At 35.0% G+C, this 56,201-nt stretch overlaps 2 protein-coding genes and 1 long non-coding RNA gene across 24 annotated transcripts; all 3 read right to left on the bottom strand.

Annotated features, from left to right (window-relative positions):
* Positions 1–11,666: 11,666 nt before the first annotated feature.
* LOC132276220 (putative disease resistance protein RGA4) lies at positions 11,667–12,671 on the bottom strand. Its single transcript, XM_059777561.1, has one exon. It carries the CDS (start codon positions 12,669–12,671, stop codon positions 11,667–11,669), a length of 1,005 nt encoding a protein of 334 aa, XP_059633544.1.
* A 4,519-nt stretch (positions 12,672–17,190) lies between these two features.
* Positions 17,191–22,411, bottom strand: LOC132303100 (uncharacterized). Its single transcript, XR_009481094.1, has 2 exons — positions 21,877–22,411; positions 17,191–19,396 (listed from the first exon to the last, which is right to left on the bottom strand). It is a non-coding gene; the product is annotated as an uncharacterized LOC132303100 (long non-coding RNA).
* A 1,557-nt stretch (positions 22,412–23,968) lies between these two features.
* Positions 23,969–38,159, bottom strand: LOC132303005 (putative disease resistance protein RGA4). 22 transcript variants are annotated; one of them, XM_059800108.1, is made up of 15 exons: positions 34,026–38,158; positions 33,801–33,915; positions 33,508–33,637; positions 32,216–32,682; positions 31,843–31,955; positions 28,926–31,548; positions 28,570–28,818; positions 28,083–28,162; positions 27,940–27,990; positions 27,703–27,772; positions 27,300–27,435; positions 26,985–27,109; positions 25,121–25,234; positions 24,426–24,495; positions 23,969–24,333 (listed from the first exon to the last, which is right to left on the bottom strand). In XM_059800108.1, exon 1 carries the CDS (start codon positions 37,469–37,471, stop codon positions 34,034–34,036), a length of 3,438 nt encoding a protein of 1,145 aa, XP_059656091.1. In that variant the 5' UTR covers positions 37,472–38,158; the 3' UTR covers positions 23,969–24,333; positions 24,426–24,495; positions 25,121–25,234; positions 26,985–27,109; positions 27,300–27,435; positions 27,703–27,772; positions 27,940–27,990; positions 28,083–28,162; positions 28,570–28,818; positions 28,926–31,548; positions 31,843–31,955; positions 32,216–32,682; positions 33,508–33,637; positions 33,801–33,915; positions 34,026–34,033. The 22 variants fall into 22 exon arrangements, with proteins under 22 accessions (XP_059656091.1, XP_059656042.1, XP_059656059.1 ...); XM_059800059.1 differs by having other exon boundaries at positions 27,940–28,162; XM_059800076.1 differs by having other exon boundaries at positions 27,703–27,990.
* Between the last annotated feature and the right edge of the window lie 18,042 nt (positions 38,160–56,201).

Genomic DNA, 56,201 nt, shown 5'->3' with positions numbered 1-56,201 from the left:
GTTGTCTATTTCAGAATTAGCATTGTATTTTGAAATTCAGCAATATTTAAATCTTAGTTACGCCAGTATATTGTACATGATAGACCAACAATTTGGTTACAATGTACCACATCATATATTATTAGCAACTTTAAGTGTTTTATGTTGTCTACTATGTGTAACAATGTGTTTAAAGAATTGTAGATATGTACTTGTGAAGTTGTATTTGTATCGACATAATATAGGTTATACATACATACATATATATATATGTATATATATAGGAAATAGAATAATGAGGAAAAACCTTTAATTTTTTTTTCAGTTATTAAATAATAATTTGGCTGCTGTTAAAGAAAAATGATGGTCGGAATCAAGAGTTGCCACTATCTCTCTAATCAAAGAGGATCTGTAATCTATTAGCAGCCAGAGAAGTTATTGATGCTGATTTTCTGGAGTTGCTTTGAGATTCGAGTGGATTTAGGTAGAGATTGGGTATGGTTTGGATCATTTGTGCCCTACTTGGGTTCCTGGTTGGTAGGTGTATATGCTTATGAGACAAAATCTACTTTTGTGTTTGTATTAATTCATTAAATATTCGCCTGAATTTGTTTTTTAAATTCCTATCCTTATATTTCATAACTGGTTACAGTAGATTGTACACGATATCATATTAGTGTCATATTTATTCAGAGCAAATCTATAGTTGTTTAGAAATCTAAACTAAATGGATCAAGAACTGTTATTATGGTTATGAAGTTGCTCTAAAGCAAGTTAAAATTGTCAGTGAAAAGAGAGAGAACAGTAAAAATTTCGATTTTATCAACCATTAGACAGTTCTTCAAACAAACTTATTCAAAATTTTAGTATAAAAGTTATGGACAAAACTTGTAAAACATCACGCGAATTTGAGTTTCAAAACAAAAATGGAAAATATTGTGTTGGTGAAGGAGCAGAAGTGCCGACCAAGAGATTTAACTCGGAGGCTTCCATTTTATTGAGAGAGGTTTCGGTGATTAAGTCAAATATAAGAGCGAAAAACAAAGAATGGACCTTGTAGGTAAGTGCTCAATGACGTGTTTTTATTTTTAATTATATATATATATATATATATTTTTTGAAATCTCGCAATTTGTAACATTTTATTGTTCGTTTTTGCAGCGGAGGTGTGATCCAAGATTTTGGAATTAACATTAGCAAGGATATGATCTCATTCACGCGACATAATTGATTGTAATATTTTAACAATGACAGAATCTCTAGTAAAAGTAAAATCTAAAAACAAAATTATACACTACCATGTCTTTATTTAATGTTGGGGTATAAAGGTAATTTTGTGCTGCTATTCATAGGCGCTGAGGGATGGTTTACCAGACATCTCTTTTATAGGTAAAATGTTGTACAAAATACAGTATCAAACATGATATTTTGTGGTGTTACATTCATTCCAGAGTATTTTATAATTAATATATCTAATATATTTACAAAAAAACTACAGAATTTAGAGTATACTATACAAACCTAGGGATAATTTTAAAAAGAAGGTTTTAGTATTGATTTCATTTCTAACACACAACTACCGACCTTGTGTGTATTGTGTACCCAAGCATTGATTTCATTTCATTATGAATAGAAGGTTATAGTATTAATTTCATTTAAAAATTTGGTCAAGTAGTGTTGTATCTGTGTTCCGTGTTTGTGTCCATACTACACAAAATCAAAAGTCAAATTGTTGTTGGACTAGGCAAGCTCATCCACTCTTACAAAGAGTATCCAAAAAGGACTATCTAGCTCCCATCAATAATTAATGGTTCAATGCACGAAAATAAAGTCTAATATCCTAATTGCTTTTGTTTCTAATTGAATTTTAGAACGTTATTCAACTCTATATATCATGCATGACTCATCGAGAGTATGATTCTAATTTTTGGTCACGTTACATTATCTCCTTTTGACCATTTTATGAGGTCCCAATAGTAAAAACGAGTCTTGAATTGGACGAAATACCAAAATGGCATTGTAGCACATGATGTTCATTAACTACTTCAGTATCACATTATGTGCATTAGCATGTTGTACGTAGTTCATGAAGTACCACCGTCTTCTTGTTTCAAATGGAATTCTGCTTGGGCAAATATATGTATATACATGTATTCCTACTGAAGTATATTCCCGCGTAAATACTCCAATTTCATACAATCTCAAATGGCATATTGGAATGATACGGGTAAATTAAACACAAAGTACTACTTTTGATTAAATTCAAATAACATATACGAACTTTACAGTTTTTGATCGAATCCAAGCTATAGAAAATTCTCAAATGCAACTTTTCAATTCAAGAAATAGCTGCTTGCTTGAAAGAACCACTTCTCTCAACTTAGTGTCTCTTCAATCAACAATTCGAAGTGCTTTTCTTGGCATTCTTGATAAACTTAGGTTCACATTCGCCTTGCACTTCAGCAATGCCTCTGGTTTCTCACTTGTGCAGCCCTTTCTTGTATAAGCTAACGGCTCAAATAAGTAACTTGTGCACTCTTTTGCTACCTAAAAGTTAAGTTACAGTAACAACTGAATAGGACTTTGTTCAGGAACAGAACAGCCAACTCTTAACCACAAAAATCAAATATCCCACCCATTAAAAATAATGAAATGATAATATTTTCCAATCATACAATATCTCTGCAAATTATTTAAAAACTTAGGATTGATATTATAATTTCTAACAATACATTATTCATTATGGATTAAAAAAAATAAATTAAACAAAAATAATAAAAATAATAGCTAAGATTAAGTGGTAGGAATTGGGGTATTTGTAGAAGAGAAATGATTTTTTAAATGATTTTTTTTAAAAAAAAAAAAGTTAAAAAATCAAATTTTAAGGGAAAAAAAAATAGGTTTTTAATTTGTTTTTGACCCAAACTTGCATGGAAGGTTGTCTTTAGATTGGAATTCATAGTAGTTGTGCACATGGAAAACCGCCCTTGGATTGGAATTCATGTAATAGTTAGGGCCTATTTGGTTTACTTTTCTGTTGAGACTAAAAAAAAAAAAAAAAAATTGTTTGGTTTACAATTTCTGAAAACTTAGTTAAAAAAATGTTGTTCTCTGAAAATAGTTTTTCGAATTCTTGAGAATTGTTTTTAAAAAACTGAACCAAACAGTTCCATATTGCAGCAAATTTGGAAATTTTAACACCCACCTGAGCGTATTTTGGATTTATCCTGAGAATATAGTTGCATAGGTTCTTTTTGTTTATTGATACTGTATTCTCTAATAAGATGTTCTTCGAGATGGTTTAAGGAATAAGGCTAGTACTTGTCAAGTAATTTGTGTGGCTGATGACTAGGGGACTTTTGTTGGATGATATTTAAGATATTAACTGGAATGTTCGGATTTGGAATGGAAATACATTGTTTTTGGTAGACATTTACGCTTTATGTTCTGCGGGGAAACTTCTGGACATCAGTCTTTGTCAATTAATCATCTATCTCAATGCCCTTTATTTTGGAGAATGATTACCTTTGTAATAATATGCCCTACTCCTCATTATTATTGATGAAATATTTAGGAATCCATTGTAGTTTAATTTGTTTTTATAAAATTAGTCTTGGTGTATATATTGAGGAAAACATAATTAAGAATATGAGAAAAACAGTGCTATATTTTGTTGACCTTGCTGATTATACTCGTTGACTATCATTATGATCCCTTTTGGTAGTATATATTTGGGCTTTTGATTCTTTCATTATACGGTCTTCATCTTCTTCTTAAATTTGTAGGAAATTTCTAACGTTTGGAACCTTGATTAGCCTGTATTTGTTGTCTTTGGTTGTGAGACTTTCTGCTGTTGTATTTGTATAATTATGATTAGCCTATATTTGTTTCTAATTTCTGATCTTCTATTTAAGGAGTTAGCTCTGGTTCGTCGACCTGATAAGGGGTGCTACTTTTATAAAGAAAATTGAAATTCTTGCCAACTATTTTCCGAAGAGTTTTGATGCAGCAACACCATTAAAGACAATCGCGCGATTACTGAATTGTTATGGAACATATAATGGAAGAACTTTGGAAGGTTACCAATTGTTGAATCAATTAAATTGAAAAGTATATTCACAATTACTCCACTTTCTAGAGTACATTACCAAATCACATTAACTAAGCCTTACTAAAAAATCAGGATTCTTGGAGATGCAGTCATATATGAATAGTGAGAGAAGAATTTCCCAATAAAGCCTTAAATACTATGAATGTAATATGGAAGGGAAATTGCTGTATGAATCATCTCTCGGTGGGCAAAAATTATTTCCCTTGAAAGCAACTGAAAAGTTCGTGAAGCTGGTTGTGGTCTCCTAAAGAGTCAGATTAAAAATCTGACTCCAGAGGATTTCAACTTGCCTCTTTGCCTCCTAATTAGTTTCCTCTAATATATCAAATAATATTGTTACGACGTTTCAACAAACTAACATTATAAAATCTGAGCATTTTCACTTTGTCAAATAAAAGAATAGTTGATTAAATAAATAATGTTATCTTCATCCAAAGTTCATGCTTGGCAGTATCATGCACTAGCCATTAAAATGCATTTCAAAAGTGTGAGACATAAATGCATTGTTGGTGTGTTTTGCAGCATTCAAATTTGAGAAAAAAACTTGCTAGTTAGTCGTGAAAGAAAACGTTGAGCCTATCGTGTTTTTTTTTGCATAATTTCAATTGTCACACTTTTCGTTTTTAGGGGAAAAACGAAATATCACAAACAGATTTCAACTTTGTGAACAAAACAAGTGGAACATGCTTTAAGTGGATTAAGGGCTAGTTTGGTGTGATGGAATGAATTGAAATGGAATGGGAATAGAGGTGGGAATGGAATGAGAATGGAATAAAGTGGGAATTATGATTCTCATTCTCTTGTTTGATTGCAAACATAGAATGGAATGTATAAAAGTAAAATAATAATTTCCATTTATTTGTTTAGTTGGACTAAAAATAAAAATAGATTAAATTTATAATGTTTTACCTTATTCATCATTTATATTGTTTTCTCCAAATTATCTTTATCATTAAATTTTTTCCAATCCAATGGATAGAAATAGGTATGTAAGAATGAAATTAGGGCAATAGATAGAGAGAGAAAGTAGAGAGAAAGTAGAAACTGGGCAAGTGAGGTGTTGGAGATTGGGGCGAGAAAAGGCGATGGAAAGAATGGTGATCCGATTTGGAAAGAATGGTGATCCCATTTACAAACTTCAGTGCGATTGGGTGAGGATGGATCTGATTTGGAAAGAATGGTTTCAGCAATTCTTTCACAAAATCAATGAAAAAGCTTATGTAAACAGATTTGAAAAATATTACGAAAAAGCTTCAGATCTTCTTTTTTTTATTTTTTTTATTTATTTTTTTTAACTTACCAAAAAACAAAAAAGCGTCAGATCTACTTTTGATTTTTTATTGTGTCTTGGTGCATCACTTTGAAGTTCAAGATTAGGCGGTGGGTTTGATGGAGGAGATGATGATGCCGGTGGTGGGTTTGATGGAGGAGATGATGACGCCGGCGGTTTGATGGAGGAGGTGATGATGTCGGCGGTGGGTTTGATAGAGGTGATGATGCCGGCGGTGGGTTTGACAGAGGATGTGATGATGCCGACGGTTTGTTTGATGGAGGAGATGGTGATGCGTGGGTTTGTAATTTGTTAGGTTTTATTTTTTAATATTTTTTTAGTTTGTATTTTTCTAAAGTTGGAATAGAATGGTCATTCCTTTTGTGAAAAGGTGGAATGATTTTGATGGAATGATCATTCTCCAAGAATGGTGGAGAATGACGATTCTAAGTTTAAAATTGGACACCAAACATAAAAATGAAATAAAAACCATTCCATTCCACTTTCTTTGCATTCCATTCCATCGCACCAAACTAGGCCTAAGAGTTAAAGTCACACGTAGATTTTCGAGACAAAAATACACCATTAAAGGATTAACTAGAAAGAGTACACAAGGTGTTCAAGTTGATTGAAGGTGATAATCCAGCAAAGTCAGTGTCAAAGGTAATCATGTACCAATGGAATATTGGTGGAGGGGCAGAAGTGCCGCCAAGAGATTTAACTCGGGAGGCTTCCATTTAATTTAGAGAGGTTTCAGTGATGAAGCAAAATATAAAAGCGAAAAACACATGTGGAGGTGTTAGAGAAAGGGAATGGACCTTGTAGGTAAGTGCTGAAGGATGGGTTTTTATTTTTAATTATATATATTTATTTGAAATCCAGCAATTTGTAACATTTTATTGTTATTTTTGCAGCGGGGTGTGATCCAAGTTAGGAGGTAGAGATATACTAATTGGATGTGATGTTTGTCCATGGAAAATTGATGAGCAAGGGGATTGGACGGAATAATTATTAAGAAATTTTTATCAAGTTTAGTTCATTTGGTGACGTTCAGAGTTCATTCAAAGTATGAGACAGCAGTGCGAAAAGCTGGGGATCAGAATGTGTTATCCCCAAATTTTACATACACAAAAAAAAAAATGAAAGTTGCATTTAATAATTTTTGTCATGAGCAAAAAGGATAGGGGTTACAAATTTTTTAAATATTTTTGTGAGAACCTGTGATCATATCACAATGTACATTGTCGTATTGATAGATCAGGATGAATACTTCCAATCTCTTGTTCTGAAAATAAATGCAAAATTGGTAGGAAAACCTTTTGAGATTGTTAAATGGTTCCCTAAGGTTTCAACAACTGAGCATGTAATGTTTAGAGCAAAATTGGTAGGATGACCTTTTATTGGCGAGCAGTTTGCCATTGTACTGGAGGAGGAATTAGGCCATTTGGTATTGGAGGTGAAATTTGATTACCAACCTACCATTATCCTTTTTGTTAACCCTATTTATAGGTAAAGGGTTTACAACACATTATTCTAAATCTTCTTAAACAATATAAAAAATTTGATATTTTTGTGTCATGAATGTATCGGCTTGTTCTAGGATACTCTAAAATTAATAATAAACAAAAAATTTAGAGTATACTACACAAAACCACATAATTTCACACAAGTAGAGATAATTTTAAAATATATAATATTAATAGTTGGTTCTAGGAACACACGTTTGTCTGCAAAAATAAATAAATAAATAAAAATATTAATTTTTTACAAATAACTCATTGATGTTGAAAAATGTACTCCTAACCGAACTAATGAATATATGAAAATCAAGCCACTGTATTAGTTAATTGTTAGTGAAGTTAAATACCAAAAAAATATATTATGGGTGTCTCATAGAGCCGTTCTAGCAAAAATTTGCTACTTACAAGTCTTATTTTGAGATGTCACCTTTTTTTTTTTTTTTTAAATGTCTTTCTTTGGTCCAATTTAAATTGGGTAGCTTTTTACAGACTTCTACACAATTCAATTTTCAAATATATTATGGTTCATTCGATAAATGATATAGAAATTTAGGAGAAAAAAAAAAAGAAAAAAGAAAAAAGGAAGCAACCATCTAACTCTAATCTTCAAATTGGTGGTTTTATTGCTGTGATATTGAAGGTTCAACTTCTGAAGGGGCAAAGTAGAGCCCATATAATATGTGAGGATTAAAATTAAACAAAAAAAAAAAAAGAAAAGAAAAAAAAGCGAGAGTAAAGAATAAGAACCCAAAGCCCAGGATGAGTGGAATGGAGTGTGAGCCCATTTAACCAGACTGGAATGGGCGCTTCCTGAAACAGCATTCTTGAGTCCGCCAAGTGGCCCAATCTCATAGCCCATTTTAGTTCTGCGGTTGACTCTTGAATCCAGAAGGTATAGGAAGCCCCACAAATTTTCATATTTGAAGCCTGGCAAAAGCCAACTTCCATCATTATTATTATTATTACTATTATTTTTACAAGCTGACATTTTAAAATTTACCAAAAGCACTAACTTATTAACTAATTTTCAATTAGACCAGTTAAAGTCATCCACTTTCACAAGGAATATCCCATAAAGGTCTATCTAGCTTCCATCAAATCATTAAGGATGCAATGCATGAGAATATAGCCTAATATTTTAATTGCTTTTGTTTCTACTTGAATTCTAGAATGTTATTCACATCATGCCTGATTAAGTTTAGGGTTGGAGTGAATGTTAATTTGGGGTCAAACGCTATCTAATCAATCTTCTGATTCTAAATTTGGGTCACATAATAATAATAATAATTATTATTATTATTATTTTTTATATGAAATCCCAATTGTAAAAACAAGTCTTCGTTAAGTTGGATTTATAGTAAATATACCCCCTTATTTTGTACAAAATGGTAGTCTATCTCTATATGTTGATTTTCTCTTGGAACACTGGCATTAAGTATTCAGAGAGTGGCCTGTACCTCAAAACATGTTCATAGATCTTCTCTTTTGCATTATCAGGTTGTACAAAATCTTCTCTTTTGCATTATCAGGTTGTACAAAATCTTCTCTTTTGCATTATCAGGTTGTACTTCTGTGTAGTTCATGAAGTAGCAGTGTCTTCTGAAATCATTTCAGCTAAGCGAGAAACAGAAATATCTCCAAGCATCAATATCCACGGTAAACATCAACTCATAATGCAATCTAGAAGCAGAAATATGTCCAAACATCAATATCCACATTAAAAAGCAACTCATTTAATTCAATTCAATAACATCCATCAGTTTAATGTCATACCATTGCAGTGCAGACACGTTCTCAAGTCTTACGGAATCACAAGTCACGAGAATGTGAAGCTCACTACTGGAGCTACTGAATCTGAGAGTAAGTTTATATGTTCTGCAAAGAATATTATGCATTAAAGCAGAGAGATAAGTTACATATAACACAATGAATTATCTAGAAAATAAAGATTCACATTATTCAGGGAATAAAACAAAACAGTTACTATTCTCTAAATGATATTTAGATAAGGGGACTTCATGGGAGTAAAATATGATGTCATTCTTATGAAACCAACAAAGCTACAAGCAATGAAACCAAAAACAACAAAAGCAACTAAAACTAACTATAAGATTAGTAAGCCTCTGCGGATCAGACAAGTGCGCGTCAAGCCCATGCGAAGGGTTTGGTTACGATATGTCAGATTCCACCAAGTTTACAAATGGAGCCTAATATTATATCTTCCCCGAAGGGTTTGGTCAAGATATGCCAGATTTCACCAAGTTTACAAATGGAGCCTAACCATACATTTCCTCCTATTATATCTTCCAAATCGAAATTTGTACATTACTAAATAAAAAGTAACATTTTACATGTTATTTACTTCCCCTGGTAAGGAATGATTGCAAACACATCAATCAAGTCTGAATCTAAGATCTCATCCACGACTTCGAACCGTGTTAGCAAGTAATAATGATATTTTTTCTCTCTCTATGCCATCTTTCTGTGATACCTAGTATTAAGTGTGGGCATAAAAAACTAACTTGACATTAACTAGGCCTGTACCTTATACAGGGTGATGAAAGAAAATACTAGAAACAAAACTGACCTTTGGCATTATTTTGCACCAAGCAGACTAGAAGCTGCAACCTGAGAGCACACCCTAAAGTGCCTAAAACTACCCGTGGAAAAAGGAAATTTATAAAAGCAGTGAGGAGGGGGAAAAAGGAACAATGAACAACTAATCATAGCCATTGAAAGTCTCATATTTGAACATGAAATCAAACAAAAACTGTTGAACCTTCAATCAATTTCAGGCTTTGCACAATGAGCAATTTTCCCAAAAAAGATCAACTGATGTATAAAATTTACTCATCTATGAGCCAATATCAGCTCCACCAGGGTAATAAGTATTTGAGTTTAAACAATCCTTTTGAAGTAATTCGAGACGACATTATTTAGAAAAATTCAGCTCTTTAATTCTTGTCTTGATATAAAATTTTCTAGTGCCTCCTCACCCTGCATACAAGATTGCAGTAAGAATTTTTCCAGGATGCCAATCTATTATCACAATTGCATTCTCGCCAAATAAAACAAACAAGAGTCATTATGTGATCATATCAGAGTATATATAAAAATAAATAAATAAATGGTAGGTAAATGAAAGATTTGATTTAAACCCCCCACCCTTTCTATAAGCTAACGGCTCAAGTCGAAGCCAAAATAAGTAACTTATACTTTCTTTTGCTACCCTAAAAATTAAGTGACAGTAACAACCAACTTGGACTTTGTTTTGTTCCCTAAACAGGCAACTCATAACCACAAAAATCAAATATCCCACTATAACCCACTGAGCTGCATCCAGACACATTTTAGGTTCCTACCATAACTTAACTGTTATAAAGCAATATCGTATAATTTAGTGACATTTGCATCTTATTGCCAATAACTAAACTTAAACTCCTCCGAAGAGTGTAGTTTTTGGAGGCATGCATTACTTTGGGAAGTTGTAAATCAAAATTATATAGACGGATTAGGTTAGAAAAATATGGTAATTTTAGTAAAATCCCAGAAGTGCAAAATAAAACAAGATGAAAAATTTGAAGCCCTCTAGGACAAGATAGCATCTCTATTGATGTAGAACTGATTGCTGAAGCCGTTTTGCCCGCTGGCAGTCCAAACGGACATGCTGATATATTTTCTGGGCTGATCCCGAAGTGTGCGTTTTTGACCCGACAGGAGAGTTTTTTAACTGGAAACGGCCTAACGAACAAGACTCACCGTTGTACCGTGATGTAGCGTGTTTTTCAGTGAAATACCGTTGTTTAGGGCTTCAAAACGGGATTTTTTTGTCCAAAAGAAACCTGCCGAATATTTCGGGATTTTTGTTCACTGTCTAAACAAACTAGGATTGCGCTAATATTTTATATTTAGTAGTTTTATTTTATTAGGTTTCTTTCTCTATTTTTTTCGAATTTTTAGAGAAACTTCATTTTTAGAGAAACTTTATTTTTTCAGATTATGAGTAGACGCTATTCCAGAAGTATTGGGATTAATTGCAAACAGGATAGTCGAATGGTTCAGGCCTATACGGAGGAATTCAATTGGTTGACGTCTCGGAATGACCTGAGGGAAACTGAGATGTAGCGAGTTGCTCATTATCTGAATGGTTAACGATATGCCATTCACGTACGATAGGGTATCAACACAAATAATTTACACTTTAGCAGAAGCCACGAATGCGACAACCAGGGTAGAGGCCTTTTGGAGAAAGTGAAACCACCGGATATAAATTACTTTGATTCGAGGCGTTTAGCGACGAACAAAGCAAAACAACCCATGTATTCCCAGCCTTCCGTTCCAGTCGTACCTGATTCGGCTAGCACCAGTACTTAGCCAAAGACGACAATTCCTGCAGTCGGCCAGGTCCCATTAAGTGTTATCGATGCGGGCAACCAGGACATTGATCTAATGAATGTCCCTAAAGGCGCTCAATCAATTTAATAAAGCCTGGGGGTGAGGAGGATAGAGATAGAGAAGCTGACGAAGGGTTTCTTTTATACGACAAGGAGGAGGTGATCGGAGAAGATGAGTCCCTATGTCCAAGTACAATTGTTAACCTTCCCTGTAGATTGCTTAGGCTTTGCAATTCACTCAACCAGCTATTTAAGTCCGTTGACGTCAAAAGAGACGTCAACTGACCCAATCCATATGACATGCTAGTCAACCCAAGATAGTTGTCAAGCTCAAGATGTCTAAGGCTGACCAAAATTTTAAAATCTCTTGGCAATTCTTCAAGACACCAACATCAATTGAGTTTTAAAGTCTGCAAATTTTGCAACATGGTTATGGAACTTGGCAAAGTCGTGATATCAGTATTATCACTGAGATCAAGATGCCTTAAATGTTTCATCTTGCTTATGTAACTCGGCACAATCTCGATCCTCGTGGAATGCAAATCCAATACACGCAACCATTTAAAAGTTGAAACAATCATTTCAAAAACTAGGTTATCTGAAACTTCAACCTTTTGAGCCTTCAAAATAAATGTTCGTAACTTGTTAGCTTTGATCAAGTGAGTTGGAATATTCCATGATGAATTTACACTGAAACCAAGTGATACATGACGAGTTCTTTCAGTAACATTTTCTACATTCGAATTCACAATGGAACATCTCGCCCTCACAACCGATTGGGCAAGGTCATGGACAAGATCATGCATTTTGCAACTTATTAGATCACCCCATTCATTCCTTTCAACATCCTGAAAAAGGGACCTCCTCAATAAATTAATAAAATACAAATCACCTACATCCTCCAATTGTTGATTTTCATTCACTGACTGAATGAAACCCTCCGCAATCCACAATTGTATTAATTCTTGTTTGTCAATTTTTTGATCTTTCAAATATAAGGAACAAAATGCAAAGCATCTCTTCAGATACGAAGGAAGGTAATCATAACTGAACTTTAGTATTGGCAAAATAACATCCTCTTCTTCAGCTATTTTTGACAAATCATTATTTTTGAAAGTCAACCATTCAGCAACTGTATCTTTAGAGTATAGTTGGCTTCCTAAAGCCCTTATGGCAAGAGGGACTCCCTTACACTTCTGAACAATTTCCTTGCCAATTGTTACTTGAAATGTAATCTCCAACTCTTTCCCTTGTTTGAATGCCATTTTCTTAAATAAAGAAAAGGAGTCTTCCTCAGACAAACCTTTTAAAAAATATGGTGAATTTGTCCCTATAACATTTGCAACCAACTCAGCACGAGTAGTTACTAAAATCTCACTTCCTCTTGAACCACCCATCAATAGATCTATCAATTTTAACTATTTGTCACGATTCTCATTCCACACATCATCCAACACAAGTAAATATTTCTTTCATCAATTTCTTTACTAAGCTTTTCTTGCAATCTACGCATCAAAAGGTTTTCAATGAGCTTCACATCAAAGACATTAGAGACACACACCCACATCTTAAGTTCAAAATGTTTAGTGACCCTCTCATCATTATATACTAATTGTGCAAGTGCGGTCTTTCCTAGTCCCCCAATTCCAACTATTGCATCAACTGACACATTCTGATCTTGAATGTTGCTTACCAATAAAGGATCTACAATTTTCATTTTATCACCATCCCTCCCAGTAACACTTTCTGCATGAACAAGAGAGTGAGTCTCCTCCCTCTTAGTATTCTCAGCTCGCATCTGAACTATTGGCCGTCCAGTGATGTGAAACTTTTCCCTATCGTTGACAATTGAATCTAGTCTCTCCTTAACGGCCTTAATCTCATGAGCTAACTTACAATTGAACTTAAGCTGGTTAAAGCTTGAGAAGAAATTGCGTACCTTGTTTAGCGTTTTGTTGCGAGTCATAACCTGGTGGTGGAGAACTTGGGTGGAGAAGTCATCAGCATTATGAAGTGCATCATTGAGCTTTTCGAGCCAGTCTGCAATCTCATGGTTTGTGGCTTGCTGCTCCTCTGCATCAACAACTAGAGACCGTGTTTCTGAGTTTGGAAAGTTCATCCTTGGCAGCCCACACAAATCCTATCTCTTGAGAAAACGCTGAACCCAACTTCTTCAGGATTTCAGTCAGAATTGCGTCTGCCATTAATTTGTTTGGAAGAGAAACTCAAATTCAATAGTTTGTTTGTGCAGCTCTGGAACGAAGATAAAGCAGTGAAGAAAAAAGAAATTATTTCCCTTGAGAAAATTGAAAACTAAATGAAAAAGGAATAATTCGCCATACACTTAAAGTAAAGCAAATTTTGCAGACAGAAGCATGTGAAAATCAATTGAAAGCTAAAATAAGGAATAATTCCCTTTGGTCAAAGAAGATAGCTGTTACTGAGAGGCAAAAGATGAACACATATACATACATGTAGTAAGATTATGGTAAGAAGATGGCTGTTCTTAGATGGAATCAAGTTTAGTAACACACACACACACATATATGTGCATGAATAATTCTCCATTCACGCAAAGCAAAGCAAATTCACGGACAGAAGCATGTGAAAATCGATTGAAAGCTAATATAATTCCCCATTCTGTCAAAGAAGATGGTCTGTTACACAGAGGCAAAAGATGAACACATACACATACATGTATTAACATTAAACCCATAATCTGCAAATAATACACTTGTTTGCCCCTGCCCTGGTTATATCTTGTCTAATCCACCAGTTAAACATATGTTGATAGATTACAAATGCAAGCAGAAAAATGAAAAAGAAAGTAATAGTGACCTGAATCAGGACTTGCATTTTGTGGAAGAGGATTCACACATTTCTATTAAAAAATATGTCTTAAGAGTATAAAAAAATAGAGGATAAATGACATTCAAAAATTAACGAAACATCAATACATAGAGCTTTAACTAATAACTAAAAGAAAGCATGTGAAGTAGTTTTATGATCATCAAAATTAGAAAAGGTACCTCCCTTGTCAACATAATCATTTTAATAGAAAGCTTTGGAATGTGAGAAATCTTAGAGCAATCTTTTCATGTTTCTTTACGGCATCTATCATATAGCACATAAAATATCTCCCAAAGCAAATTGAAATGCAAGTGAAAGCTGCCTATTCAACCACATTATGGAAGATCAGTCCCAAATAAAACTCTTTTCACAAAGTCCAGTTCAAATAATGTCCATTCCAAAGCCCTGAAACTTCAAAATATAAATTCTAAACTACATCACAAAACCCTAGTCCAACGTACAAAGCATAAGAGTTTCAAAAGTCTTGGTACCTTGAAAATATTAGTAGTGTGCCTTCAAGCAATGTCCTCATGCATATGTTCCAGAGGTTCCTGTACCGCTCACTGCGTTTATAACCAGATTATGAGAATGTATAGAGAATACAAATCCAGGTCCACAATGTAGTTTTTGTGATCATTTCACTTCTTGCTTCCCATTGAAGAATCTTTTACAAGTAAATAGTAAATGTTGGCCATAAACTAATCAGATTTCAGATCAAATGGTTTGCACTGGGAGGTGAAGCGTTAGGTTCAAAAAGGTCCAATGTTTGGGAAACAGGTCTGAAGGTGCTGTTAAAATGATTTAACGTCAAAAGGTGTGATGTTTTCACCAATCAAGCATGTAATGATTTGTAAATGATTTGGTGTTTGTAGAGGAAATATTGTTATTGAAGTTGGTTTTCAGAAAAATGCTCTTCATCAATTCAGCCAAAAGTCTCGCCTTTGTGTCCCAACGCTGATACTATCCGGTAGAAATCAACTTCAAAGAAGAATCCTTACCATGTTTCCACATTTTGCAAATTCATGTCTAAAAGAGCTGCAGATACATGAGCTTGCCGGAGATCAAATGAGCTTGGGAACAAGCAGACATCAAGCTCACCTATATATATATATATATATATATATATATATATATATATATTCATGGGGTTTTAGATTTCTCGAATCCATTTCAATTAATAATTTCACAGCTTCGTTAGGATCACAGTTGTGTGTGTACCCAAATATCAAAGCCGACCAAACAAAAACCTGGCCATCGCCATGTCATCAGCCTTGGCACAGCCGTCGATCATCACCGTTAAAAAGACCAACTCATTCTTCTCAGCTAGCTATTTCATCAAACAGCTTCCTAGCACTCCTACGTTATTAAAAAGTGCATTCGGCTGGGCCAGTCCTAAAATGAAAGCAATGTTGCGGATATTTCTGTTTCTATTTTTGGTCTCTACTTATTTATTTCATTATTATCACTGTTTTCTATATATATATATATATATATATATATATTTTTTTTTTTTTGGGAGAAACTGGACATTTGACTACAAAATTGAGGTCCCATTAATGGTGTGAAAAGAAACTGGACATTTGACAATTTGTACATATTTGCATCTCATTTATGATAAAGCTAAAGAAATAAACATCCCTGGATATTTATGTCTTTAACAACTTTCTAATTTTATTCTTGTCTTCTTTTTTTTTCCTCCTAATTTTGTGACAGGTTTATGATAGTGGAACAACATTTTGATCTCAGCACAGGAGGTGGCATTGAGACTATTCTTGTTCCTCTTCTTCCTCTACTGAATGAATGTTGTGTTTGAGCTAGTTGTTTTAGTTTACTTGTTTCGAATATTGACTAAAAATAATCTGTTTGCTTTCTTTGAAAATTATGTTAAGAGAACTATAAAAATTAGAGTAAAATACAAAAGGAAATTTTTAATTTTGTCCAGATTTGCAAATAATCTCCTTAGAGTATATTTTGTGTATAATCCCTAAACTATCACATTTTGTTGCAAAATACCCAATGCCTAGACTATTTTTTATTAAATGACCATAGTGTTCTTTCTTATTAAATTGCACTTAATCTATGTTTCTTATTGAAATAAATTATTAAATTTCATAAATTTACCTTTAATTTTAAAAATTAATTTACATAAATTTACCCATAATGAGAGCATTTCCTTATTTCTTGTGCAGTAACCCGAAGAATGGAAACTATTGGATGCTTGCAATAACCCTAAGGATCTTGTTGTATATTAAATGGGCAGTATGGTATGAGAACTTTCAAGTAATGAATAATGACAACTCACAATCTCAAGCTCTTGTTCATTTTAGTAATGCCTTGTTGCAGTTTGAAAAGTCTAGCTTCATTACCATTTTTTTTTTCATTCGATGCACTCAACATATTTCTAAATTTTGTTATGTTATAGAATCAGGACCTGGGCAGATACCGGAAATCTAGATATAAGGCTTTCCTATTAGGACAGGTTGTATGTAAATTTCATAAAAAACTGAATTTTCTCCTTTCCTTATGTATTCTATTTTTTCCCTTGTTTCTTTAATCCTTGTATTCTATCTATTTAAATTAATTTCATCCAAAAAAATTTCACTCTCTTTATATATATATATAAACTCAAAAGCATTAACTTACATGTATGTAAATTATATTGCAAATATATGTTATGGTGTATAATACTACAATGTGCCTGAATAAAGCTTTGATCCATCTTGTGTTCAAGCAATGGGAGACTGAGGTATATTAACCAGAGTACATGTTCAAGTATCATATATATATATATATATAGACACACACACACACACACACGTGTATATATAGTTCCATTAATGACCCTCCTGAAAACCCAGAAAAAACACTTTATAAGGCTCATTCTCATCGTCTACAAGCTGTACCAAAACTGATTGATGCGTGCCAAATTTAGAATTTGCTGGAACAGACTTCTATTACAAATTGCATTAAAAAAAAAAAATTCATGTGTTAAAATGCTATAAAGACGAAACAAAATTATGAAAATAGTACAAACTTGAAATATGAATTTGATCTCTACAGTAACGATATCTAAGTTATAGCCTTCTTATATCTTTAATTGGTGTTGTATTGAGCTCAAAAAATTAACATGAATACAGGAGCACACCCTCAGAAAAGGAAAAGGAAAACAAAAACAATACTAAAAACAAGGCCTAATGAAAAAGCCATTTCCGGTACAAAAACAAAAAACCAAACTCAACTCTAAGCAATCAGACAAGACTAGAGTTGATATTTCATATTTGAATTGTATATTTTTGATAACACAAACTTCCATGAAGGCAGATCTAGCCACTACCTCCAGAAGTAAAACTATTAGAACCATGGAGTCTATTATTCCTTTCTCTCCAAATATACCATACCCCAGCAGCAAAAAGACTTTGAAGTCTTTTGGAATTCTGATTATCCAACCAAATGAAGAGATGAGGTAAGATCCTGCAACTGCTGCAGCTCCCACCCTAAAACACCCCCTAACCACCTCCAAACCCCCTGTGAAAATGGACAGGAGACAAAAATGTGGTCAGTAGTATCAATATTCTGTTGGCAAAGTGTGCACCTTGCTGCTATAACAACTTTTCTTCTCTGCAAATTCGCCATAGAAGGCAATCTATCAAGTAAAACCAACACAGCTGTAACAGACCATCTGGGCCGTGCCTTACCCCAACGTATTTTGTGCCAAGGTACTTCAGTAGCAGATATCCTAATACCAGTCCAAGCTGTTTTGAATGAGAAACGTCCCTCATCTTATCCTCCACCCCATTGATCACTACATTCTGCAGAAACAATCTGACTGGAGTCAAAATCTCACTTCGTAAATTGTGATTATCCCAAACCCCATTCTGAATCAAAGAACTGACAGTAGCATCTCTGTGTAGCTGTAAGCTCCGAACCACTCTATGACCAAACACACCACTGAACAGTTGACCATTACACCAAGGATCCTTAAATAACATTGTATGCTGTCCATCCCCAATCTGGAACTGAACATGTTGTTGCATCACATCTCTTGTTGTCACACTTTTTCAGTCCTTGTTATTGCCTCCAAATTACGAAGGTACGATGACTGGTGAAACAATGCTTTCCATAAAATTCTCTGCATCGTCAACTTTAATACAAGTAATAAAATTCTCTGAATCTTTAACATAATATGATTCAGGAAGACCAAGGCTATGGATCAGTTGAGGAAAATCATAGCAAATTCTTACAGAATTATGTGTATTTCTCTCTACATTAGATACAAGCAAGGAATGATTTACCAGAGAGAGAAGATTATCATTGTTTGAGAAATCCAAAGGCTTCACTTAATACTTTGGAATGGCAAAGCCAAGATTAGTCCAAGACTCTCTCTTGCCGTATTCCTTCATCACCCAAAATTCAGAAGAGCAGTTCCACTCCCCCCTAATAGTGACACACACACAAAGACATCCTCCGACAACCGTAACCAAGTAAGCTTCTATATATCGTGTTCCAAATTCTGGTAGAATAAAAACTTGAAACTTTTCGTCCGCTAAATTAAGAGAAACTATCTTACTCATGTCCTCACTTAACCAATGGAGAGCACCATTCAGAAGTGCTGCAGGTGCAGAGCACGTAACATGGTAAGGGATGTCTTGTATTCTCCTCCAGGAATTTGTTTTTCATGTATACAAAGTGGTTATACATGTTTTTCCAACATAGTATGGGATGTGCACAACCTTATAGTCATCAGTTAACGCATCATAGCCAAACCCATAAGAACCACCTGGTTCACATTTGAATGGTGGGTGTAATCTTTTGACTTTTCTAGTTGAAGGATTCACCAGGTGAAGTTGCTTTTCTGCAGAAGTGTAGGAATAAGTTGAATATAATATCAATCCGTCACAACAACCCAAGAACCTGCCCCGTCGGCACACAAAATCAAGTGGAGGATAATCAACTTTTCCACTCGGCCACATTGGGTCAACAATTTCGCCTGAAAATACAACGATGGTCGCCCTTTCTTCAGAGACACGGGAAAAAACAAACTGTTTTTCGTTTTTGTTTTTGTTGCACTCATAGGATCGATTTAGTTGCATCTTCGCAAAATATGGATCATTGAGCAAAGCTATCCAAGACTTTGACACACACTCGAAACGTACAAGGGACTTGACAGGTAGCCGTGAGAGTATGTCCATGATGACATCATTGGGTAGGGACTTGATGAATGATGAGTACTCTTCTCTTCTTTCTACGATCTCCATCGTCTTCCTCCCTCGGCCTACTTGGGTTTAATTAACGATTATATATTAGTATGCCAAAGTTTTTTTTTTTTTTTTTCTCTTGTAAAGCAATGTAAGGATTTAAATTTTTAATTGGTAAAAAACGGACTGCATGGAAAAAAAAAAAGAGGGAGGGGGGGGGGAGGCAAGCACCAAACATATATGTCAACCTCATCACGTCCAAAAAAAAATTTTAGAGTTACAATGTCTCAGCCCAAAAAATTTTTATTACCTTATATATTGTTGCCTTACTAAATTTTTATTTCTTTATATTATTAAACCCGAACCAATAGCCCCCAAAGTTTTTATTCTCTTATTACTTATATTAGAGCATCTACAATTGTTTTGTGTGTGTGTGTGTGTGTGTGTATATTTGTACATCTGATGTATGATAATAGATTTATACAAAAAATTTGAATTATTTATTTTTAGCTCTAGCGGCTGTTTTATACCTTTTGTTTAAAAATATATCGTCCAATAGTAACCAATCAAGTATCATGTCAGGACCCACATAACTTTTACAAACCTACTTAATATAGGCTTCATTCTTTAATGGAATGAGAAAGAGTGAGGAGAAAGGAAATATGTTGATGTGGCTATATAAAAAAGTTTTGTTACAGATTGACTGGAGATACTCTTACTATCACATTTTGAAAATTTTATTTCTTTAGAATCAACAAATTTTCTTTGAATCAAACTTACTTGACCCCGAATTGGCGAGAACTTGAACCTCGATCAACTTATTGATGAGCTAAATCCACTTGCACAACATTACCTTTTCCGTTCACACCTTTGCCCAAGCAATTTGGGATAAAAAAATAAAATAAAATGTTTCTTTACATGGTTATATTAAGCCAAAAAAAATTTCACTATGTGGTTTTACCAAGAAAATATTTCCTCCGAATCAGTGGATTTCAAAAACTCTATTACTTTATTTACATATCAATTATTCAGGGCTGGCCCTGAGATTCCAAATATTTTGAGAGGCCCTTGACGAACTTTCAAATGTGAGGCCCTTAAGTTTCACATGCGCAAAAAAAAATTATAAGAGTGCGAAATTTTCACACGATGTTTTCAAAATTCTATAGCTAATATAATTGCGCGCTTGTGCATTGTGCATAAGACAACTACCTAATAACTATAAATTTATCACCACCAACAAATAATTGTGCGTCTGTACAGTGTGCATGAGACAACTAACTAATAACTATAAATCTATCGCCACCAATAAATAATTGTGCGCCTGTGCAGTGTGCTTAAAATAACTAACTAATAACTATAAATTTTTATCACCACCAATAAATAATTGTGCGCCTGTGCAGTTTGCAAAAGACAACTAACTAATAACTATAAATCTATCATCACCAATAAATAATTGTGCGCATGTGCAATTTGCATAAGAAAGCTAACTAATAACAATAAATCTATCAATTAAAGAGTGCGAAATTTTCACAGGCACAAAATAAAAAATGAAGAGAAAAACCGCCGATTCTTTTACATTCATTGTTTATATAGCTACTAAAATTTGATGATTACAGATGACAAAAAAATGTGAAGATGAGGTGACTTTATATATTATAGGAGGCTGAACTTGTAGTACTGAAGTAGTGGGACTCTTAGGTTATATGTGGCATTCACTATCAAATATAGTTTTGTCTTTCACTCGTTGTATTAACTACACTACACTTTGTGTTTGTGTTTTTTTTTGGGAGCCAATTACCCCTTTCTTGATTTCAGGATGAGGAATCAACTTTAGTAGCAGTGATTGGTTGATCATTGCTACAGAAGGCCTGTGCAAATTAATAGAAAAACCATTAACTTTTGTTTTGTTAAAGCCTGCTCTTGGTTTCCATGTGTTTGTACATCTGATGGCAAGTGCTTTGACAGTATTATTAACTGAAATTCTAACTGAGCCAACTTCAAATAACATCAATAATGGTGGTATGTATCTTCATATAAAAATAAAATATATAAAAAAAACCCTTAATTTGGCACTTTTAAGTATGAGCATAATTTAGAGATCGAAAAAGTTAATTATTACCTCAAAGGTTCAACCCACTAGAAGGGATCCTTAATTTTCGGAGGATTGAATGTGAAAATGCAAAAAATTATGAGGAAAAGGGGTATGGTTGCTGCAGTTGTGAGATTGGAGTGGAATTAGGGAGAGGAAAAAAAAAAAACCTGCCATAGATTATGGACTCGATCGCCATGAAAGACACATGTAGAAAGGCACACATTTATTAAAATACTAAGAGAAGCATAATATATTCATTCAGCTTTTGATGGCCATCACACACAGTGACACACACACACAAAAAAAAAACCAACCTAGTTTGGAAGCTACATTTCACTATTGGAACAAAGGTAAAGGCCCGAATCAAACGAACCAAAGTTAGAACAAATCAAATGATGAGACGAGAAAGAAAGAAACATATATAACAGATCGATTCATTCAAAAGGAGAGAGAGGATGAACATACCTTGTCACCTGAGGCGATAGCGGAGGATGCGCCCTGCTGAGTGCCGAAGCAGATTGTGTCGTCTGAAACTTGCCCTAACTTTTTTTTTTTTATTTATTTTTTTATTTTTTCATCCCCTATGGGCCTCAAAATTTGAGGCCCAAGGCGACCAAGACTAATCCTAACTTAATTTTTTTTTTCCCATCCCCTATGGGCCTCAAAATTTGAGGCCCTCTAAAATTTGAGGCCCAAGGCAACTGCTTGGGCCGGCCCTGGAATTTGTTTTTCGTGTATACAAGTGATTATACATGTTTTTCCAACATATAATATGGGATAAAAAAATGAAAAGAAAAAAAAAAATTATTTGGTAAAAAACGGACTGCATGAAAAATGGAAAAAAAAAAAAAAAATTTAAGCACCAAGCATATATGCCAACCTAATCAAGTCCAAAAAAAATTTTAGGTTTGTCGCCTAAGCCGCCCCCAAAAGTTTTTATTACCTTATATATTGTTGCCTTATTAAATTTTTATTTCTATATATTATTAAACCCCACCAACAGCCCCCAAAGTTTTTATTCCCTTATATTACTGTCAGTTTTTGAAAATTTTATTTCTTTATTTCTTTAGAATTAACAAATTTTCTTTAAATCAAACTTACTTGACCCCAAATTAGCGAGAACTTCAACCTTCAACTTATAGATGAGCTAATCCACTTGTACGACATTACCTTTTCTGTTCACACTGTTCACACCTTTGCCTGAGCAATTTGGGATAAAAAAATAAAATAAAATATTTCTTTACACGGTTATATTAACTTATTAAGCCAACAATATTTCACTTATATGTGGTTTTACCAAGAAAATATTTCCTCTGAATCAGTGGATTTCGATACTCTATTACTTTATTTACATATACAGAATGTGCAAACAATAAACTGTTTGGTTCCTTCGAAAATGATTTTTAGAATGCCGGGAGTAGTTTTATTCTTGATGCCTTTTTTTTTACAGGTTTATTATTTATATGATCATGGAACAACAGTTGGTCCAAGATAGGAGCTGGCATTGAGAGGATTCTTTATTTTCTTCCTCTAACAAGGGGCGTCCGAATTTCAATTTAGGGGGCATAATGCAAAAAAATAAATAAATAAATAAATTTAGGTAATAGAAGAAGAAGAAAAAAAAAAGGAAAGAAGAATGACATAGACTTTAGAAAGAAAAATAATTAGAGAAGAAGGAAAATTTTACTTAAAAAAAAAAAAAAAAGGTAAATAAAGGAATTTAAGGAGAGAGAGAGTAAAATAAGAAAAAATTAAAGAGAACTTTAGAAACTAAAATAATTCTAGGGGATATTATAAATAAATTTTCATATATATGTAAAAAATAATTAAAAATAACTATTATAATAAAGTAGGCAGGGCCAAGTGCCCCCTTTGGACATAAACTGGCTCCGCTCCTGCCTCTAACTGTATGATGAAAATATGACCACGTTAGTCTTCTCTCAACTTTGTTTTTTTGATTTGATTGTTGTGTTCAAATTGTTTTAAGCATTTTTTTGACTGTGATTTTACTGAACTAGTTTCGAAAATCCATCAACCAAAATAATTTGTAAATTGTTATATGTTCTGTTGCAACTTGAAAAGTACATATCTTATCATATTTTTTAACAAAAATTTCAGCTTGATTTGACCTAGCACGAATTAAACCAGCCATCAAATGAACCACTGTCCAGTACGAAAAATACTCATGCTTGAGCTTGGTAATAAATCATAATGTGCCAGAATCAATGCAAGTAGTAGCATTTACTTTATGATGTTTGGTTTTTTGGTATACCAAATTTAAAATCAGAATGTAGTTGTGCATTTGAATATTTACCGTGTCTATTTCATAATTAGCAATGTATTTTGAAATTAAGCAATGCTAAAATATTGATATGGCAACAATTTGGACACAATGTACAACATCATACCAACTGTTTTCTGGTGACTACTTGGTGTGACATTGTGATCCACAATATAAAGTACATTATTAGTCGTGTATTTGACATTGTAACAATGTCTAGTCCATACTGTACCAATATATACTTGTGTAGTAATTTTGATGAAACTCAAATAACTATATCCAAACATAACTTTTTTATTTTTTGTTTTTTGTTTTTGCTCAAATCCAAGTTACAGAAAATTCTCATATGCAACTTTTCAACTCAAGAAGTAGCTGCAGGTTTGAAGAACCACTTCTCTCAACTTAATCAACGATTTGAAGTGCTCTTCTTGGGTATTCTTCATCAACCAGCGTGCATTTATATACACGAAGCTTCACATTCCCCTCCACCCCAGCTTGCACAGCACTTATTTGTCCTTTGCTTTTCTGGCCTTGATGTTCCCCTTCTCCCCAGCCCCAAGAAACTACGTGCTCCGGAATGGGATTCTGAAATCATTTCAGCTATGCATTCAAGATCCATAGCAAAACAACAATAATGCAATCTAGAGGCAGAAATATGTCCAAAAATCAATATCCACAGTAGGCAATACCTCATTTCATTCAATTCAATAACATCCATCAATCTAATGTATACCGATACAGTGCACACAAGTTCTCAAGTCTGACGGGCTCACAAGCCACGGATGTGAATCACACTAGTGAATCTGAGGGTTCAGTTGTTCAGCAAAAAAATAATTTGTATTAAAAGCATAGAAATAAGTTAAAATAACACATTGGATCATCGAGAAAATAAAATTCACATATTTTAAGGACGGAAGACATGTTGATAAAACAAAGCTGTTGCCATTCTATAATGACATTTAGATCAGGGAATTTCAAGGGAGTAAAATATTATGTCATTCCTATAAAACCAAAAAATTGTATGTTACTAAATTAAAAAGTGACCTTTTTCATTTTATTTACTTCACTTGCTAAGCAATGATTGCAATCACAACGACTGAGTCTGAATCTGCGGTCTCATCCGCAACTTTAAACTGTGTTAGCAAGTAATAATGATAACTTTCCTCTCTCTTTCAGTCATAATATTGCCTAATATTAATTCGCGGTATCGGTCGCGGTCGCGGTGTAATGGACTTGGACAAAATCAGTGTAAAATGGCCAATACTGGTCGCGTATCGGACTTTTAAAAGGGTTGCGTATCAGCCGATACGTCAAGTATTGAACGATACAGCGAACTATGGTGTGGACATAAAACCAGTAACAGGACATTAACTAGGCGTGGTTACCTTGTACAGGGCGATGGGAGAAAAAATTAGAGACAAAACTGACCTTTGGAATTATTTTGCACCAAGCAGACTCGAAACTGCATTCCCACACTTGCCACCGAAAAGACGCCTCATCCATTCAATTGAATTCTTTTGCTCATGGTGAGAATTCCTTCTGCTGTAGTAAACAAATTAAGTATAAGTTTATAAAAGCTGCAAGGGGAGGGGAGGGGAGGGGAGGGGAGGGAACAATGAACAACAAATAATAGCAGTAGAAAGAAATAAAATTGTATTAGACGAACAAAATAACAGAAACTTTAGAATCTTCGACTTTGTTCAATGACTGATCTATGAAATTTATTCATTTAGGAACCACTATAAGCTCCACCAGGTAACAAGTATTTGGGTTTAAATCATCCTTTTGAAGTACTTTGAGATGACACTATTTAACAAAATTCGGTTCTTTCTTAGTCTTGATATGGAAGTTTCTTCTTGCTTCCTCACACTACATACAGGAAACCAATCTATCATGACAATTGACATCCTCGGCAAATAAAATCAACAAGAGCCATTATGCGGTCGTATCTGAGTATATCAAGCATTTCAATATATATAAAAAAGTAGCAAAAAAAAAAAAAAAGGGAAAGAAAAGTGAAAAATTTAATCTAAACCACTCCACGGTCCACCCTCATGTAATTAACCTCTTTTGGTTAACCCAAAAAAATGGGATAGATCTATGAGAAATGTCATTCAGTTAGATATGGTAGATTAAAATGGGACACTAAAAGAATTGACTATTGAGCCTAATGAGGTAGGAAACTCTCAAGTACGGTTCTAAAGGAAGGAATTGACCTGCCTATTCCGACTGGGGAGAACAAGCCCTTTCTATAAGTTAATGGCTTTAGTAAGAAACCAAAATAAGTAACACACCAAATTAGACTTTGTTCTGTTCCCTAAACAGGTAACTCCTAACCAACTCGGCTGCAACTAGACACATTTTTAGTTCCTATAACTTACTCAACCGTTGAAAAGCAATATCATATAATTTAGTGACATATGCATCTTATTGCCAATACCCAACCTAAAACTCCTCCCAAGGGCGTAGTTGTTGGAGGCATGCATTTCTTTGAGAAGTCGTAATTCAAAATCATATAAAGGCTTAGGTTAGTCAAATGTGATAATTTCAGGGAGATTGCGGAAGGAGTATGTCTGCAAAATAAAACAGGATGAAAATATGAAGCACTTTAGGACAAGATGGCATCTCTATTGAGGCTTGGAAGTGTTCAGGTGATGATAACAAGTCTTGGTTGACAAAATTGTTCACTAAGAAAATGCCAAACGAGTAGCCTGGAATTATTTCAAAACCTATATACGAAAGTAAAGGGAATATTTAAAGTTGTACAAACTATGGTAGGATTAAATTATGAGTCATACTATGAAAATTTGAAACAGATTAAACAAGATGGATGTGAAACTATAATGTTGAACAATCAATTTGAAATTATATCGGGGAATTCTACAACGGAAGCTACTTACAAAGGAGACTAGTGGAAAGATGTAGAGAGACAGAAATATTTTTCCTACGGTTTTTACAGATGCACATGATAGAATCCCTAGAGATATGATGTGTGTTAGGAGGGTATTTTCCTAGTGGGAGTGGCCTTAGAGGTAGAGGAGCTTTCTTGATATGATTTGCTCGTGTGGATTGTTCGAGGGGGACAGAGATGGCGCGACAAGAAATAAGAAAGACTTTTGACTGGTTCCTCCCCCCAGCACAATAGTGGTCTGATTAAGAGGTCCATCAGCAACAAACTTGCCTCTGTTAAGCTCCTCAAAGCAATTTTAGGATTATTGTTACCATCAGCAAAATCTAGAACTTAGTGCATCGTAGAATAAAAGAAACAAATCAAAAGTTTCTGAGAGCTTACCCATGAAGATTAAGAGGCACAAAACAGCATTCCCGTTCTCAACTCACCATACTTAGGTTTGGATGCACTTCTCTAGCCTTTGCATGATGGGCTGAAAGAACATATTACCTCCCAGACCAAACAAACTGACAATGTCAAATCATTCGGAATATTACAAGTCTAGCTTTAGAACTAGGAAAATCACTCACAAAAGCATAATAAAAGACACCAGGTTATTCAATCATTTCCCCCACAAATAGGCTCATGGACTAGACAACCCATATAGTTAGTTTGTAAGCACAATTTAATAGTCCGTCCATTGGTAAAGCTTCTTACCAGTAAGCATCCTAGAGTTGTTTGCTTTTTCCCTGGAAATAGCTTGTCTCATCCGCCACTAAACATGCATTCACAGCTTATATTGCCTCTCGGGATTGAATATCACTGCTCCATAGAGAAGCCCAATGCTTCTTTCCTGCAACATATGCAGCCAGAATAACGGATGACAAAATGTATAGTGACTGAATAAGGAGTTGCAACCTTAATCACAAGTACCAATAGAGACAATAAGTCTCCAGTAGTAAATAGCCACAGAAATATATGTTGGAAGCTAACAATAGTAACTTTTGGAGTGGAAAAAACTAAGTAATAAGCATTTGTGCAATTCAAACTGCTTTTATTGCATATTCTTGATAAACCAACGTTTGTTTATACAAGAAATAGGTTCACATTCCCCTCTCACCTCAGCACTGCCTCTATTTGTCTTTTTGTCTTTTGGCCTTAGACTTTCCCCTTCCCCCAGCTCCAAGAACCTACATGTGAAATCATTTCAGCTAAGCATTCAAGCTCCATAGCAACACAATAATAATGCAATCTACAGTAAATCCAAATATCTAAATCTACAGTAAACAGCAACTCATTTCATCCAAATTAATACACAGATCTCTCAAAATTATACAGATACTCTATTATAACTTACATGTCATATGAAGCTATACATACATTTCTAACAAGTCAACTGCATTTAAACCTATAGGAAAAAAAAGAAAAAAGTGGAAGAACTGAGTAGTAAACATTAGTGGCAATTACTCACTCCCTAAAATCAGTAAAGAGTGAGTGTACCTTTACATGTTGATATGGTGAGTTCCGGTAGAAATTAAAGAACTGCATTTGGTTTTCCATCGTGATTGATGTAAATAGTACTGTTTTAATAGCCAGTCAAGCAAAAAATACTTAGATTGCCTGTTATATGGCAAGTACATAATAATATTTTAATTCTTCTAATCAGTATTATGGTCTGCTTTGTCTATGTACATAGTTTCATTATCTCTTACAGGCAAATTTGTAATGCCATGAAAACTGGAGCAAATATTGTCCCAAGTGTGTTACTCCCTGCCTTGAATCAGTTATCCTAATCATTTTCTTTCTCTTCCAAAATTTTGCACAATCTTTTCCCAACAATTTAGAGAATGATAATTCCATTTTGTAAGATGGATTTTTTATTTTTTTTTTTCCATAAATTATAAAGTAACCAGAGTAGGAAAAATGTAAAAATTTCACAAATTGATTCATAAAAGTTACAAAAACTTAAGCTAATAAAATGTCTCACCTTCAAGAGTAAACACATACGAACAGGAAAAAGAAGAATGTAAAACAAATGTGCTCCATGACACACGTGGAAACTGAACACTAGACATTTCCTGATAAGATCAGAACACAGAGAGAGAGAGAGAGAGAGAGACGTAGGAAAAAAGAAGTACAAGAGAGGCTTATTACTAAGTTGTAGTTGCAACACGTAGAATGAAATGTGCAATCTTGTTTATTTATAGCAATGAGTCATCCATCTAGTAGTGTGTACCTGTCCCATAAAAAAAATCAATTGAACATAGATAAAGAGAGTGACAATGAACAAGAACAAGATGGAGTCTTGTGGTCTTACAAAAATACAGATCAGAAAGGATTTACCTTGTATGTCATTCCCCTTTTAACAGAAACATTTGGGATGTGAGCAATCTTTGTCCAATCTTCCCCTGTTTCTTTCTGGCATGTATTGTGTAAAACATCAGCGTACGATGTAATTCTCGGAAAATTTTCTGAGGCAACATAAGAATTTGGTCTTCGTAGATGTGAAACAGATCATTCAGTATTTCATCAACATACCAAAACATGTTACATTTTTCTTGCAGTATTTGTGGATGACATCATTATCACCTGAGATGACTTTGTGGGCATTGCTAAGTTGAAATTGTTTCTACAACATCGATTTCAGACTAAAGACTTGGGTAAACGCACACATTTTTTAGGTATTGAAGTTGCTCGATCTAAGAAAGGTATATCTCAAAGGAAGTATGTGCTGGACTTATTGGAGGAAACATATTTGCTATGTGGTCGTTCAGTTGATGTGCCTATGGATTCAAATACTAAACTCTTGGCTGATGAGGGAGATTTATTTGATGACCCTGGTAGATACCGTCGCCTGGTTGGAAAACTAATTTCTCTTATCATTACTCGACTTGATATCTCGTATGTAGTTAGTGTAGTGAGTCAATTCATGGGTGCTCCTAGAGTACCACATTGGAATGTTGTTCTTCGGATTATCCGATATCTTAAGCAAGCCCCAGGTCTCGGGTTGTTATATAAACCAAATGGACACCTTAAGGTGGAAGGTTTTAAGATGTTGATTAGGCTGGTTCTCCCATAGATAGAAAATCCACTACAGGATATTGCACCTTCTTAAGTAGTAATTTGGTAACATGGAGGAGTAAGAAGCAGACAGTGGTAGCTCGTTCCAGTGCTGAAGCTGAGTATAGGGCGATGGCCCACACCTCTAGTGAGTTAACATGGCTACAACATTTTCTTAAAGAACTTGGCTTGATAGTCAAGACCCCTCTTCCGTTGTTTTGTGATAACCAATCAGCTGTCCACATTGCACCCAATCCAGTGTTTCATGAAAGAACCAAACATATTGAAGTTGACTGTCACTTTATCTGAGATAAGATATTGAGTGGAGACATCTCTACACCATTTGTTAAATCCGAAGATCAACTTGCTGATATGTTTACTAAAGCTTGAAGTTTATTTGTTCCAAGTTGGGATTATATGATATATACTCACCAGCTGAGTGTAAGAATGTATATAGGCGTATTTATTATTTCTTAGAAGGGCATGTTGGTCATTTTCCTTGTAATAAATTGTTATATAAAATAAGTGAGAGAGGGCCGGCTGTGAAACTCTCATAACAATATTTTCAGATATGATACACAATGTTTCTACTTCTCTGTAAATCCTAAAATCAACAATATAGAAGGCTTAGGTTAGAAAATATGGTAATTTTTTAGGAAGATTGCAGAAGGATTGGGTGTGCAAAATAAAACAAGGCGAAATTATGAAGCACTTTAGGACAAGATGGCATCTTTATCGAGGTTTGGAAGTGTTCAGGTGATGATAACAAGTCTTGGTTGACAAAATTGTTCACTAAGAAAATGCCAAATGAGTATCCTGGAAGTATTTCAATACCTATATATGAAAGTAACGGGGATATTTTTGAAGTTGTAAAAAAACTATGGTAGGATTAAATTATGAGTCATACAATGAAAATTTGAAACAGATTAAACAAGTAAGACGTGAAACTATAATGTTGAACAATCACTTTGAATTTATATCGGGGAATTCTACGATGGAAGCTACTTACAAAGGAGACCAGTGGAAAGATATAGAGAGAGAGATTTTTCCTACGGTTTTTACAAAAGCATATGATAGAATCCCTAGAGATATGATGTGGGTTTTAGAAGGAGGGTATTTTCCTAGTGAGAGGGGCCTTAGAGGTAGTGGAGCTTTCTTGATATGATTTGCTCGTGTGGATTATTCGATGGGGACAGAGACCGTGCGACAAGAAATAAGAAAGACTTTGACTGGTTCCTCCCATCAGCACATTATTGGTCTGATTAAGAAGTCCATCAGCAATAGACTTGCGTTAAGCTACTCAATGCCTTCATCCTTAGACAGACCGGGGATTAGTGGCCCACGGTCAAGGTGAGAGGAGGCTCCTGCTGCGAGGTGATCCAGGTCAGCAGACAGTCGAGGTGTAATTATTGATATAGAGCAGTGAAAATGATTATCCAGTATAAGTACGCCACATGGCCAAAGAATCTGAATCATCCCAGAAAAAGTGATTCCTTTCGAAATCGGTAAATAAAAGGCTCCAAGATGCTGCATCCTTTTCAGCTTGCTTCCCCAAATATTTATGGAAATCGGTCATCAGCATTAAGCCCAAATCTTTTGTTTTATCTATCGAGGAACTAACAAAAATGCATCCAGCATACCAATATGCAATTTGTTAATGATTTTATTTTAATTCCGAAGAGAAACTCTAAACTGAAAGAGGGGTTTAAGATAAGTCAAAAGCTGAAATATTTATGTAACGTTAGTTTAGCAAAACTGAAAATACAAGTGGGATGAAGTATGGGGTCAAGCACATTTTTTATACGTTGATACCTTCCGCTTGAAAAAGCTTCAACTTAATTAGCTTGGGCATCCACGCTGGGAAAGAGAGAGATAGTTTGATTATTCATAAGTCATCCAGCATTCTCTGAATTTGCAAGGAAGGTGGAGGGAAATGAGAAGAAAATAGGACATCATTCATCAAGTGATTTTCATCATTAAATTACTTTAAAAACTGTCCATAGATTGCATTAGCACACAATTAGTGAACATGAATGTGAATGTTGACAACCTGATTAATGGAACACCATGTAAATGAGCAATAAAATTGTGGAAAAAATATGAAGGCAATTTTAGGATTATTGTTACATTAGCAAAATCTAGAACTTAGTGCATCATAGAATAAAATTAAGGAACAAATCAAAAGTTGCTGAGAGCTTACCCATGAAGATTCTGAGGCACAAAACAGCATTCCCGTTCTCAACTCACCATACTTGGGGTTTGGATGCACTTCTCTAGCCTTTGCACGATGGGCGGAAAGAACATATTACGTCCCTGACCAAACTGATATTGTCAAACCACTCGGAATATTACAAGTCTAGCTTTAGAACTAGGAAAATCACTCACATGAGCACAATAAAAAGACACCAGGTTATTCAATCATTTCCCCCATATATAAAGGCTCATGGACTAGACAAGCCATATAGTTAGTTGTAAAGCACAATTTAAAAGTCCGTTCATTGCTAAAGTTTCTTTCTTTCTTTTTTTTTTTCTTTTTTTTTTCTTGATAAGTATTCATTGGTAAAGTTTCTTACTAGTAATCATCCTAGAGTTGTTTGCAATTGCCCTGGAAATATCTTGTCTCAGCCGCCGCTAAACATACGTTTATATTGCCTCTCGGGATCAAATATCACTGCTCCATAGAGAAGCCCAATGCTTCCTTCCTGCGACAGATGCAGTCAGAAAAATGGATGACAAAATGTATAGTGATTGATTCAGGAATTGCAACCTTAATCGCAAGTACCAATAGAGACAATAAGTTTCCAGTAGTAAATAGCCACAGAAATATATTTTGGAAGCTAACTATAGTAACTTTTGGAGTGGAAGAAACTAAGTAGTAAACATTAGTGGCAATTCAAACTGCTTTCTTGCGTATTCTTGATAAACCAGCATTTGTTAGTTCATAGACATAGGTTCACATTCCCCTCGCACCTCAGCGCTGCCTCTGTTTGTCTTTTGTTTTTTGGCCTTAAACTTTCCCCTTCCCCCCAGCTCCAAGAACCTACATGCAAAATCATTTCATTTCAGCTAAGCATTCAAGCTCCATAGCAATACAACAATAATGCAATCTAGATACCGAAAATGTCCAAATATCAATATCAACAATAAACAACAAGTCATTTTCATTCAATTTAATACACAGAGCTCTCAAAAGTTCACATTTCTTTTTATAGCTTTATAACATACATATCATATGAAGCTATACATACATTTCTAACAAGTCAACTGCATTCAAAACTAGAGGACAAAAAAAGAAGAAAATAGTGGAAGAAACTAAATAGTAAACATTGGTGGCAATTACCCACTCCCTAAAGTCAGTAAAGAGTGTGAGACTCTTGGTGCACCTTTATATGTTGTTGATATGGCGAGTTCAGGTAGAAACTAAAGAAGAACTTAAGTTGGTTTTCCATCAAGATTGATGTTAAGTAGTACTGTTTTATGTACTTGCCTGTTAAATGGCAAGTACATAATAATCTTCTAATTCGTCTAATCAGTATTATGGTCTGTTTTTGTTAGTGCATGATGCCAGTAGGCACAATCTACAGACCTAGTTTCACTATATCTCATAGGCAAATTTGTCATAACCTAATACATACCGTGAAAACTGGAGTGAATATTGTTCTAATAAGTGTATTACTACCAGTCTTAAAACAGTTATCCTAATCATTTTTTCCAACAATTGAGTGAATGATAATTCCATTTTTCATTTCGTATGATGGAATTTTTCCCCTTAAATTATAAAATTACCAAAGTAAGAAATATGTAAAAATTTCACAAATTATTTCATAAAAGTTACAAAAATAATAATGCTAATATAATGTCTCACCTTTAAGATTAAACACATACGTAAAGGAAAAATAAGAAGACTGTAAAGCAAATGTGCCCCATAACACATGCAAAACCGAACACTCGACATTTCCTGATAAGTAAAAAAGAATAAAGCACTCGGACCTTTCCTGATAAGATAAAAAAGGATAAATAAAATCAACAACAAAAATATTATATTTTTATTATAAAATAGGTGTTAAAGAGTATAAAATCAACAACAAAAAGAAAAAGAAAAAGAAAAAACTGAAGAGGAGAGGAAGAAAGAAGTAAAAGATAAGAGAGGATAATTACTAAGTTGTTGTAGTTGCAATTTGTGGAATGAAATGTGCAATCTTGTTTTCTTATAGCAACGACTCATAATTGTCTAATAACCATCATTGTCTTAGAGCCAATCTAAGTTGTGTACCTGTCCCATAAAAAAACCAACTGAAATAAATAAAGCCACAATGATGAAAAAGAGAGAAGAATAAGATGGAGTTCTATGGGGTTAAAAAATTCAGATCAGAAAGGATTTACCCTGTACGTTAGAACCCTGGTGAAATATGAACGTATGGGATGTGAGCAATCTTTGGCCAATCTTCCCCTGTTTCTTTCAGGCATCTATCATACAAAACTTGAGCGCAAGATGTAATTTTGAGTTGTTGTAATGCAGTGAGCCCATGCAATCCTTTGGGTAGTGATGTCAATTTGGGGTTGTAGTAAATGGAAAGTCGTTCAAGTGATGTGAGGTTGTCTATCCACTCCGGCAAAGCCATAAAATTGTCACAGCATTCAATATCTAGTTGTTGCAGAGTGGTAACATGTTGAAGCCCCGCAGGAAGAGATATCAACTTTGGAACACGTCTGAAATAGAGATCCGTCAGGCTCTTGAGGCCTTGAAATTGCATGCCGTCGTCATCATCTAACAGATCAAGCTCTTGGCAGTATTGAATAGACAAGGAATTGAGTGCGGTGAGATGTCGCAGTGTTCCTGACAGAGAGGTTAGTTTTGGACAATAAGAAATCACAAGCTTCTGGAGAGAAGTGAGGCTTCGAAATGACTCCTCAGGCAGAGTTACTAGATCCTCAATTACTATTAAAGACAGTGACTTTAATTTGAAAAGAGGAAGAAGCAAAGAAGATGAAGAGGACGACGTTGCGACTGTTGTTGGGGATACCATCATCATTAACTGTTGTTGTACTAGATTCTTATTGACCACATAGAGAACTAGAGTTTCAAGATATGGTTGCAGCAGAGGCACCGATGCCAGATTAGGACATTCATCAATGGTTAATTTTGAAAGAGAAGGAAACGATGGGAGCTGATGATGTTTCCGTTGGGCTGGTGACGAAGTTGTTGTTGTTGTTGCTTCTTCTTCTGCTTCAGTACTCCTCCACCACCCCTTCAATTTAGGCAAGTTAGAGAGTTCGAGTTCTTTCAGTGATGGGAAGAATTTTGATGTTGGTGTTGATTCCCTTCTTCTTGCTGCCGCTCCACTCAATGAGGAGGGTAAAGAATTTTGATGTTGGTGTTGGTTCTCTTCGTGACCGTGGCCAGTACTATTGTCTATGTAGTTTAGGGATTCCATCTCACAAACACTAAGAAATTGGAGAGAAGGAAGTTGCCCAAATGGTGGAAGATGTTTCCATCCTTTACACTTGGACATATAAATTCTGACTAGATGTGGGAGGGATAAGCCAATTTTGATCACCATCATCCAACTTGGAAAACTCACTCCCCAATAATAAATTATTTCCAGCTCCTTTAGATTCGGGTGCGGACGTAGTGCTTCCAACAATAACTCCTCCCCATCATCTTCTTTCTCTCTCCGAAAATCTAATCTCCAGATTAGGCCATTTGCTGATGCTTTTTTTAGACACATGCTGCCAGATGAGTCACAGCGTCCAAGTACAACCTTTAACTTTCCCCGTAAATTGTTTAGGCATTGCAATTCATTGAGTTGGCTATTTGAGTCTGCTACAAACAATGTTAACGTCAAAAGACACGTCAACTGACTGAATCCATTAGGCATGCGAATCAAGGCATCATTTTTGTCTAGCTCAAGATGTCTAAGACTCACCAATTTTGTAAAATTACTTGGCAATTCTTCAAGACAGGAACACTGATTGAGTTTTAAGGTCTGCAAATTTTGCAACTTGGTTATAAAATTTGGCAGTGTCTTGATATGATTTTCACTGAGATCAAGATATCTTAAATGTTTCAGCTTGCTTATGTAACTCGGCACAATCTCAATCCCCACAGAATGCAGATCCAATACACGTAACCTTTTAAAAGTTGAAAGAATCCTTCCAGAAGCTACATTGCTGAAAATTTTGATATTTTTAGCATTCAAAAAAAATGTTCGTAACTTGTTAGCTCTAACCAAGCGGGATGAATTTACACCGGAATCAAGTGACACGTGACGAGTTCTTTCATTAACATTTTCTACATTCAAATTCGCCGTGAAGAATTTGGCCTTCGCAACCAATTGCGCAAGGTCATGGACAAGATCATGCATTTTGCAACTTATTACATCACCCCATTCATCTCTTTGGACATCTTGAAAAAGGGACCTCCTAAGTAAATCCATAAAATACGAATCACCAACATCCTCCAATTGCTGATTTTCATACACAGGCCGAATGAATCCCTCTGCCATCCACAATTGGATTAATTTTTGCTTATTAATTGTTTGATCTTTCAAATATAAGGAGCAGAACGCAAAGCATCTCTTCAAATCCGAAGGAAGGTAATCATAACTGAACTTTAGTATTGGAAAAATAACATCCTCTTCTTCAGCTATTTTTGACAAATCATTCTTTTTAAAAAGCAACCACTCATCATCTGTATCTTTAGTGTATAGTAGGCTTCCTATAGCCCTTATGGCAAGTGGGACTCCTTTACACTTCTGAACAATTTCCTTGCCGATTGTTACTTGAAATGTATTCTCTGACTCTTTCCCTTGTTTGAATGCCATTTTCTCAAATAAAGACCAAGAGTCCTCCTTAGACAAGCCTTTTATAAAATATGGCGAATTTGTCCCTGTAACATTTGCAACCAACTCAGAACGAGTAGTTATTAAAATCTTACTTCCTCTAGCACCACCCATCAGCAAATCTACCAGTTTTAACCATTTGTCACGGTTCTCATTCCACACATCATCCAACACAAGTAAATATTTCTTTCCATTAATTTCTTTACTAAGCAATTCTTGCAATTTATCCATCAAAAGATTTTCAGGCGTTTCGCCTGTTGCAGACCCTATGATCTTTTCTGCAATGAGCTTCACATCAAAGATGTCGGACACGCACACCCACATCTTAAGATCAAAATGTTTAATGACCCTCTCGTCATTGTATACTAATTGTGCAAGTGTGGTCTTTCCTAGTCCCCCAATTCCAAGTAATGCAACAACTGATACATTCTGATCTTGAATGTTGCTTTCCAATAAAAGTTGTACAATTTCCATTTTATCAACATCCCTCCCAATAAAATTTTCTGCATGAACAAGAGAGTGAGTCTCCTCCCTCTTAGTATTCTCAACTCGCATATGATTTATAGGCAGTTCAGTGAGGTGAAACTTTTTCCTATCTTCGGCAATTGCATCTAGTCTCTCCCTAATGGCCTTAATCTCATGAGCCAACTTACTACTGAAAGGAAGCTTGTTTGAGCTTGAGAAAAAATTGCGTACCTTCATCAGCCTTGTGTTCTGAGTTATAACCTGGTGGTGGAGAACTTGGGTGGAAAAGTCATCGAGCAAGTCATCAGCATCATGAAATGCATCATTGAGTTTTTCGAGCCAGTCTTCAACCTCATGGTTTGTGGCTTGTTGCTCCTCTGCATCAAGAAGTACTGCTCTGATTGTGGAAACCGTGTTTCGGATTTTTTCAAGTTCATCCTTCATGCCCCACACAAGTCCCATCTCTTGGAGAAGCATCGAACCCAACTTCTTCAGGATTTCAGTAACAAGTGCGTCTGCCATTTCTTTGGAAGAGATGCTTAATGGTTTGTTTGTGGAGCTGTAGAATGAGGTCTTGAGGAAATTGAAAGGTTTGAGAATTTGAGATGCTCAACAATTCAAAATTGATTGAATCAACCATGTGTGCTATTAGAGCCCACAAGTATTGACAATGTGTGTAGTTGACTGTTCGAGAACCATGTGGTGCTATTGATATAAGCACACAAAATTGACATCCTACTCACATCCATCATTGAGCATTTAGCTGTGGTCATGATAAATGAGAGCCCACAAGAATTGATAATCAGTGGTGGGGAACCAATCATTCATTTTTCTTTTTGGCAAGTGAGAAACTGAAAAAAAAAAAAAAAAAAAAAAAAAAAAAAAAAAAAAAAAAAAAAAAACCCTTATGAAAATTAAGACCAACAACATAACCCAATATAAATCTGGGATCACTAAATTTGGAAATTTGGCTTATTCTGGTATCCTTCACTTTCACAGCAACCAAACAAGGTAATGAAATTGAATGAAAAAGAAATTCAGATCAAACCAAATACAAGTCCCGACAATTGCACTCATTGACCTGATCTCACCGACTCCAAACCACTTCACTCCGCATATTCCAAATAGGCGATCTGAGAAATTGCAGACATCGGCGACGATGTGAAAATAGTATTCGACCTTGCAGAGGTCGTGGATCAACGTTTGACTAAACGACGTTTAGTTTTTTTGAGAACAAAACTTGAGCAAAACGGTGACGTCTTGATCTAATTGAATCCAATCTATCTACAGCTGAGTTGGCGCAAACTTGACCGCTTATAAAGCAACGGAAATAAGCTGATAAAGCTCACAAGATGTTCAAAATTGGAGTGCATTAAAGCAGAAAATGATGAACCCAAAAGGGCCGTCCTTTTAGCCCTTATCTGAAAATACCTCCCATCAGCATTAGTGAATCGAGGGGTACCAAAGGACCAAATGGTCCAACGGTGTCATTTTTGAATTCATTTTGTAATCTGTGTTCGTTTAAAATATTTTAATTGTTTGATATTTTTTCGGATTGGGCCTGAGCCTGATCAACCTGTGTTTCGGATCCGAGGGGTATCACAGTAACCGCGTTCTAAGCAGCTCCTCTGACTCTGTTGTCTGTTCAGGTCGGCCATGAATTGCATTTATAATCCGAATGGGCTGAGTGCTGTGGTGACTCAGCTTTTGAGTTCTCTTGACCTGCTCAGCCGGTCGGTTCTGCTCTTATACCGGACCTTGAACATGTCCTGTAAATTCCCCCTTTGTGATCAGCATCTCCACTTGCCTCCTTAGGTTCCTACATTCATTAGTCTGATGATCAAAGTCACTATGGAAAGCGCAATGTTTAGATTGATCCCTCTGTTCAAGAGGTTGTCTGATTGGTAAGGGAGGGCGAAACTTATCTTTGTTCTCTTGATACAGCCTTGCCAGAGTAACTTTGAGTGGAGTAACTAACTCTTTCTCTCTGGGCCTTTTCTTGGCCTTCCAGGAGGTTTGACGTTATGGCTGAGCTTGTTTTTGCCGAATCTTGGCTTTGGACTTCTCCTCTATTGAGATAATTGATGTCTTCCTTGCATTAGCTGTCTCTTCTTCTTTCAGACGCACAAAACCGTCAGCTCTCTAGTTCAACTCGTCCATGGTCTTCGACGTATTCACCACCAGGCTTATGTGGAACGATGTCTCGTCAGTTCATTGCAAGTTTAAACGCTTGGACCGTTGTGGACGGATGACATTCCATTACCATGCTTTTGACAAGGTTGAACCTAATGAAGAAAGCTTGGAGTTGTTCATCTTCATGCTGCTTCATTGTAAAGAGGCTTGAAACATCCTTGGCCGGGCATTTATTCCTATAATACTGGCTTATGAACTTATCGCACAAGTCCTGGAAACTAGCAATTGAACCTTGAGCCAGATTCTTAAACCAATTGAGGGCTAGCCCAGCCAAACTTGTAGGGAAGCACTTGCACATCAAAGGATCATTGTTAGTATTCAAAGCCATTTTCAACTGAATGTGGTAGATGTGATCGATCGAGTCGGTTGTTCCATCAAATAAAATGAAGATCGGTATAGAAAACTTCCTCGGATTTGGAGCATTTAGGATTTCGTCAGTGAATAGAGATTTAACCGTTCTTGCTGATGAACGGAGTGCTTCGTTCTCCCTTGAGAACCGTGATAGAACTCTATAATCTACAGATCTCCTTTCTGAACTTCTATAATCAAACGTTGCCATTGAAGGCCGATAAGGTGGATCAAACGATCTGTCCTCCGCAAACTCACTTTGCCATAGTGATGCAACCCTATGATCATACGCTGGCGCTTCTTCTCGCATGATCCGTTCGTGATGTGGATCCAAATGAATAGATCCCTCTCGATCCTCTACCTGACGGACATTTGGAGGTAAATCGCTTACTAAAACTTCTTCATGATGAGGATCCACGCGATTAATACCTTCTGAATCACCTTAATGAACAGCATTGAACAGCAAGACTCCCTCTCGTACCGGAGGTGGCCTCGGAATAGTAGGAGCTTCACGACGCTCCATTCCAACTCGTAATTCTGCATTCTCTTTTCTCAAGGCTTTGATCATGCTCATCAACTCATCGAGCTTCGACTGCTAGCCATTCTCCAAGGGATTTGAGCTCTCTCCTCCGATCATCATTCCTGATCGGAGCAAAGTCATTAACCGCGGATTTCTTGATCAGATCTGAGCTTTTCTAATGCAAACGCACCAGATCTGGACTCAAATTAGTTGAATTCTGTCCATTATTGGCCGGATTTGAATTACTTCAGCAACGAGCTCGCCGAATTCGGCAATCTCAACAAGTCTCAACTGTGTAGCTCACTGGAACAAACACAGATCATATCTGCGTAAATCAGACTTCAATCTCTCAAAATCAACTGGAACTGAGATTCAACAAGACAAATCACAATTTCATCAATCTTGATTCAGCTTTCAGAGATCAAGCGCCTTCTTCACGAATTACTCTGAATCGAATCGATTTGGATCAATATCAATCAATCCTCATCGTTCTTCCCATAGACGGTGCCAATTGAAGATACATAGAAATTTTCCCAATTTAGAAAGAGAAATTATACACTTTAAACAATTTTTTTCCACCCCTTTTCCCTCTTCTTTCCGTCTATTTATAGACGGTTACAACCACTCCTGAAGCTTTCTAACTAATTTTCTTATAATGGGCTGGCCTTACTTACTTTCTTTTTGTTCAGGCCTAACTCCTTTCATCCTACTGCGAGTTTCTCTACAGTCCTCCTGGACCTGGGCATGCTTGGTGAGGACTTGCTCCATTCTTGTTCCACTTACCTGACCCATTCTCAACAATCTGGGTCTTATCAAGCCCAGGTCACTTTTGGTATCCTCACTCATAAACACTAAGACATTGGAGAGAAGAAAGTTCCTCGTAAATTGTTTAGGCATTGCAATTCATTGACGCAATTCTTCAAGACAGGAACACCGATTGAGTTTTAAGGTCTGCAAATTTTGCAACGTGGTTATAAAATTTAGCAGTGTCTTGATACGATTTTCACTGAGATCAAGATATCTTAAATGTTTCAGCTTGCTTGTGTAACTCGGCACAATCTAAATCCCCACATAATGTAGATTTAATACACGTAATTTTTTAAAAGTTTAAAGAAACCTTCCAAAAGCCAAAGTAGCCGAAAATTTTGACATTTCTAGCATTCAAAAAAAATGTTGGTAACTTGTTAGCTCTAACCAAGCGGGATGAATTTACACCAGAAACAAGTGACAGATGACAAATGTAATACCCCTAGTTTCCAAAAGGATAGAATGGGAATTTAATTTTGATAATTTTGAGTTTTATTGCATTTTTAATATGTGAGCTATGTGTTTTGTGTTTGTTTAATTAATTTTATTAATATTTGTGTGTATTTAATTTACATGTTAATTGAGATTGATTTAATTATATTATTTGAATTTATTTAAATTGATTGCCTTAGTAATATGTAACTTGGATTTATTACCTGTTTAATTACTATACTTATTGAATTGTTTTATTTAATTAATGTAATGTTTATTTATTTTCTGTATGGTAACTTAGGGTTACAGTTATATTTTTTTTTTGGCTTATATTTCACGTATAGGTGAGCCGCCGTAAGTTAGAACTGAGATAGTTTCATGGGCCGGTTAGGATAGGGATTAGGGCTTAGTCTCTGATTATTCGTGGACTAGGGTATTAATATACACCTATAAATATAAAGCAATACGTGGTTTAGGGTTTGGAGAACAGAATAAACATATGTTCTGTAAACTACAAACAGAGCCCTAAATTGGTAGTGAAAACCAGAAAGTTACAGAGAGAACCGGAGTGGGAGTTTAGGTGGTTCACAAAACAGAATCAAGGATGGAAGTTTGGTGTGTATTACTGGACTGTAGTAGGAGCAGTAAGGGTGGTTTAACACTCAGAGACGTGGAATTAGCTTTGCAAGTCTGGGTTTCAAAGGCAAGTCTCTGTTCTATTCTTTCCCCTTAATTCGTGTTCTGTGCATGCCTGGTTAGACTTCAGGGTTTTAATAAAAGATAAAACGGATTGACACAAACATAATAACATGTTTTCCATGCAGATATAAATTTATTTAATCTCAGTGAGTTAACTGTTTTGCATACTGGTTGATTTTCTGCTATCTGTGTCTTTTACGTTTAAGCCTGTTTTATTGAGATTAGTAACATGATTGGATGCCTTACAATTATTCTGAGAATGAGTTTAATTCCTAGAACAAGATTTTAGAACAGTATTTAATTGCATCAAATTAATCTGAACTAAATCTGTCGTAGCTTGCTTAAAATTGGTTAACAGAGGTGTTGTAGTTGTTGCTTTAGAACTTGTGTTCCTACACATGTTAGGGTTGGATCTCAGTGGTTTAAACTTGTTTAGGACTAATATTGAACCTAGAATAAGAATTAGAACATACCACAGAGGCTCTGTAATCACCGGAGTTGGAGAAGAAGACGCAAAAACAGACGACGGCATCTAAGAGAGGAAGAGCAAGTTCCTCCTACTCTTAGAGCCGGCTCCCAAGGATGGGGGAGCCGGCTCTTGCAGCCCTAGAGCCGGCTCTTGGAGCCTAGAGCCGGCTCTCCCTTTAAATAGAGCAGGCTCTCAAATTTTGGAGCCTGCTCTTGCCCAGAAATTGCATTACTGTGTGATTTTGTGCGTGGTTTTGACTGTGCAGTGTATTAGGACTTCGTTTAAATTATTCTAAACACTGTGTGGAACTATTTTAAACCTAAACTTAGTCTTTAGGAACATTAATTTAAACTGGGATTAATTGAGGGATAAATACAAAGTCTAAGGGAAATTTAGTGTAGTGTACACTGTTGTATCCACTAGAACTTAACAAGTCGTATGGATTATTTAATTGGGTAAAATTGTATTTTTCCACAGTGTTAAGTATGGTGAATTAATTAGAAATCAACTATACTTGGTTGGGTTTAATTGATACTCAAATTCTATTAACTGTATCAATTCATGGATTATATTGGAGGATTTGGTAGGTTTATATACCGGAGCATGGCAAGGTTATTATGTATGATTTAAATATACATATAAATCATATTTCTATAGTATTTGAAGTATTGGGAATTAACTAATTTTTCCTTATGCTTAATTTGGATTTATTTGATACTAAAATGGTACTAAATTGTATCAATTCAGGGATTGTGTTGGAAAATGTAAATGTGTGCAAATTATGTATCAATTTACATTATTGGAGTTGGATTATGGGCTCTGCATTAAATGTCTAATATTTATGTACATGAATTAACTTGTCTTGTGCATATTATGGATAATGGTTGATGGTTATTTAATATTGATTTATCAACTGTGTTAACTTGAGGATTGTATGTACCGGTATGGGACGGTGACATACTAGGTAAGGATTAGTTCGAGCACTAAGTCCTACCTAATTTGGAATGAGTTGGATTAACCATAAAAAGGTTAAGTCCCACTTATATGGATGTATATGAACCGGTATGGGACGGTGTCATATTAAGGATGGCTTAGTTCAAAACACTAAGACCCACCTATATTGGGAGTGGATTAGTTCAAAACACTAAGTCCGACCCAATTTGGATTCAGGTATGGATTAACCATAAAGGTTAAGTCCATCACTTATATGTGTCATATCAATTGTGAATTGAATGATCTACTATGGTTTCCGAATGGATTTATTATATAGATATCAGACCACTACACAGATGGATGATATTCTGTATTAGGAGGAGTACGGACTTTATATATTTATTATATGTGCCATGGTATCAGCTTGAGTCTTAGGACCATGGTTAAGGCGCATATATCGCCTAGGATGGATAACTGGACATAGGTGTTGTTCCCTGGTAAGTCTAAGTACTCATGCCCACCTTAGGGTGAGTATTCGCATGTTGCCTCCTATTCAGGCTGAGACAGACCTACTGGACTAGCGAGCGTCCTATAGTGTGTACTATATATACATATATGGACTACTTTAGATATTGTTGAGTCTTTCTAGGATGTATCTGCGTATCGGATTACTGTTTGGATCGTAGTAGATCAAGACTTGCATGTGGGCCTGACCCACTCTATTATTTTTTTTCAGGTGTTCGTGAGTACCAGACTTAGGGTTTGATCGCGGTGATGCAGATACAGTCACTCACTCTTCCGACTACATAGGATTTTCTTTCTTATTTTGGTTTTGGATTTTAATTCTGTAAATGTTTTACCAGTTGGAATTATTACGGGTCCACTAGATGGATTCCCGAGTTGTATAGATTTGAAGAATTTAAATGTTATTAATTTATTATTTTAAGTTGAGGATTTTTATTTTAGAATTCTTTCAGCGTTTTGTTATTTTCTTCTTACTTCAAAATTTATTCCTGCTTGTTTACATATTAATTGTTTGGTATCCCTCAGATCTGTGCTCGGACTTGATCACCCGTGGCTCTAGAATCGAGGGGTATCACAATTGGTATCAGAGCACTCCAGGTTCTAGTGTCCTTAGAAGTGTCTTTCGTTAGAAGTCTTCCGCGTTGCGTTTCTTTAAAACTTAGAGCCATATTAGGATTCGTTGTACTCTTTTACGGTTCGTTAGGAGGAGCAACTGATGTCAATTATATTCCATAATTATGGAATAGTTGACACTAGAAGGAGGATAGGGTCCGCGGCGACCGCGAATCAGACCAAAGGAGTAGAGGAGTATATTATCAAGTTCTCTTTCAGAAGCAGAACTTGGGATTGAAGGTTAATTCCGGTTGGCACTATTTTTAGAAGTTTACGCCAAGGAAGGATTTAGGAATGTGTTTTAGGTCACCGTATAAAGGGACTAACACGATTTCAATGTTCTCCTAAAGGAGACAACCGAGGAATAGGAGTCCAAATAGGACTCTAGGGGAGGAGTTTTCAATATACTCAAGAAAGAGGGTATTGAATCTTGGAAAGCAAGGATCACGCGAGAGTGATCTTGTTCGCTAATAGTATAGTGAACGATACTAGTCGAGTTGGCATGTATCGACCTACAGATAGTTAAACTCTGGGATTACCTTTAGAAAAGGTAGATAAAGTGAACTCTTTAGGAAATTAGGATCGGATGGAGTTCTTTTCAGACCGAAGCGATGATTTTATATCACGTTCCGAGGAGTTTGGGGATTAGGTTGGGACGTTCTAAGTTGCTTTACAAAGCTACTTTGGATAGCTGGCATTCCGTGTATAAAGAGGATGAAGGTTAAGGCTTTGGAATTTGCTGACGCAAATGGATTGTGTTGAGTTATGATTTAAGCTTATGTTTCGAGGTTGGATGATTTCCTCTGAAACTGTAAAAAGAAGATTGTGAACCAATCAGGTAAAGTTAATTTCTAAAAGAGATTTTCTTTGCTAGGAAAAACAATGTTTTACGTAGGGTTCTATTGTGTTTTATTGTGTTTCATTGTGTGTGCTTTGTGTGTTTCCTTTTTCATTAATTATTTAGGATCGAAAATACGATTTAGTTGGGGACACAAGTGAGTGAACAATCAACTACCGTTTTGGAGGAATAGCGTTAATTACGCTAGGATTTTGGGCATGTGGTCATAGGATTTGGTAAGTATATCTAACTTTAGCTAATCTGATGAACCTAGACATGCGTAGTTATAATACATTTTCAGGATGGGATAAGTAAACCAGCAGTTCGAGTCAAGTGATATAGATTCATTTGATAAACTGTAACGTCACGATGGTTTATCGGAGGAACTAACTTGGCTGAATATCTTCTTGGAAATTTTTTAAAACAGGTGTTTCCAAGTCGGTAAGAGGGTTTTGGGTACTGGTTTAAGTCCTTGAGAAATGACACCAACTGAGGATAATAGGCAGATTACCTATTCGCCAGTCTATCCTTAAATCAAGAATTTGGTTCATAAAGGTATGTCGTTAGGAGTAATTACCGGAGTTGCATGTCGAGGATGAAGTAAAGATTATTCATTTGCACAAATAATATGAAATTTTTTTTTTTTTTAGGTAATGGTTCGCAACAAATAGTTGTTGCTTAGAAATTGTTATCTATTTGGAGGATGACAAGATTCTATATGAAGTTGCGTTTGGACAGGATGTCTATTAGACACTTACTTGTATTAGAAAAGTAGGGTGTCGAATACTTGAAGGTGGGACCGAACACCTAAATCTGGAAGCTGGTGTTATCGGACTAACGATACTTTCCTTAGACAAATTAGAAGGGGAATGTACGGACTGAGGTTCGTAACTCTTAGTTTTTATTGCGCCTGAAGGAAACAAAATACTTCATAGAAGGAAGCAGATGTTTGGAGGGAAGGTAGGAGGAGAGACATAGAGATTTGTCTCAAAGTTTGATATCGAGTAGGTCATCTAGAAGGACCGTCAGAGATCATTAGATCCTTGCAGCCACTTCTCGTTCTAGAGCGGGAATGACATAGTAGTTCCCATGGATTTAGATGAGAGATAGCTGATTCTACACAAGGGTCAGGATTCTGGTTGGAATATTATTTGACTAATAAAATTAAATTAGCTTCGTTTTGTCTATTGTGGAACTAGTAAGATATCAGTTCCTACGAATAACACGGATCACAAGACGGCTTAGATGGATAGCTGTGGTGATTCACACTTTGCACTAAGTTGCGTCTAGTAGAGGTAATAGGGAGGAGGATGATTTTACTAACCGCTATGGTAATTGAGCCTTTGGTGGTTCTTTTGAAGTCAGTTGAGTTTAGCATGTGGAAATAATAACACTTGCTGTTACCAGGGAAATGGTCGTACTTTACTCAGATGAGTTGATGGCACTGAAGGAGGATTGGTAGTAGTCTTTTTGATTCTATGTAGGCCAAAATGATTGAGGTGTAGAATTCATAAATTATACATTACAGTTAAAGGGATAGAAGTATAGTACGACTTATCAGGTTCGTCTTGGTGAGCCGGTACGGATAGAGATAGGTATATCACTGTTTCTAAATGTATCATCTGCTAACAAGGTGGAAAATTAATACTTGGATATCACTGGAGGTTTTAGCCACTTCCTATATCGAGATGGGAGTAGGACTAAACAGGAGGGGATGGTTGGTAGAGGTTACCAACATTAGTTGGAATTTTAATTCCATATTGGTTTAAGAATAGTGGATAGAGCAAGTTCGCTTGTGGACTACGCCTTAGTGGTGTTTACTTAGGCACTTCTTATTCATTCTCCATTGCGCTAATAACGGAGTTATAGCATGTGGTTATTCAATATGGAAGATAACCGGTACTGTGTCAAAGAAGTTTTCTGCCAATGTTGGAGCAACAACTATGTTTCGCATCTCTACAAGGGAAATGTGATCACGATATTATATTTAATAACGGCAAATATGCTTAGGATATATCCTAGGTTGGCATGGGTAATTAGAAGCGTTACTCAACTTTTCAGATATTATCTATGTTATTGTTGGCACAAGGGGATTCGTGCGACAATGTCTGGGATTTTGGATAGTAGGTGGTGCCAATCTCTCACTGGTTGGTCCGCCCTGGAAGCGAGGTTATATGATAAGACATTGATTTATGTAAGGATACATCGGAGAAATATATTCTCTTTTGGTAATGGGTGTGTACGGTTTGGAGGCGGCAATCGGATTTTGTAGATAGTTGACTCGTACATAAGAGTTCTTTATCAGGAAATGGTTGTTTAGAAGGAAGGTTAGTTTTCTGTATTACACTGCCTTTTCACAGATTTTGCTAGTCGAGTTAGGCAGTTACTTATATTATAGCGTTACCAACTTGTAAAGCGCTGCATGCATAAGAATTCTATGAGTCTGTTCTATAGAACATGGAGGAATAGGGATCATTACCCTTCACTAAATATTGGGTACAATTAGATCGTTGATAGATACAATCTCGGAGTTGTACATATATGTTATTTCTTATACATGGAAACTGAGTATATTGTTGGATATGTTGGAATTTGGTGGAGCTCATCTAATGAAGCTGTGCTACACGAAATCGGAAATGAATTTTGTAAAGTCATTAATTCAGAGTTTCGTGAATTCCGAGGACGGAATTCCTTTTGTTAGGGGGGAAGAATGTAATACCCCTAGTTTCCAAAAGGATAGAATGGGAATTTAATTTTGATAATTTTGAGTTTTATTGCATTTTTAATATGTGAGCTATGTGTTTTGTGTTTGTTTAATTAATTTTATTAATATTTGTGTGTATTTAATTTACATGTTAATTGAGATTGATTTAATTATAGTAATATGTAACTTGGATTTATTACCCGTTTAATTACTATACTTATTGAATTGTTTTATTTAATTAATGTAATGTTTATTTATTTTCTGTATGGTAACTTAGGGTTACAGTTATATTTTTTTTGGCTTATATTTCACGTATAGGTGAGCCGCCGTAAGTTAGAACTGAGATAGTTTCATGGGCCGGTTAGGATAGGGATTAGGGCTTAGTCTCTGATTATTCGTGGACTAGGGTATTAATATACACCTATAAATATAAAGCAATACATGGTTTAGGGTTTGGAGAACAGAATAAACATATGTTCTGTAAACTACAAACAGAGCCCTAAATTGGTAGTGAAAACCAGAAAGTTACAAAGAGAACCGGAGTGGGAGTTTGGGTGGTTCACAAAACAGAATCAAGGACGGAAGTTTGGTGTGTATTACTGGACTGTAGTAGGAGCAGTAAGGGTGGTTTAACACTCAGAGACGTGGAATTAGCTTTGCAAGTCTGGGTTTCAAAGGCAAGTCTCTGTTCTATTCTTTCCCCTTAATTCGTGTTTTGTGCATGCCTGGTTAGACTTCAGGGTTTTAATAAAAGATAAAACGGATTGACACAAACATAATAACATGTTTTCCATGCAGATATGAATTTATTTGATCTCAGTGAGTTAACTGTTTTGCATACTGGTTGATTTTCTGCTATCTGTGTCTTTTACGTTTCAGCCTGTTTTATTGAGATTAGTAACATGATTGGATGCCTTACGATTATTCTGAGAATGAGTTTAATTCCTAGAACAAGATTTTAGAACAGTATTTAATTGCATCAATTAATCTGAACTAAATCTGTCGTAGCTTGCTTAAAATTGGTTAACAGAGGTGTTGTAGTTGTTGCTTTAGAACTTGTGTTCCTACACATGTTAGGGTTGGATCTCAGTGGTTTAAACTTGTTTAGGACTAATATTGAACCTAGAATAAGAATTAGAACATACCACAGAGGCTCTGTAATCACCGGAGTTGAAGAAGAAGACGCAAAAACAGACGATGGCATCTAAGAGAGGAAGAGCAGGCTCCTCCTACTCTTAGAGCTGGCTCCCAAGGATGGGGGAGCCGGCTCTTGCAGCCCTAAAGCCGGCTCTCCCTTTAAATAGAGCAGGCTCTCAAATTTTGGAGCCTGCTCTTGCCCAGAAATTGCATTACTGTGTGATTTTGTGCGTGGTTTTGACTGTGCAGTGTATTAGGACTTCGTTTAAATTATTCTAAACACTGTGTGGAACTATTTTAAACCTAAACTTAGTCTTTAAGAACATTAATTTAAACTGGGATTAATTGAGGGAGAAATACAAAGTCTAAGGGAAACTTAGTGTAGTGTACACTGTTGTATCCACTAGAACTTAACAAGTCGTATGGATGATTTAATTGGGTAAAATTGTATTTTTCCACAGTGTTAAGTATGGTGAATTAATTAGAAATCAACTATACTAAAGTTGGGTTTAATTGATACTCAAATTCTATTAACTGTATCAATTCATGGATTATATTGGAGGATTTGGTAGGTTTATATACCGGAGCTTGGCAAGGTTATTATGTATGATTTAAATATACATATAAATCATATTTCTATAGTATTTGAAGTATTGGGACTTAACTAATTTTTCCTTATGCTTAATTTGGATTTATTTGATACTAAAATGGTACTAAATTGTATCAATTCAGGGATTATGTTGGAGAATGTAAATGTGTGCAAATTATATATCAATTTACATTATTGGAGTTGGATTTTGGGCTCTGCATTAAATGTCTAATATTTATGTACATGAATTAACTTGTCTTGTGCATATTATGGATAATGGTTGATGGTTATTTAATATTGATTTATCAACTGTGTTAACTTGAGGATTGTATGTACCGGTATGGGACGGTGACATACTAGGTAAGGATTAGTTCGAGCACTAAGTCCTACCTAATTTGGAATGAGTTGGATTAACCATAAAAAGGTTAAGTCCCACTTATATGGATGTATATGAACCGATATGGGACGGTGTCATATTAGGGATGGCTTAGTTCAAAACACTAAGACCTACCTATATTGGGTGTGGATTAGTTCAAAACACTAAGTCCGACCCAATTTGGATTTAGGTATAGATTAACCATAAAGGTTAAGTCCATCACCTACATGTGTCATATCAATTGTGAATTGAATGATCTACTATGGTTTCCGAATGGATTTATTATATAGATATCAGACCACTACACAGATGGATGATATTCTGTATTAGGAGGAGTACGGACTTTATATATTTATTATATGTGCCATGGTATGAGCTTGAGTCTCAGGACCATGATTAGGGCGCGTATATCGCCTAGGATGGATAACTGGACATAGGTGTTGTTCCCTGGTAGGTCTAGGTACTCATGCCCACTTTAGGGTGCGTATTCGCATGTTGCCTTCTATTCAGGCTGAGACAGACCTATTGGACTAGCGAGCGTCCTATAGTGTGTACTATATATACATATATGGACTACTCTAGATATTGTTGAGTCTTTCTAGGATGTATCTGCGTATCGGATTACTGTTTGGATTGTAGTAGATCAGGACTTGCATGTGGGCCTGACCCACTCTATTATTTTTTTTCAGGTGTTCGTGAGTACCAGGCTTAGGATTTGATCGCGGTGATGCAGATACAGTCACTCACTCTTCCGACTACATAGGATTTTCTTTTTTATTTTAGTTTTGGATTTTAATTCTGTAAATGTTTTACCAGTTGGAATTATTAGGGGTCCACTAGATGGATTCCCGAGTTGTACAGATTTGAAGAATTTAAATGTTATTAATTTATTATTTTAAGTTGAGGATTTTTATTTTAGAATTCTTTCAGCATTTTGTTATTTTCTTCTTACTTTAAAATTTATTCATGCTTATTTACAATTAATTGTTTGGTATCCCTCGGATCTGTGCTCGGACTTGATCACCTGTGGCTCTAGAATCGAGGGGTATCACAACAAGTTCTTTCATTAATATATTCTACATTCAAATTTGCCGTGACGAATTTGGCCTTCGCACCCAATTGTCAGGGGCGGTTCGATGTAACTCGAGACCTTAGGCGAAAAAAAAAAAAAATCTAGCATTTTCATATCATAATATGCAATATAATAATTATTAAATAATAATTAATTGAAAAACATTGCTCTTGCTTTAAAAAATATGGGTAAAAATAGTCACGAGACTACTCAAAAACAAATATACAAATATATGAAAATTATAGATATATACAAATTTATAATAACAAAAGTTAGTAAAACTAAAAAATAACTAAAGAAAAAGAACAATATAACCTAATTTAGAAAGCCCCAATTCAATGCTGCTGTAAATTTTTCAATAAAAGAAATGTGCGTTCAAAATGAGATTTGAGACTAATGAATATTGAGTCGAGAAGAAATAAATATGTAAAGTTGGAATGAGAGAGGACTGAGAAGGGAGATGACTTGAGAGATATGAACGTGAAGATTAGGAATAAGAAAAATAAAATAAATAAAATAAAATAAAATCTAAAAAAAGAGAATATAGAAAATTTCTTTACTTCCTAATACAACGACTAAATATTTATTGTGGTGCAACTTACCCAAAAATATATATATATAGTAGTGTAAAAAAGAAAAAATATATTATTTAAGAATATAAATATTTGGGCCCATATTAAGTGTGTGTAACGGACCAATGGTTAGGGTTTGGTTTACTAAACAACCGTGAGAAAAATTGTGAAAAAAATAAAGGAGATATTTTAGGAGATAAATAATTTCACTCTTGAATGAAAAGGTGTGAATGGGTAAGGAAAAAAAAAAAAAAAAAAAAAAAGAGTTATTTTAGGAGATAAATTTTTTAAAATTAGTGTTCAATTAGGAAACAATTATAATATATTATATACAAGGCAACTATAATATTTTGGGGCCTTTTTATTGGCTGGAGCCTTAGGCGACTACCTAACTCGCCTAAGACTTGAGCCGCTCCTGCCAATTGCGTAAGGTCATGGACAAGATCATTCATTTTGCAACTTATTACATCACCCCATTTATCTCTTTGGATATCTTGAAAAAGGAACCTCCTAAGTAAACCCATAAAATTTGAATCACCAACATCCTCCAATTGCTGATTTTCATACACAGGTCGAATGAATCCCTCTGCAATCCACAATTGGATTAATTTTTGCTTATTAATTATTTGATTTTTCAAATATAAGATGCATAATGCAAAGCATCTCTTCAAATCCGAAGGAAGGTAATCATAACTGAACTTTAGTATTGAAAAAATAACATCCTCTTCTTCAACTATTATTGATAAATCATTCTTTTAAAAAAGCAACCATTCATCATCGATATCTTTTGTGTATATTATAGCCGTTATGGCAAGTGGGACTCCTTTACACTTCTGAACAATTTCCTTACTGATTGTTACTTGAAATGTATTCTTGACTCTTTCCCTCATTTGAATGCCATTTTATCAAATAAAGACCAAGAGTCCTTATTAGACAAGCCTTTTATAAAATATGACGAATTTGTCCCTGTAGCATTTGCAACCAACTCATTACGAGTAGTTATTAAATCTTACTTCCTCTCACGCCACCCATCAGCAAATCTACTAGTTTTACCTAAGTCACATAGAGCGGGAGCGAGTGCGAGTGTGGGAGCGAAAGCGTCAAAGTCTAAATTTTTTGAAAGCGGGAGCATCTTGTGGGTGTCTGTATATTAGGTTTAAATAAAATTATATAAGCTCGTGACATATATATTTTGTATTTTTTATTTATTTTAATACATATGCAAATATATTCATTATTTTTTATTCCATTAATGATATATGTAATAAATAAGCTAATTTTTCTCACTAATAGATATGTGGTTTATTTGTAATATTCTTTAGCTGGTAAGTTTATTACTAGTATATTTTCAAACATGTATTATATATATATATACACACACACACACATGGTAGTATATCAATGCTATACAGCTGGACACACGTACAGTTTAAGTAATTAATCTATATATAGAGTAATAATATAAGTAATAAATGCATATATGGTAATATAGGTGTTCTATATCACTGGGATAAATTGAAAGAATTGCTTAGTAAAGAAATTAATGAAAAGAAATATTTACTTAGTGTTGAATGATGTGAGGAATGAGAATAGTGACAAATGGTTAAAACTTTAGTCACACAATTCGTTCAAAGTAGCCCGCTCTGAAACTCCGCAAGCAGATTTGCGATTTGGGAGTGAATTTGCACAAAATCCGCGAGTTCAACTTTTGCAATTCGGGAATTTGTTTTCTTAATTTGCAATTTCGATCCTTGATGCCCCACACAAGACCCATCTTGGAGAAGTATGGAACCCAACTTCTTCAGGATTTCAGTAACAAGTGCGTCTGCCTTTTCTTCGGAAGAGATGCTCAATGGTTGGTTTGTGTAGCTGTAGAATGAGGTCTCGAGGAAATTGAAAGGGTTGAGAATTTGAGATGCTCAACAATTCAAAATTGATTGAATCAACCACGTGGTGCTATTAGAGCCCACACGTATTGACACTTGGAATTACTTTGAATAATAAAAGAGTAAATTACAGTGACATGTTCTAAGGTTTGGACAAATTCCACTATAACATTTGAGATTTATTATTTTAACCGTTCTTAAAGTTTGAGGCATTTGTTCAACCCCTGCTATCTTTCAATCAAAACTGTTACTGAAAATTTATAAAATAACTACATTACCCTTATGTTAAAAGACAATAATAGTCCTAGACTTTAGTGTGAAATGACAAAAGCAGAATTGACGCCCTAAAGTTTAATTCTTTTTGTACATTTTATGTGTCTCTCTCTCTAATAAAAAAATAAAAAATCGTTCTCTGAAAGTCTTAGTTATGTAAGTCAAAAACAGTGTTTTTTTTTTTTTACCAATTGATTTCTTATTTTATCATTCAATTTATTCAATTACAAACACCATCCATTGCCAGGGATTGATTGGTGTGGACATTCTTAGAAATTATAGAACACCAGATTCCGTTGATTGTGTATGTGTAGAGAAAAAATTTACATACGAATATCTAATTATAAATGTATACAACTATATAACTGTATATATACAACATTATACCAGTGATGAAAGATCTTGTAGATCTCGAATGAGTTAAAAGGTACGATACCTAGATCTATATATATATATATATATATATATATATATATATATATATAAGTAAATTTAGAAAAAACTGAATGGACCCAACTTCAAAACCATAGTGACCATCATGAACCATGGCTGACTACAATGCCAGATGGAGCTAAATTGAAAACCACTGCTACCGTTTCAATCCACCACAACCCATTCCATTGCTTTATTAGGCAACTAATGCTTTATGGTGTGTGTTGTCAATTCATGAGACCATATATGGAACAAGAGCAGAAAACACTCTTGAATTATACTTTGCGTGATACTTTTAACCTTATTTTAAAAAGTGTGTAAAAAAATTCTTAATCTTTTTACATTATGCAAAAATGTCCCTCAATAAAAAATCTGACATAAATTAGTGTTGTAATATCCGTTTTTTTCTTTTACTCTTTCGAAAATGCCCAATGAAGTATATGTGTTATTAATCTCATAGTATATGAGTATTATGTGCACATTATCTTAGTAGGGTTCTTGAATATATGTCAATATTACAAGATACAATGGAGTATCAACCAAAAGTCCCTTTCGTTGGGGGCATTTAGGCCCATATTTATAGTCCCAAGCCTTTACATAAGTTTTGAAGTTTCTCGAGACTTTTCTCAAGGTAGTCATCATGACCCTACAGGCTTTAATAGGGATAATTTGGTACTTTAGTTCGAGAATAGGTATCATTACATTAAATGCACATCTTTTCGAATGCGGCCGTAGATGAGATTCATTAATGTGATGATCAATGCTGCAGTCGAGGCACGTGGGCTCATCATTCTTTTGTTTGTTGAGGCATTTAATTTCCTTAGTGATATGAGCCAGGCCTAAAGATGTGGGGTGTGCCACGTGGCCTTGCTGGCTAAATCCCCTACATACCTTATATATATATATATATATATATATTAAAACTTTCTTCTCTATAAATATCTCTTAAACTTCATTTTTTTTTTTTTGAAACTTTGAAAATTTGTAAAATAATGATTTGAATTTTTTGAGATTTCAGTTTGCTATTTTCTACTATTTTTTTCTTTATTATTATTATTATTTATTTTTTTGGTACCAAAACTATTAATAAAAAATATAAAAAAGGAAAAAATCCCAATATCAGTGTACATTAATTTTCAAAGTTTAGAGTAGATTTGTTTTCTTTAGTTTGCACTTTATTTTCATTTTTTATTTTTATCTTTACTTTATTTTTATTTTCTATTTTTATCTTTACTTTTCCATTACCGGCATCCTCCAATAGTGTCTTTTTAATCATTTTACAAAATTATTTATTTTTATATATTTTATAAAATGATCCAGTAAGGGTAGTTTAGTCAACTTAGAGTTTAAGTTGTCAGAGGGACCTGTTTGCACCAAATTGAAACTTTAGGGGTGTTTTTTGCACGTGAAGGGTGTGATATGTACTATAAGAAGGGTGTTTTTTTGTACTTGACCCATATATATATATATATATATATATATATATATATATATATATATATAGTTTGTGTATATGTAGAGAGCCATGATTCGCAGTTGTGATATTGGTCGTGGTATTGGTTACAGTCGCGGTGTAACAGACTCGGACGAGTATCGGTATTCCGTAACGGTATCGATTATCGCAGTCATAAATTTTTTTAAAACTCGCACATAATGATCAAAATATAACGATACATGATTTTTTTTTTAACTTAATTCGATAAAGATAATTTTTTTAATTAATTTGGGTGAATTTTAATGAATTTTTTAACATCATTTAACACTAGTAATAATATATTCATGAATTTGAGTCAATGTTTATTTATTTATTAAAAAGACTCAGTAATAACACTTTT

This window comes from Cornus florida, unplaced genomic scaffold, assembly GCF_030987335.1.
Source record: "Cornus florida cultivar Cherokee Brave unplaced genomic scaffold, ASM3098733v1 CherokeeBrave_3.0.0_Hap2_Chr01, whole genome shotgun sequence".
Lineage (NCBI taxonomy): Eukaryota > Viridiplantae > Streptophyta > Magnoliopsida > Cornales > Cornaceae > Cornus > Cornus florida.
The sequence above is the reverse complement of the archived record's forward strand: the minus strand, read 5'-3'. Positions and strand labels throughout refer to the sequence as shown.

Bases quoted from the DNA above. Each gene is read 5' to 3' on its own strand.
- LOC132276220 (XM_059777561.1), bottom strand. From the start codon at position 12,671: ATGGGTGGTTCAAGAGGAAGTGAGATTTTAGTAACTACTCGTGCTGAG.
- LOC132303005 (XM_059800041.1), bottom strand. From the start codon at position 37,471: ATGGCAGACGCACTTGTTACTGAAATCCTGAAGAAGTTGGGTTCGATG.